The sequence below is a fragment of the Capricornis sumatraensis genome, chromosome 18, assembly GCF_032405125.1.
Source record: "Capricornis sumatraensis isolate serow.1 chromosome 18, serow.2, whole genome shotgun sequence".
Classification (NCBI taxonomy): Eukaryota; Metazoa; Chordata; class Mammalia; order Artiodactyla; family Bovidae; genus Capricornis; species Capricornis sumatraensis.
In genome coordinates this window covers 77,346,340-77,414,561 of record NC_091086.1, presented here as the reverse complement: position 1 = coordinate 77,414,561, position 68,222 = coordinate 77,346,340, and the positions used below count along the sequence as shown (strand labels likewise).

Sequence of the window (68,222 nt, the reverse complement as noted above, 5' to 3'; positions counted from 1 at the left end):
CAAGGCACCCAGCTCACACAACATCTTTGCACCATCCAGCCATCCATCCACTCACCAACCAGCTGTTTAGCTCACGATGGTCGAGGCAGGCCTTCCAGAGCCAGGCCTTCTGGGCTTCAGTCCCCAGTGGCCGCAGGCAGCAAGCGCCCAGCGTCCTCAGAATCCTGCAGTGGTTGTAAGAGTGAACGGCAACCCTTGTCATCGCTTCGAGGGTCCAGCACTGTGACTGTTGAGGTTGGCAGGAGCCTGGAACCCGGGAGAACAGCTGGGAGGGAGAGGGCTGGGCAGTGGGTCTGAAAGGCCACCTTGCAGGGGACAGGCTATTTTGGAGTCCTGCTGCTCTGAGGCCTGCTGGTCATCAGTTCGCCATGGTGTGTTTTTTGGTGACATTGGTAGATAAATGATGACATTTGAGAATATGGCTTTCAGTTCGGTTCAGTTCCGCAGTTGTGTCTGACTCTTTGCGATCCCATGGACTGCAGCACACCAGGCCTCCCTGTCCATCACGAACCCCCAGCTTGTTCAAACTCATGTCCATTGAGTTGGTGATGCCATCCAACCATCTCATTCTCTGTCCTCCCCTTCTCCTCCTGCCTTCAATCTTTCCCAGCATCAGGGACCTTTCCCATGAGTCAGTTCTTCGCATCAGATAGCCAAAGTATTGGAGCTTCAGCTTCATATCAGTCCTTCAAATGAGTATTCAGGACTGATTTCCTTTAGGATTGACTGGTTGGATCTTGCTGTCCAAGGGGCTCTCAAGAGTCTTATCCAGCACCACAGTTCAATAGCATCAGTTCTTCAGCACTCAGCTTTCTTTATGGTCCAGTTCTCACATCCATACATGACCACTGGAAAAACCATAGCTTTGACTAGATGGACCTTTGTTGCGAAAGTAATGTCTCGGAAAGTAATGTCTGCTTTTTAATATGCTGTCTAGGTTGGTCATAGATTTTCTTCCAAGGAACGTCTTTTAATTTCATGGCTGCAGTCACCATCTGCTGTGATTTTGGAGCCCAAGAAAATAAAGTCTGTCACTCTTTCCATTGTTTCCCCATCTATTTGCCATGAAGTGATGGGACCGGATGCCACAACCTTCATTTTCTGAATGTTGAGTTTTAACCAGCTTTTGCACTCTCCTCTTTCACTTTCATCAAGAGGCTCCTCAGTTCCTCTTCACTTTCTGCTATAAGGGTGGTGTCATCTGCATATCTGAGGTTATTGATATCTCCTAGCAATCCTAATTTCAGCTTGAGCTTCATCCAGCCTGGCATTTCACATGATGTACTCTGGATTTAGAAAAGGCAGAGGAACCAGAGATCAAATTGCCAACATCAACTGGATCATTGAAAATGCAAGAGAGTTCCAGACAAGCATCTACTTCTGCTTTGTTGACTTTGCCAAAGCCTTTAACTGTGTGGATCAAAACAAACTGTGGAAAGTTCTTAAAGAGATGGGAATACCAGACCACCTGACCTGCCTCCTGAGAAATCTGTATGCAGGTCAGGAAGCAACAGTTAGAACTGGACATGGAACAACAGACGGGTTCCAAATTGGGAAAGGAGTACGTCAAGGCTGTATATTATGACCCTGCTTATTTAATTTATATGCAGAGTGCATCATGTGAGATGCCAGGCTGGATGAAGCTCAAGCTGAAATTAGGATTGCTGGAAGAAATATCAATAACCTCAGATACGCAGATGACATCAGCCTTATAGCAGAAAGTGAAGAGGAGCTGAGGAGCCTCTGATGAAAGTGAAAGAGGAGAGTGAAAAAGCTGGTTAAAACTCTACATTCAGAAAATGAAGGTTGTGGCATCCGGTCCCATCATGTCATGGCAAATAGATGGGGAAACAATGGAAACAGTGACAGACTTTATTTTCTTGGGCTCCAAAATCATAGCAGATGGTGACTGCAGCCATGAAATTAAAAGGCACTTGCTCCTTCGAAGAAAATCTATGACCAACCTAGACAGCATATTAAAAAACAGAGACATTACTTTCTCAACAAAGGTCCATCTAGTCAAAGCTATGGTTTTCCCTGTAGTCATGTATGGAAGTGAGAGTTGGACCATAAAGAAAGCTGAGCGCCGAAGAAATGATGCTTTTGAACTGTGGTGTTGGAGAAGACTCTTGAGAGTCCCTTGGACTGCAAGGAGATCCAACCAGTCAATCCTAAAGGAAATCAGTCCTGAATATTCATTGGAAGGGCTGATGCTGAAGCTGAAACTCCAATACTTTGGCCACCTGATGCGAAGAACTGACTCACTGGAAAAGACCCTGATGCTGGGAAAGATTGAAGGCAGGAGGAGAAGGGGGCGACAGAGGATGAGACAGTTGGATGGCATCACCAATGCAACGAACAGGAGTTTGAGTAGGCTCCAGGAGCTGGTGATGGACAGGGAGGCCTGGTGTGCTGAAGTCCTTGGCATCTCAAAGAGTCAGACATGACTGAGTGACTGAACTGAACTGAATTCTGCATGTAAATTATATAAGGAGGGTGACAATATACAGCCTTGAATTACTCCTTTCCCAATTTGGAACCCATCTGTTATTCTGTGTCTGCTTCTAACTGTTGCTTCCTGACCCGCATACAGGTTCCTCAGGAGGCAGGTCAGGTGGTCTGGTATTCCCATCTCTTTAAGAACTTTCCACAGTTTGTGGTGATCCACACAGTCAAAGGCTGTGGCATAGTCAATAAAGCAGAAGTAGATGTTTTTCTGGAACTCTCTTGATTTTTCTATGATCTAATGGGTGTTGGTCATTTGATCTCTGGTTCCTCTGCCTTTTCTAAATCCAGCTTGAACATCTGGAAGTTCTCAGTTCACGTACTGTTGAAGCCTGGCTTGGAGAATTTTGAGCATTATTTTGCTAACATGTGAAATGAATGCAATTGTGCGGTAGTTTGAGCATTCTTTGGCATTGCCTTTCTTTGGGATTGGAATGAAAATTGACTTTTTCCAGTCCTGTGGCCACTGCTGAGTTTTCCATATTTGCTGGCATGTTGAGTAAAACACTTTAACAGCATCATCGTTTAGGACTTGAAATAGCTCAACTGGAATTCCATCACCTCCACTAGCTTTGTTAATAAAGATGCTTCCTAAGGCCCACTTGACTTCACATTCCAGGATGTCTGACTTTAGGTGAGTGATCACACCATCATGGTTATCTGGGTCATGAAGATAATTTTTGTATAGTTCTTCAGTGTATTCTTGCCATATTTTCTTAATATTTTCTGCTTCTATTAAGTCCACACCAATTCTGTCCTTTATTGTGCCCATTTTTGCATGAAATATTACCTTGCTATCTCTAATTTTCTTGAAGAGATCTCTAGTCTTTCCCATTCTATTGTTTTTCTCTATTTCTTTGCATTGATCACTGAGAAAGGCTTTCTTATCCCTCACTGGATTCCTTGGAACTCTGCATTCAGATGGGTATATCTCCTTTTCTGCTGTGCCTTTTGCCTCTCCTTTTCACAGCTATTTGTAAGGCCTCCCCAGACAGCCATTTTGCTTTTTTGCATTTCTTCTTCTTGGGGATGGTCTTGATCACTACTTCCTGTACAATGTCACGAACCTCCATCCATAGTTCTTCAGGCACTCTGTCTATCAGGTCTAATCCCTGGAATCTATTTGTGGCTTCCACTGTATAATTGTAAGGGATTTGATTTAGGTCATACCTGAATGGTCTAGCGGTTTTCCCTACTTTCCTCAATTTGAGTCTGAATTTGGCAATAAGGAGTTCATGATCTGAGCCACAATCAGCTCTCAGTCTTGTTTTTGCTGACTGTATAGGGCTTCCCCATCTTTGGCTGCAAAGAATGTAATCACTCTGATTTCAGTGTTGATCATCTGGTGATGTCCGTGTGTAGAGTCTTCTCTTGTGTTGTTGGAAGAGGGTGTTTGCTATGCCCAGTGCGTTCTCTTGGCAAAACGCTGCTAGCCTTTGCCCTGCTTCATTCCGCATTCCAAGGCCAAACTTGCCTGTTACTGCAGGTGTCTCTTGACTCCCACTTTAGGTGTGGCTTTAGGTTAGCTGACTTTTTAAACTTAAGAGAATTTGGTCACGCTTGGAACAGAAACAAGAACCAAAACTCTACTGTGTTCAAAAGAGGCGTCCCCGTCACGGTCCCACCCAGTCTTCATGCCTGTCACCTCGCGTCCATGTGGGGGCAGAGAGGTCTGTACCAGCCACCAGCCAGCTCTCGGGTGTCCCTGGCTGTCCCTGTGGACATGGCGAGCAGACAGCTCACACAGCGGTCACTGACCCGCAGGAGCTGAGGCCCGCCCTTCAACGTCAAGCAAGCAGCAGACGTCATAGCAGCCTCCGCCCGCCCTCGAGCTCCCCCCCGCAGGACCCCCAGCAGGACCCAGAGGGCAGGGGGCCCCAAGGCCCTCCCTGCTCTTCAGCTTCCCTGGGCCTTTCCCCGGGGACAGTGCTGCTGGGCAGAAGGTACAGACAGAGCTTCCTGGGTTTGATTACCCCGTGTGAGCCCAAGGTCCCCGTTGGCAGGGACATGTCAACCTGCACGAAGCCCACGATGGATTCCAGTGAGGGCCACCCGGGGGTGGCGGTGGGGACGTGCACCCTCCACGGTGGGCAGAGGAGGGGAGAGCACGCAGGTGAGAGTGGCTCAGGGGCCAGAGGAGGCTGATGGGGGCCAGAAGGGGGCGCCCCACGAGGTGGGTGAGGGCAGCGCCTGGCCCCCTGCGGTTGGTCCTGAGCTGGGGATCAGTGAAATCAGGGACGTAGGGCTTGTAGGGGTGAATGGCTTCCGGGGCGGCCGTCACAGGCCCGGGGCCGAGTTCTGCTTGCACGGCTGGTCTGGCCGCTGTCTGTCGCCATCGTCAGTCTCTCCCATATTAAAACACACGGCAACATCCACCCCGTTTCTCAGGGTGAAGGAAACATCCCCTCACACTGTGAGCCCCCACCGCTGCCGTTCACAGGGCACAGGTCCAGCTCCCCTCACCCCGGCCAGGGTCCCGCCTCTTCCTCTCGCTCACCTGCAGGTCCTAAAAGCAGGCCCGCTGGTCCCTTTCCGAGCACCTGCCCAGGCTTCGCTGGCCAGGACACGCAGCAGGACGGGCTTTGCCTGTTGGGAGGGGCGAGCGGTGGGAGGGGTGAGTAGAGGCGGGGTGAGGGGTGGGCGTGGTGAGGCGGTGGGCGGGGTGATCGGGGGTGGGGTGGGGGTGGGCAGTGGGGGGTGGGCAGTGGGCGGTGGGCAGGGTGAGCCGTGGGAGGGGTGAGGGGTGAGGCGGTGGGCGGTAGGAGGGGTGAGGGGTGAGGGGTGGGCGGGGTGAGGCTGTGGAAGGGCTGAGGGGTGAGGCGGTGGGAGGGTTTGTCCGTAGGCGGGGTTAGTGGGATTGGCGGAGATCCCCGAACCCCATCTAGGAGGCGGGGCCTCTAGAACCCCCAGCTTTCGCTGATGCAGCGCCCAGGTCCTCTGAAGCGCCCTTGGTTGCCAGGCCCTGATAGCTGACAATTTCCAGGCAGGTTCGAGCCCAGGCCAGAAATAGTGGAGGGGTCTGCATGGCAGGGACCCCCGATTTCCTGTCCCTAAATACTTTGGCCACCTCATGCGAAGAGCTGACTCATTGGAAAAGACCCTGATGCTGGGAGGGATTAGGGGCAGGAGGAGAAGGGGGCGACAGGGGATGAGATGGCTGGATGGCATCACTGACTCGATGGACGTGAGTCTGAGTGAACTCTGGGAGTTGGTGATGGACAGGGAGGCCTGGCGTGCTGTGATTCATGAGGTCGCAAAGAGTCGGACACGACTGAGCGACTGAATGAACTGAACTGAAGTGGAGGGCGCTGTGGGTGGGAAAGAGCCTGCAGGTAGGTGGGGGTGGTCTGGGCCTCGGAACAAGGAGCAGCCCGCAGAGCTGCCTGGAGGGACCCGTGTGCCACCCGTTCTGTGGAGGACACCGAATTCCAGCACAGCCGCACTGGCCTGAGGGCAGCTAGGGCAGATCAGGTCCCAAACCAGCCTCAAGGCCCTGCAGGAAGTTCAGTCGCTCAGTCGTGTCCGACTTTTTGCAACCCCGTGGACTGCAGCACATCAGGCCTCCCTGTCCATCACTAAGTTTGAGCTTACTCAAACTCAGGCCCATTGAGTCAGTGATGCCATCCAACCATCTCATCTTCTGTCGTCCCCTTCTCCTCCTGCCCTCAATCTTTCCCAGCATCAGGGTCTTTTCTAGTGAATAAGTTCTTCACATCAGGGGTCAAAGTATTGGAGCTTTAGCTTCAGCATCAGTCCTTCCAATGAATATTGGAATATTCAGGACTGATTTCCTTTAGGATGGACTGGTTGGATCTCCTTGCAGTCCAAGGGACTCTTAAGAGTCTTCTCCAACACCTCAGTTCAAAAGCATCAGTTCTTCAGTGCTCAGATTTCTTTATAGTCCAACTCTAACATCCATACATGACCGCAGGAAAAACCATAGCTTTGACTAGACTAGACAACACTACTTTGTTGGCAAAGTAATGTCTCTGCTTTCTAATGTGCTGTCTAGGTTAGTGATAGCTTTTCTTCCAAGGATCAAGTACCTTTTAACTTCATGGCTGCAGTCACCATCTGCAGTGATTTGGGAGCCCAAGAAAATAAATCCTGTCACTATTTCCATTGTTTCCCCATCTATTTGCCATGAAGTGAATTGCCAACATCTGCTGGGTCGTCAAAAAAGCAAGAGAGTTCCAGAAAAACATCTATTTCTGCTTTATTGACTATGCCAAAAACTTTGTGTGGATCATAGGAAACTGTGGAAAATTCTGAAAGAGATGGAAATACCAGACCACCTGACCTGCCTCTTGAGAAACCTATATGCAGGTCAGGAAGCAACAGTTAGAACTGGACATGGACCAACAGACTGATTCCAAATAGGAAAAGGAATATGTCAAGGCTGTATATTGTCACCCTGCTTATTTAACTTATATGCAGAGTACATCATGAGAAACGCTGGGCTGGAAGAAGCACAAGCTGGAATCAAGATTGCCGGGAGAAATATCAATAACCTCAGATATGCAGATGACACCACCCTTATGGCAGAAAGTGAAGAGGAACTCAAAAGCCTCTTGATGAAAGTGAAAGAGGAGAGTGAAAAAGTTGGCTTAAAGCTCAACATTCAGAAAATGAAGATCATGGCATCTGGTCCCATCACTTCATGGGAAATAGATGGGGAAACAGTGGAAACAGTGTCAGACTTTATTTTTTGGGCTCCAAAATCACTGCAGATGGTGACTGCAGCCATGAAATTAAAATACGCTTACTCCTTGGAAGAAAAGTTATGACCAACCTAGATAGTATATTCAAAAGCAGAGACATTACTTTGCCAACAAAGATCCATCTAGTCAAGGCTATGGTTTTTCCAGTGGTCATGTATGGATGTGAGAGTTGGACTGTGAAGAAAGCTGAGCACCAAAGAATTGATGCTTTTGAACTGTGGTGTTGGAGAAGACTCTTGCGAGTCCCTTGGACTGCAAGGAGATCCAACCAGTCCATCCTAAAGGAGATCAGTCCTGGGATTTCTTTGGAAGGAATGACGTGAAAGCTGAAACTCCAGCACTTTGGCCACCTCATGTGAAGAGCTGACTCATTGGAAAAGCCTCTGATGCTGGGAGGGATTGGGGGCAGGAGGAGAAGGGGATGACAGAGGATGAGATGGCTGGATGGCATCACGGACTCGATGGACGTGAGTCTGAGTGAACTCCGGGAGTTGGTGGACAGGGAGGCCTGGCGTGCTGCAATTCATGGGGTTGCAAAGAGTTGGACACGACTGAGCGACTGAACTGAACTGAACTGAACTGAACTGATGGGACTGGATGCCATGATCTTAGTGTTTTGAATGTTGAGTTTTAAGCCAGATTTTTCACTCTTCTCTTTCATAAAGAGGCTCCTCAGTTCCTCTTCGCTTTCTGCCACTTAAGGGTGGTGTCATCTGCATATCTGAGGTTATTGACATTTCTCCTTGCACTCTTGATTCCAGCTTGTGCTTCATCCAGCCCGACGTTTCGCATGACGTACTCTGCATATAAGTTAAATAATCAAGGTGACAACATACAGCCTTGTCGTACTCCTTTCCATATGTTGAAATAGTCTGTTGTTCCATGGAAGGTTCTAACTGCTGCTTCCTGACCTGCATACAGATTTCTCAGGAAGCAGGTCAGGTGGTCTGGTATTTCCATCTCTTTAAGAATTTTCCACAGTTTGTCATGATCCACATAGTCAAAGGCTTTAGTGTAGTCGCTTAAGCAGAAGTAGATGTTTTTCTGAAACTCTCTTGCTTTTTTTTTTTTCCAAGAATTCACGCTGTTGGGTAAGATGGTAAAGCATCCGCCTGCAATGCGGGAGACCTAGGTTCGATCCCTGGGTCGGGAAGGTCCACTTGAGAAAGAAATGCCAACCCATTCCAGTACTCTTGCCTGGAAAATTCCATGGATGGAGGAGCCTGGTAGGCTACGGTCCATGGGGTCGCAAAGAGTCAGACATGACTGAGCGACTTCACTTTCACTTTCTTGCTTTCTCTATGATCCAGTGGATGTTGGCAATTTGATCTCTGGTTCCTCTGCCTTTTCTAAGTCCAGGTTGAACATCTGGGAGTTATTGGTTCACAGTGTTGAAGCCTGAAAAGAAAGTGTTAGTTCAGTCATGTCCAACTCTTTGCGACCCCATGGACCGTAGCCAACCAGGGTCCTCTGTCCATGTGATTCTCCAGGCAAGGATACTGGAGTGGGTTGCCTTTTCCTTCTCCAGACAACCTTTCCAACTCAGGAATCGAAACTCCAGGTCTCCTGCAGTGCAGTTGAAACCTAGCTTGGAGAATTTTGAGCATTACTTTGCTAGCGTGTGAGATGAGTGCAATTGTGCGGTAGTTTGAGCATTCTTTGGCATTGCCTTTCTTTGGGATTGGAATGAAAACTGACCTTTTCCAGTCCTGTGGCCACTGCTGAGTTTTCCAAATTTGCTGGCATGTTGACTGCAGCACTTTCACAGCGTCGTCTTTCAGGATTTGAAGGAGCTCAGCTGGAATCCCATCACCTCCTTCAGGAAGAGCCACCACCAATGTGGCCTCAGCTGAACTGGGTTTTTGTTTGTTTTTAGCTCAGTTGTGAAAATCTGAAGTCAGGCTGTGGCTTCCAGGCTTGGGGACTCAGGGTCTGTCTGTGTGGGGAGCGTGCAGACCCGCCAGGGCCTGAGCCTCACCCTCGCTGCGTGAGCCAGTGACCTGGGTGGGTCTGAGCCCATATGGACGGCACCATCCTGCAGCCATTCCCGCCGCAGCTGCGGAGCACACCCCTCCTGACTCAGGCCCTTGGGGTGCCCCTCCTGCTCCCACCGACCCCTCTCAGGGCCCTCTGCCCTGACCCTTCCCTTTGCTGGGCAACCAACCACCCCTCCCCTGGAGCATGGAGCACCCCCAGTCTCTTTCCACCAGTGGCTCTGAGAGACAGAGAGACCGAGAGAGAGAGACGGGGCTGGGTGTCATTTCAGTGATTTTGGAATAAGAAGTAGTGCTACTTGCTAAAGAATGAACATGTTTTAAACTTTAGTGAGACTTTGGGGCTTATGTCCCAGCCTTTTCTCTTTTCCTGGAGGAGCGTCAGGAGAACCTGCGTGAAAGCCCCAGGCGGCCCGCGAGCGGGCAGCCGAGTGCCTCGCCCTCCACACGGGGCTTCTCTGCAGGGCCCTGAGCGCGGGTCACAGGGCCCCATGAAGCCGGGACGGGGATGGACCGGCGCGTGGGTAATGACCTTGCAGCAGCAGGGCTTCCAGCAGCTGATGTGCAGACCCCAGTCTCCAGGGAGTCCTGGGGGCCCCGCTGGCGTGCGTGTGCACTCGTGAGCCTGTGTCCCTCCGCCTGCGGGCGCCGCGTCTCTCTGAGCGCCCGCGCCCCCTGCTGGCCTGTCCAGACATTACCGTCAGCAACGTGTCCTCTGAGGGTGGTGACCTGCTTTGACCAGGACAGGCTTGTCTGGGAGTGACCCTCACCCGCCCCTACCCCGCCCCCAACCCTAACCTCCCCTGGCTCCCCGCTTCATGCCAGCGCCGCATACAGATTTGGAAGGCGGCCCCCGGGGGCCCACCCGGTGGAGAAGGTCATGGCCCAGTGAAGACGCAGGAGCCCGAATGGGCCGCGTCGGTCAGGGGTGCTGCCTGGAACGACTGGAACCCTGTCCCAGGGCGGCGGTGGGGCGATGTCCCTGGTGGCCCAGGGTTAAGATTCTGCGTTCCCAGGGCAGGGGACACAGCTTCGGTCCTCCGTCCAGGGACTAAGATCCCACGCTCCACACGGTGCGTCCATGAAGGGGGGCAGGGGTCTCGGCACCCGGCGGGCTGTGCGGAGAAGTGTGGCTTGTCTGCCTCGTCGATATCCACAGTGACCACATCTATAGGAATGTCACTCTGGAAGGAACTGGGCTGCCTTAGCGCCCAGACGGAGGGAGCCTCTGTCCAGCGCAGGAGGCCTGCAACCGTGCTCCTCTGAGCACTGCCCCCGCCTTTATGGGACCCCCTCCCCTCCAGCCGTTGACCCAAAGATGCCCCTAGCCTGGGCGGCCGGCTGAGGAGGGCCCAGTGACCCGACGGGAGGGGCAAAGCCCGTCCTCCCCACCCCTGCTGGGGGCCTCCACGTGCAGAGGGCCCGCCACCCTGGGTCTGCCCACGCAGACCACAACCACCTCCTTCCTGGTGCTGGGCTCCTCTGGGGCATGCCCCCAGCCCAGGCAGGCTCTTCTCTGCTGTGTCCTCCGCTCAGCTCCCCAGGGGCCCCGCTCTGTCCCCAAGCTCAGTGACCACCTCTCACTGGGGACACTGCCCGGCCCTGCTGTCTGGGAGTGCGGGTCCCTGGCCCCCAGGAAAATGTTCGGAAGAGGGAAATGCCCAGCCCCCACCCACCCCAATCCAGGGCACCCCCGCCTGCTCACCCCCGGGGCCTCTCTCCCCAGATTTAGCCACCCAAGCGGAGGCTTTCAGCAACACCACGCAGCACCCTCTGCCTGCCGTGGAGGTGCCCGCTCCTCCTGGGAGGAGGTCCAAAGTCCCGCCAGCAGGACCCGCCCCTCCTCCTCCCAGGCCTCAGCACGGTACGGGTTTAAGATTAGCAGCACCACCAGGGTCATGGCAGTAAAAGCTGGAGACGAAGAGCTGATCCCAGCAGGACGGGCCGCCTGACTCATGCCACAGGCAGCCTGCCAGGGCTCGCCCTGCCCTTCCTCTCTGCCTGCCTGCGTGCCCGTGTGCTCTTGCCCGCCCTGAGCTCAGCTGTGCAGGTCCTGACCTGGTGGGTGACTGGCCCTCAGTCCTGAGCGGTCACCCTGCACGGCTGGTGAAACCCTCCCGACTTCCCGGGGAAGCTCGGAGGCCCTCAGAGGACACCTGGGCCCCAGCGCACTCCTTGCTGTGGACGGAGTTGTGTCCCCAGATTCACACGCTGAGGCCTGACATCCTGTGGTCGCGTGTGGAGGTGGGGCTTCTGGGAGATAGTAAGGCTAAACGAGGTCAGGGGTGGAGAACCGATCCCACAGTGTCAGCATCCTTATAGGAGGAGGCCCCAGGGAGTCTGTCTCTCCCAGGGAGGACACACAAGACGGGGTGTCTGAGCCAGGAAAGGCCTCCCCAGGAGCCGGACTGGTCAGCACCTCAAGCTCGGATTTCCAGCCCCCAGCAAGCGTCTGCTGTTTCAGCCTCCAGGCTTCGGGTTTGCCACAGTGGCTGAGCAGGCCCAGCAGGCCCACCCCTGGCGGTCAGGAGCCGAGATCCACCAGTTGTCCAGTGGTTCCGAAGCCCCAGCAGCCAGAGAGGCCCGGGCAGCCCTTCAGCCCCACCGGCGCCCCTGCAGGAGGCTCCCTGCAGCTGCAGGGCTGGGCTCAGCCAGGAGCGGTGCAAAGCATGGACCCCACCACCCCCACCGTGGGCCCAGGAGACGGGCAGCCCCCAGGCCGGCGCTGACGGGCAGCACACCAGCCCCCAGATGGTGCCCCGGGCTGACAAGGGGCCTTCAGCCTGCAGGCCTGCTTTCTCTCAGGTCAGCCGTTTCTGGGGTCTGGACTCGTTCCAGGGAACCCATCCCTCACCCTTATCTGTGAAGTGAGTTTGGGGGTCAGAAACACCCCATGGAGAATCTTCTGAATAAACATTCAGGGGGATGGGGTGAGTGAGTGAGAAACCCTCTGGGTGGGGAAGGCGGGTGGATGCCCCAGCCAGCACCTGCCCAGCAAGGACATGTTTCCCCATGTCCCCGACTGCAGGGGGAACCCTGCTGGTTCCTGGGCCCTGAACAGTGCACCCAGCCCTGGCTGCAGCCAGCAGGGCCCCAGTGAGGGGCGGCCAAGCCTCCAGCCCACCGGGTCTCCTCTCTGCCTCCTCTGCCCTGAGCTCCCCAGGAAGGGTGGGGAAGAGGCGGTTCACCCACAGAGAGGGGTATGTCATCCACCTTCGCGAGGGGCTCCAGGTCCCTCTGGGGAGCATAAACAGGGCCAAACAGCCTCTGGCGCTCTGCGATCACACAGGTCCATCTGCAAAGCAGCACCCAGGCCACCTGGTCGCCAAGGCCCCGGTCACCTTCCCTCCAGGTTGACCATCACCCAAACAGGCAGTGGTCCCCAGGCACTGGTGTGGATGGGCCTCTAGCCACTACCCCTTTTTTATTTTTTTGGGCTCCAAAATCACTGCAGATGGTGACTGCAGCCATGAAATTAAAAGACGCTTGCTCCTTGGAAGAAAATCTATGACCCACCTAGACAGCAGATTAAAAAGCAGAGACCTTACTTTGCCAACAAAGGTCTGTCTAGTCAAGGCTATGGTTTTTCCAGTGGTCATGTACGGATGTGAGAGTTGGACTGTGAAGAAAGCTGAGCGCTGAAGAATTGATGCTTTTGAGCTGTGGTGTTGGAGAAGACTCTTGAGAGTCCCTTGGACTGCAAGGAGATCCAACCAGTCCATTCTGAAAATCAGTCCTGGGTGTTCACTGGAAGGACTGATGCTGAGGCTGAAACTCCAATACTTTGACCACCTGATGCGAAGAACTGACTCAATGGAAAAGACCCTGATGCTGGGAAAGACTGAAGGCAGGAGAAGGGGACAGAGGATGAGATGGTTGGATGGCATCACGGACTCAGTGGACATGGATCTGAGCAAGCTCCATGAGAGGGTGAACGACAGGGGAGCCTTGCGTGCTGCAGACCCGGGCGTTGCAAAGAGTCTGACAGGACTGAGCCACCGAACTGAGCGGATAGGCTGTGCTCGGATCACCTCGTGCCCTGATTGGCTGGCGAAGCTTTGCGCATCACCAACCTTCCGGCTGAACCTCATCTGGGGTCCCTGCGCTCGCAGTCAGCCGCTTTCGTCTTGTGGGGCCCGCTTCCTGCAGAAACACTTAGGAATGCAGGTCGGGCCTTCGCCCGTGTCTTCCTGGCCGCGGGGCCCACCCTCCTCCCAGAGGGTTTGTAGACGGAGGCGGCGCTGCCCTCGGCTCTGGGTCGTCGTCGTGGTTCGTGCCGGAAGCCCGGCTCTTGGGGAGCTCGTCCCCTGGGGCCTGTCAGGCCTGCTCGCCCCAGGCCCTTCCTCCTTCCTTATCCAGAGCGGCTGTGCTCGCCTCCCCGCCTCCGCTGGACGCGCAGGTCCGGCTGGGCCGCCCCAGCCCCGCCTCTCCAGACTCTCCCGCCTGGGCACTGGCCCCGGGGCCTGCGGCCGAGACCTGGCCCTGCCGGGTGTGCGACCTGGCCCTGAAGCCGCGGGACCCAGGGTTCCTTCGGGGCCCCAGGCAGCCTCACATCCCCGGGAGCCCCTAGGAATCCCCAGAGGCCACAGCCCACTGGCCGTCCTGCTTCCGCGCTGACCCCACCCGGAGTCTTTCCCCAGTGGCCGTCTGACGCGCGCCTTCCACGCTGCCCACAGCCTGCGGTGGTCTCTCCCTTCACGGCCAGGAGCTCAGGCAGAGGCCTCGGCAGGGGGGGCTGCCCCGCGAGGCTTTGCTGGGGGTCGCACCTGGGCTGGGTGGGGCTGGAAGGTCCAAGATCCCCCCGCCTGTCACCTTGGTGTCCCCCACCTGGCCACTTTCTCTCTCTGTGGGACCTCGTCTCTCTCCGTGGGACTCCGTCTCTCTCCGCGTGGCCCCTTTCTCCCTCCGCGTGGCCCCTTTCTCCCTCCGCGTGGCCCCTTTCTCCCTCCGCGTGGCCCCTTTCTCCCTCCGCGTGGCCCCTTTCTCCGCGTGGCCCCTTTTTCCGCGTGGCCCCTTTCTCTCTCTGCGTGGCCCCCTCTCCCTCCGCGTGGCCCCCTCTCCCTCCGCGTGGCCCCCTCTCCCTCCGCGTGAGCCCGTCTCTCTCCAGGCCTTGTCTTGCCTGAGCCGGGTTACCATATGGTTACCCGGATCCTCGCTGCTGAGCGGAGCAAGCTGCAGCCCAGTCTTGATCCGAGGGGAGACCACGGGCCTCAGCGCTTGGCGGGAGCCTGGGCTGAGTGCACCAGGATCGGAGGGGAGCAAACCCAGGACTCCCAACACCCGTGGCAACGACGTGAGTGTGTCCCTGCCGTTGCTGGAGTGTCACCAGTCAAATGTCCGGACCCGACACCACCGCGGAGCGTCTGCCTCTGGGTTCATCTCAGCGGTAAGTCCTCAGCCAGCAGGGGACGGGAACACAGAACCCTCTAGCCTTCCAGGCAGGACGGGCAGCTGGCAGAGGCTGGGAACCCATCTCAGGACACCTGGGCTGCGGGCTGGGCCCCGGTGTATCTGGAGATGCGGGAGGCCCCTCCTCCTGTGCCTGAGGCGTCCAGACCTGGGTGCTGCCTGGGCCAGTCACCCACTGCCCACGATGCTCTGTGAACACAGGTCCCAGCGTGAGGCCCAGGAGAGAAACTCTGGCCGCCCAGACACGGTACCCTCAGAGAGGCACAGTGGGGCCGCATCCCGGGTGTGGCATGACTCCCGGGGACCACAGGGCCTGGCCCCTCTCTCAGGCGCCCTCCCGCAGCGCAGGAGGGGCAGGGGCTGGGAGCAGGCTCGCCTCTCCCCGCCTGCAGGGGTCCTGGTGGAGGGTGCTCAGGGGAGTTTGGCGAGAGGAGCCCCCATGGCCCAGGCCCATCATCACTTTCCAGACTCCGCCCACCCACCCTGCATGACCGTCAGGGTCTCTGCCTCTCATGGGAACAGAGGCAGGTCCCCCATGGGCTGTGTGGAGCCCGGCACCCGCGCCCACAGCTTCCGTGAGGCATGGGGTCTGATCACCCATAACTGGCACTGCTGTCTCCTGTAGCTTCTTAATAGCTCATTCTCCATCTCCCAACACCTCCCGTTCTCCACTTCCCACAGTTCTCATAATACACAAAACTATGATACTTAGTATTTAGGAAAAATGTTATTTTTAAGAATGGCCGACTTCTCCCTGGATACCCTGAACCCAAAATCAGTCAGAGGCTGGGCCTGGGAGGATACTCAGCTGGGAAGTGACATCATTCGTGTTCATGGCCCTCTGCTCCCCACCCTTAAGCCGTGCCCCTCCTCCACCAGGCACGGGCAGCGGCCACCACTCCTCTGCTTCCTCCTGGTCCCTGGTTCCTTGCCTGTCCCCGCCTCCACCGCCCGCTGGGGCCTGGCAACCTGAGCCTCCCACCCCGAGCAGGGTGGGGAGCTGTGGGCCCAGCGGCAGCTGTGCAGTTCAGGCCTGCAGCCCACATCCCTGCATCCTCATCCTCTCCTCCATCTCCTCGTCCCTCCCTGCCTCCCTCCGTCCCTTCCTTCGTCTGTTCCACTCTTTGTCCAGCAGACACAGCCTCAGCTCCCACCGCACTGGACGTTGCGGGAGCTCTCGGCTCTGCAGAACTGAGGAGCAGCCCATCCACTCCAGCATCAGGACCACCATGGGGCAGAGAGCACGCTCACCTCCTTCACGGGAAACTCCCCTCCAAAGCCCAGGGGCCGAGTGCGGTCCAGGGCCGATGGGGAGCCAGCCCACCTGCCTGGCCTCTGAGCAGAGCAGTGACAGAGTCCTGGGAACAGAGGGACAGAAGAGGGGGAGCTGGGCACCTGTCCACAGAGGGAAGAGAGGCCGCAGCAGTGGAGGAGGGGATGGAGGTGGGCCTGTCTGTGCCCACAGCAGGGTCAGTGGTGGCAGAGGCGTTGGGACGCCCTCCACTGAACGGGAGGAGCCAGGGGAGAGGAGGGGGCCCTGGGCGGATTCCTCGACCTAATGTCCAAAAAAGGGACCCGCCCACCTGCAGCACCCGGGCCCTAGGTGAGTGTGCTGGCATCCAGGCAGCCGCCATGGGCACCTCTGGGAGGGAGATGCCCCTGGAGGGTGCAGAGGTGGGGGACCTGTGCCCCCTTCACTGCACTGGAGGCTGGGGGTGCCAGGCCCCCCTCCCCCACCGGGACAGCGTGGCCCCTGAAGATGGCCTGCTTCCCCTCCTGAGGGCAGGTGGTTGGGGGCAGGGTCTCCCTGAAGCCCCCTCCCCTCCCAGGAGGGGAGCCCAGGGCTCCCCACCCCCTCCCTCGGGTCACTGCTGGAACCCCCGGCACCCCTCCTCAGACACCCCCACCCTTCCCTCCTTGCCCGCACACCGAGGGCTGGAGGTGGGGGGACCGTCCCCGCAAGGGGGAGAGGCTTGTCTTTCAAAACTTCAGAGAGGAGTAGGAGGCGGTGCGGGGCTTAGGCAGGCCCCAGAATGGCGCCTCCTAGACCGTCATCCTGGACGGTCCCATCTGGCACCTTGGGGCCGGCAGAGGCCCTTCAGGCTGGGCACAGCAGGAGAGAGAGGGTGTGGGCCATGGTGACTAAGGGTCTGTGTTGGGGCCTCAACGTGGGCCAAGGTGATGCAGGGGGTGGGCCGTGGGGGCTGGCCCCAGGCAGAGCCCCAGGGCCTCGGGGGACAGAGCCTGCCGGGTCACAGAAGGGAAGGCGGGAGAGGGCGGGATGGGGGTTTGGGTTCTCTAATGAGCCTCAGACAGGCAGAGGGGGGGCTGGCTCCTGACCCCGGGGTGAGGAGGGGCCTTACCTGCTCGGGGGAACTGAGGACGTAGGGCAGGGGTTTTCCTCGGAGGCCGTCCCCTCCGAGCCCCGTGGACTTCAGGGCGGAGGGCCCACCTGCTCCCCAGCTACCTCTGACCCTGCCTTTCCCAAACCTCAGTCTGAGCAGCCCCTCCTCCTTCCTCCAACCTCTGACCTCCAACCTGTCCCCCATCTGAAGACCTTGGTCAGGCGCCCCACCCTCCTGGACACTTTGCCAGCCTCTCGTGGGTTCAGAGCTGACTCAGGCAAGGCCTGCCCCACGACCTTGCCCTGTGGATGCTGGCTGCCACCCAAGGCCACACCCTGGGCCTGGCCAGCCGACCCTGCAGCCCGGCGAGCACTGGGCAGGCCCCTCCCTCACAACCGGGGCCCTCCAGCCGCAGGGCCCCCCCAGCCTGGCCGAGTCCACCTCCACCCCGGCCTCACCCCAGCCCTCACTGGCCCTGCTGCTCCAGAGCTTCACCCCAGCAGCCCCTGCTCCGGGGCAGGGCTGTGTCCCGCGGATGCGCCCCTGACCTCAGGAGGGTCCCCAGAGCTTGGTCTCCTTCCCCTCGCCCACCTCAGGCTTTCGGTGGTGTCGCCGCAGCGGACGTCCAGCCCGGCCTCTGCTGACCACCCTGACGTCACCGCCTGACCTCCGGCCCAAGGCTCTGGGGGTGGAGCCTGGCTACCTGGGGGCGGAGCCTGGCTACCTGGGGGCGGAGCCTGGCTGCGTGTTCTGGGCAGCCGGAAGCTGATCACAGCGGTGCACCGTGTCCCTGCCCAGAGCCAACGTTCCTCTACAGGAGTTACTGCGGAATGTGCGAGAGTGAGCTACGAGAGAGGCCTTCTCAGGACGTCCTCCCCTGTCTTCCTCTCTTCACTCAGCTCTCTCTTACGGGCCACTTTGACCTCTAACCCTGGACATCCCTGGGATCTGCCCGTCCGCCCCGCCAGGAGCACCCAGACTGCCCCCAGGGGATTGGTGATGGGTCGCTTCCCCCACGCAGCTGGGGCTGGCACTCAGGGGCGGGTCCCTGCAGCCCTTTCTGCGTCGTTCCCAGGCCCCTCAGTGTGAGCGGCCAGCCCACCCGGGGTTGCTCCCCCGCCCTGCCCCACGCTGTCCCCTCACCCGCTGCAGCCACACTGTCTCGGCCCCGGGAGCGCTGAGGGGGCCCCCAGCCTGCCTGGCTTGGATGGCTCACCTCTGGGTGGTGAGCCGCCCCGCTGGCCTGACCCCCGCTCGCCTCTGCGGCCCAGCTCTGACCCCAACCCCCTTGGTCATCCTTGAACGTGGGGGCCCTGGGGGTCCTTGCCCAGCCCCTTTCCCCCACCTACAGCGACCTGTCCTGAACGGCGCCTGCAAGTAGGCGCTCCAGACAGGGCGCTGCAGAGCTGCTGTGCTGAAGGTGGTCAGCGGCCGCTCTGCGAGGCGTCCTAAGGCCGGAGCCCCACAAATGTGTCCCTTTGCTCAGCTGTGCCTTCCCTCACAGAGGCTGCAGGAACCCAGCGGAGTCCCCACCTGGGCAGCTGTTGGCTGGCCGCTCCAGCCCATGGTCCGCGCAGCTCACAGTGAGGACTGTTTCTGGCCCTGGGGCCCAGGGAACTGCACGTTCAGCAGATACGGTTCTCAGTGGTTGTTTGGGTGCACCTCGAATTTCATTCTCATGATACAAACGCTCCCTGCAAACTACACCCCCTTGCAAGCAACCGTGGTACACCTGAGGGGCAGCGGTGCCAGCTCCAACCCCCCCCCCCCCCACTGCCTGGCAAACGTCAACACTGTGCCTCGGGCCAGATGCTCCCCAAAGGGCAGTTCCTGCCTACGTGCAGCTGCCCAGGCCGCCAGCAGTGGGGGTCCGGCCCAGACGCCCTGGGCCTGGGCCCAGGCACAAAGTGCTGAGCTCAGCGGACCGCCCTCCATGGAAGACCCCACCCTCCCACCTGCTCTGTGTGGTCCGTGTCACCTAGGGTCTCCCCAATCGCCAAGTGAGGAGCCCTGCCCCTCCCCCACCCCAGGGGGACTCGGGGTCCCTGGGGAGGAGAGGGTGAGGAGGGCAGCCCCAGGGTCCCCTGAGTCCCTCCGTGGGGCTGAAGAAGGGCGTGGAGTCAAGGGGAGCTGGGATGCAGGACGGGCAGACCTGGGGGCAGGGCTGCAGTGCCCGAAGGCTCTGGGCTGGTCTGGGGCGAGCTGGGGGAGGGGCTGGAAAGGCCAGGTTTGGGGAGAAGGGACCCGGGCTGCAGGTGCCCTGTCCAAGGGCACACGGGGCCCCCCGAAGGGGTCACAGGTGGGAAGGCGGAGTTCCTGGGCTGCCCTACCCACCCAGGCCCCTGTCCACCCCGCCCCCGGGGTTTTCCCCAGGGACAGAGTCGAGGGTGGGGCGCAGGGCCTTTTGGAAAAGTACTGGCCTGGAGGCTGCTGAGAAGTCAGCTCCTCAGGTTAATGGTTAATCTGCAGCTGGAGCGTGACAACAACTTAACCCAAGCAGGGCAGCTACTGATAGTGGTCGTGGGGGCGGTGTTTGCGGGCCACGCTCAGCCCCTCCCCGGCTCATAAACTCATGCCTCGCTGGGGGAGGGCGCGGTGGCCAGGCTACCCCTCTGCTCCTGAAGCCCTAGGGTCAAGTGGATGGATGTGAGGCCCGTCCCCCCTGCGCCAATACACACTCTGCCAGGAGCCCCAGGACCCCTGTGCCCACCATCTGCGCTGTTTCTCTGGGCCGCAGATGAAGGCTGCGACCTCCTCACCCGCGGATGGGGCTGCCACTGACCCGCCCGACCCCCTGGCCAGACCCTTGGAGGCTCCTGCAGCCCAGCGCCTAGGAGAGGCTGGTGGAGTCCTTGTCCCCTGTGGAGGGACAGGCAGCTGGGGAGCCTGGAGGGACCCTGGGCAGCAGGGAGGAGGGACGCATTGGGTACAGCCGCCGGCAGAAAGCGGTTGCCTGCATCCAGGCTGGAAGGTGCACCACCGCACCATCACCAGCAGGAGGAGAAAAGAGCCTTTCCCGCCTGGCGACAGCTCAGCCAATGAGAAGCCAGCCAATGAGACGCCCCTCTCCCGCCTGGCAACACTTCAGCCAATGAGAAGCCCCAATCGGTTCAGTTCAGTCGCTCAGTCGTGTCCGACTCTTTGCGACCCCATGAATCGCAGCATGCCAGGCCTCCCTGTCCATCACCAACTCCCGGAGTTCACTCAGACTCACGTCCATCGAATCAGTGATGCCATCCAGCCATCTCATCCTCTGTCGTCCCCTTCTCCTCCTGCCCCCAATCCCTCCCAGCATCAGAGGCTTTTCCAATGAGTCAACTCTTCGCATGAGGTGGCCAAAGTACTGGAGCTTCAGCTTTAGCATCATTGCTTCCAAAGAAATCCCAGGGCTGATCTCCTTCACAATGGACTGGTTGGATCTCCTTACAGTCCAAGGGACCCTCAAGAGTCTTCTCCAACACCACAGTTCAAAAGCATCAATTCTTCGGTGCTCAGCTTTCTTCACAGTCCAACTCTCACATCCATATATGACCACTGGAAAAAACATAGCCTTGACTAGACGGACCTTAGTCGGCAAAGTAATGTCTCTGCTCTTGAATATACTATCTAGGTTGGTCATAACTTTTCTTCCAAGGAGTAAGCGTCTTTTAATTTCATGGCTGCAGTCACCATCTGCAGTGATTTTGGAGCCCCCCAAAAATAAAGTCTGACACTGTTTCCACTGTTTCCCCATCTATTTCCCATGAAGTGATGGGACCAGATGCCATGATCTTCGTTTTCTGAATGTTGAGCTTTAAGCCAACTTTTTCACTCTCCTCTTTCACTTTCATCAAGAGGCTTTTTAGCTCCTCTTCACTTTCTGCCATGAGGGTGGTGTCATTTGCATATCTGAGGTTATTGATATTTCTCCTGGCAATCTTGATTCCAGCTTGTGTTTCTTCCAGCCCAGCGTTTCTCATGATGTACTCTGCATAGAAGTTAAATAAGCAGGGTGACAATATACAGCCTTGACATAATCCTTTTCCTATTTGGAACCAGTTTGTTGTTCCATGTCCAGTTCTAACTGTTGCTTCCTGACCTGCATACAGATTTCTCAAGAGGCAGATCAGGTGGTCTTGTATTCCCATCTCTTGAAGAATTTTCCACAGTTGATTGTGATCCACACAGTCAAAGGCTTTGGCATAGTCAATAAAGCAGAAATAGATGTTTTCTGGAACTCTCTTGCTTTTTCCATGATCCAGTGGATGTTGGCAATCTGATCTCTGGTTCCTCTGCCTTTTCTAAAACCAGCTTGAACATCAGGGAGTTCACGGTTCAAGTATTGCTGAAGCCTGGCTTGGAGAATTTTGAGCATTACTTTACTAGCGTGTGAGATGAGTGCAATTGTGCGGTAGTTTGAGCATTCTTTGGCATTGCCTTTCTTTGGGGTTGGAGTGAAAACTGACCTTTTCCAGTCCTGTGGCCACTGCTGAGTTTTCCAAATTTGCTGGCATATTGAGTGCAGCACTTTCACAGCATCATCTTTCAGGATTTGAAATAGCTCAACTGGAATTCCATCACCTCCACTAGCTTTGTTTGTAGTGATGCTTTCTAAGGCCCACTTGACTTCACATTCCAGGATGTCTGGCTCTAGATGAGTGATCACACCATCGTGATTATCTGGGTCGTGAATATCTTTTTTGTACAGTTCTTCCATGTATTCTTGCCACCTCTTCTTAATATCTTCTGCTTCTGTTAGGTCCATACCATTTCTGTCCTTTATCAAGCCCATCTTTGCATGAAATGCTCCCTTGGTATCTCTAATGTTCTTGAAGAGACCTCTAGTCTTTTCCATTCTGTTGTTTTCCTCTATTTCTTTGCATTGATCGCTGAGGAAGGCTTTCTTATCTCTTCTTGCTATTCTTTGGAACTCTGCATTCAGATGCTTGTATCTTTCCTTTTCTCCTTTGCTTTTCACTTCTCTTCTTTTCACAGCTATTTGTAAGGCCTCCCCAGACAGCCATTTTGCTTTTTTGCATTTCTTTTCCACGGGGATGTCTTGATCCCTGACTCCTGTACAATGTCACGAACCTCAGTCCATAGTTCATCAGGCACTCTATCTATCAGATCTAGGACCTTAAATCTATTTCTCACTTCCACTGTATAATCATAAGGGATTTGATTTAGGTCATACCTGAATGGTCTAGTGGTTTTCCCTACTTTCTTCAATTTGAGTCTGAATTTGGTAATACGGAGTTCATGATCTGAGCCACAGTCAGCTCCTGGTCTTGTTTTTGTTGACTGTATAGAGCTTCTCCATCTTTGGCTGCAAAGAATATAATCAATCTGATTTCGGTGTTGACCATCTGGTGATGTCCATGTGTAGAGTCTTCTCTTGTGTTGTTGGAAGAGGGTGTTTGCTATGACCAGTGCGTTCTCTTGGCAAAACTCTATTAGCCTTTCCCCTGCTTCATTCCGCATTCCAAGGCCAAATTTGCCTGTTACTCCAGGTGTTTCTTGACTTCCTACGTTTGCATTCCAGTCCCCTATAATGAAAAGGACATTTTTGGGTGTTAGGTCTAAAAGGTTTTGTAGGTCTTCATAGAACCATTTAACTTCAGCTTCTTCAGTGTTACTGGTTGGGGCATAGACTTGGTTTACCGTGATACTGAATGGTTTGCCTTGGAGATGAACAGAGATCATTCTGTCATTTTTGAGATTGCATCCAAGTACTGCATTTCGGACTCTTTTGTTGACCACGATGGCTACTCCATTTCTTCTGAGGGATTCCTGCCTGCAGTAGTAGATATAATGGTCATCTGAGTTAAATTCACCCTTTCCAGTCCATTTTAGTTCGCTGATTCCTAGAATGTCCACGTTCCCTCTTGCCATCTCCTGTTTGACCACTTCCAATTTGCCTTGATTCATGGACCTGACATTCCAGGTTCCTATGCAGTATTGCTCTTTACAGCATCAGACCTTGCTTCTATCACCAGTCACATCCACAGCTGGGTATTGTTTTTGCTTTGGCTCCATCCCTTCCTTCTTTCTGGAGTTATTTCTCCACTGATCTCCAGTAGCATATTGGGCACCTACCGACCTGGGGAGTACATCTTTCAGTGTCCTATCTCTTTGCCTTTTCATACTGTTTATGGGGTTCTCAAGGCAAGGATACTGAAGTGGCTTGCCGTTCCCTTCTCCAGTGGACCACATTCTGTCAGGCCTCTCCACCATGACCCGCCCGTCTTGGGTGGCCCCACACAGCATGGCTTAGTTTCATTGAGTTAGACAGGGCTGTGCTCCTAGTGTGATTAGATTGACTAGTTTTCCGTGAGCATGGTTTCAGTGTGTCTGCCCTCCTGCAACATCTACCGTCTTACTTGGGTTTCTCTTAACTTGGGTGTGGGGTATCTCTTCACGGCTGCTCCAGCAACGCGCAGCTGCTCCTTACCTTGGATGAGAGGTATCTCCTCACCGCCGCCCCTCCCGACCTTGAACATGGAAGTGTTCCTCTAGACCCTCGGGCGCCCCTCAGCCACTGCTCCTTGGACATGGGGTCGCTCGTCCCGGCCGCCGCCCCTGGCCTCGGGCTGGGGTAGGCTGCTGCCCTTAACCTCGGACACGGGATAACTGGATGAGAAGTTGTGGGGATGAGAAGCCCCAGCCTCCTCCAATGGGCTACTTGTGTTAAAGCCCCGCCCACCTCCCCATCTCCCTATAAAAAGAAGGTCCTCTCCCTGGCTTCCCACTTGCCCCCAGCTCAGCAAGTTCACCTTGCTCTTGCAGCTGGAGTGGCAACCCTTTGCTGCCTTGAGTAAAAAATGACTATTTATTGTTTTAGTTTAGCATAATGAAAACCGTCCAATAGCAAAGAGACATGAAAAATGTTAATCAGCCAGGACTCAGACACACAAATGGACCCTGCGAGACACCAACTCCTGATTCAGCTGGCAAAGGTTAAAATGATGCCTAGCACCTCAAAGGCAAGGGAGACCCACACTGCTGTGCGGAGGTCTTTCCAGAAAGAAATTTTCATACCCTTCAAGCTGACAAGTCACTTCTAGAAAAATCTGTCCCAGGATTCCAAGATGGGGGGAGGTGGTCTTGAACAAAGATGCTTACTGCAGCGAGATTAACAATAGCTGAAAGCTGGAGCATCAGAGCTGCCCAACGGCAGAAAAATGTCTACTAAACCTTCTCATATGTCCGCACTCGGGGGCTTCTGGGCAGAGTGGGTTTGCAGTGTGGGATCCCAGTGTGCTAACTGAAAAATACAAAACGGTGATTACTGTATGTGTGCCGTGTGCCCAGTTGCTCAGTCAGGTCTGATTCTCTGCGACCCCACGGACTGTAGCCTGTCAAGCTCCTGTGTAAAGGGGGTTTCTCCAGGCAAGAATACTGGAGTGGGTTGCCATTTCCTCCTCCAGGGGATCTCCCCAACCCAGGCATTGAACCCAGGTCTCCCAGATTGTGGGCAGATTCTTTACTGTCTGAGCCTGATTATAATATACCTACTGTGTGTGTATACCCACACGTGTACACACATACACATCAGAAGAAAAGTGCTAAGTTAGCTTTGAAAACAGTCTATGATGGTGACGTCATGAATGCTTTTTACCCTGGTCTTGAAATTGTCCTGCATTTTCCAAATCACATTGCACGTTTCCGCTGCAATAATCACAAGCTATAAAAATATAAATGTGCGCGTATTACTATCGACCTGACAAGACTTCTTTAGAGCATTCGGCTAATGCCTCATCTGCTCTTTTCAACCACACAAAGCAGGTGGGAGGGCTCAGCGGGTGGGCCTGGCCCCGCCCACGACTGCTCCCCGCCGGGCTGCGAGGGCGGCTGTCACCAGGAGGAAGGGAGAGCCGCACTGCGTCCTCCCTGCTTATCTGGGGCTATTTCCTCAAAGACCCAGGCTGGTCACAATCAGTTCTCTAGATAAGCCAGCGGTAAACAAGCAGGCGCAGGCGGGAGTGGGGCTCCAGGGGACTCTGGCCTCTGGCCGGCGGGGCTGGGCCCGGGGTGCGCCTGCGAGTCCCGCGCCGCCGGGGAGCAGGGCGCGGGGCGGGGCCCTTCCGGCGGTTCAGGGGAGCGTGCCGGCTGTCACCAGTCACCAGGCACAGGACCGTTCTCTGTCCCTCCCTCTCCCGCGCTGACCTGGCTCCATCTTCCCGGAGAGGAGACTGAGGCAGAGCAAACACGGACACAGAGGGAGAGGGTCTCAGGTTGGGGCAGGGGGGCGGGCAGGGGGAGGCTGGCGCGAACCCAGGGAGCTCTGCTGGGGGCTCAAGGCTCCAGCCCGGGGCCGGGGTGAGGTGGGGGACGGCCTGGAGAAGCATCAGAGGTCCCTGGGCCCTGAGGCCGCGACTCAGTACCTCGGGCCCTGTGGCCAGCCGTTCCAGAGCACCGAGCATCGGGAGGCACAGGTGGCTGGCTGGAACACCAGCGGGCCGTGGGGCCCCACCCGCCTCCGGTCCTGGAGGCGGGCTCAGCCGGGGTAGCCGGGGGACAGGAGTGACCGGTGCTCTTTTTTGTCCTGGCCCTGCTGTCTGAGCCTAGGGCCACCATCCGCACCGGCCCAGGGAAGCGGCACCACTCGGCTCATTTTCTGAGGGTTTGAAGTCTGGAGCAACCTCTTAACAGGAGTCAGAGAAAAATATGAAGCTGGCTGCCAGCCCTACTGAGATAAAATCTGATAGAAAAAACAAAATTAATCAAGGATGGACTCCACTTATAAATGCTTCAATAAGCCATCTGGTCCGTTTCAACTATATTTTTAAAAAGTCAAAGGCAAAGATAAAGCCTTTGACTATGTGGATCACAACAAACTGTGGAAAATTCCTAAACAGATGGGAATACCAGACCACTGTATCTGTCTCCTGAGAAACCTGTATGCAGGACAAGAAGCAACAGTTAGAACCAGACATGGAACAGCTGGACTGGTTCAAAATTGGGAAAGGAGTACGTCAAGCTGTATATTGGCACCCTGCTTATTTAACTTATATGCAGAGTACATTATGCAAAATGCCAGGCTGGATGAAGCACAAGCTGGAATCAAGATTGCTGCAAGAAATACCAGCAACCTCAGATATGCGGATGATAGCACTCTAATGGAAGTGAAGAGGAACCACAGAGCTTACTGACGAAAGTGAAAGAGGGCAGTGGAGAAGCTGGCTTAAAACTCGACATTCAAGAAATGAAGAGCACGGCATCTGGTCCCATCATTTCATGGCAAATAGAAAGGGGACAAGTAGAAGCAGTAACAGATTTTATTTCTTGGCTCCAAAATCCCTGCAGATGGTGACTGCAGCCATGAAATTAAAAGACGCCTGCTCCTTGGAAGGAAAGCCATGGAAAACCTAGACGGTGTGTTAAGAAGCAGAGGCGTCGCTTTGCTGACAAAGGTCCGTCCAGTCAAAGCTGTGGTTTTTCTTGTGGTCATGTATGGATGTGAGAGCTGGACTGCAAAGAAAGCTGAGTGCTGAAGAATTGATGCTTTTGAACTGTGGTGTTGGAGAAGACTCTTGAGAGTCCCTTGGGCAGCAAGGAGATCAAACCAGTTAATCCTAAAGGAAATCAACCCTGAATATTCACTGGAAGGTCTGATGCTGAAGCTCCAATACTTGGGCCACCTGATGCAAACAGCTAACTCATTAGAAGAGACCCTGCTGCTGGGAAAGCTTGAAGGCAGGAGGAGAAGGGGACGACAGAGGAGAATTGTGTTGTTATGTGTGTTAGCAATATACAGTGAGAAGATAAACATTAAGAACAGTATTATTCATAAGAGAGTCCAAAAATGTCAAATGCAAGAAGAAATGTGACGGAAGACCTCCACGTCCTACACACACATGCACGCACACACGCGCACACACACGCACACATGCACACATGCACGCACGCGCACACATGCACACACGCGCACACACGCACATGCACATGCACACACGCGCACACACGCGCACGTGCACACACGCATGCACACGCACACATGCACACACATGCACGCACATGCACACATGCACACACATGCACACGCACACACGCATGCACACACACATGCGCACACACGCATGCACAGACACATGCACGCACACATGCACACACGCCCGCACGCGCACACACGCACACACGCACACACATGCACACAATAAAACGGGGTGGTCCAGTGGTTCGGAGTCTGCACTTTCACTGCTGAGGGTGCAGTTTAAGGCCGGGTAAGGGAACTAAAGACCCTGTAAGCCATGAGGTGTAGCTGAAAAATAAAAAAAAATTTAAAAAAAACTATGAAACATTATTGAGAGAAAACAGCCTACATAATGGAGAGATGTGCTGCATTCACGGTCTGAAAAACCCTGTATCGTTAAGAATGCACTTGAATCACAATTCCAGCAGCTTTTCTGTGGAGACTTACAAGCTTGCTCCACAACGTATGTGTCCTTAAAGAACACGGCCAGTAGGTATGAGACCTGTGACAATGCTTCAGAGATAAAGGCTGTGAGTCCTGGAGAAGACAGACACGAAGACTGAAGGAACAGAACGAAAGTGGAGAAAGAGACCGCAGGCGTGGACGCCTGTGGCAAAGCCGGCCCTGCAGGAGGCAGGAAAGGCAGGCACTCTGAGCTGGTGGCTCAGACGGTTAAGCTCTGCCTACGATGCGGGAGACCCAGGTTCGATCCCTGGGCCGGGAAGATCCCCTGGTGAAGGAAATGGCAATCCACTCCAGTACTCTTGCCTTGAAACTCTCATGGACAGAGGAGCTTGGTGCAGGCTACTGTCCATGGGGTCACAAAGAGTCGGGCATGACTGAGGGACTTCACTTTCTTTCTTTCCTTGAGCAACGGTGCCCAGCCACCCCCTCCCCCAGGAAGGACTCCTGGCCGATTGAAGTCTGCCTTAGGCAACACTTGACAACTCCGAGAGGGTTACTGACTTAACAACCTGAACGCTCCCGGACTAAACATGAGGATGTCTTCACGAACTTGAGGGGCAAAGGTCCTTTAAAGGCGGGCAGGTGGGGCAGCACGGTAGGCAGGGCTTTCATCCTCAGTGCCCCGAGTGCGAGGGAAGAGGCTCATGGAGTCCCGGGACCCAGAGAGCAGGGCCGCGTCCTGGAGGCAGAGGGGGGCCAGCACCCCGAATGGGGGTGGGCAGGTGGGGCAACACGGTAGACAGGGCTTCTCGTCCCCGGCGCCCTGAGTGTGAGGGAAGAAGCTCGGGGGGCCCCGGGACCCAGAGAGCAGGGCCGCGTCCTGGAGGGCAGAGGGGGGGCCAGCACCCTGGACGGGCTTCACGGGAGGACGGCGGTGTCACAGGTCAAAGCCAGCACGCGCTTTGGGCCAACAGGGCCCCCGTGGCCAAGGGCACAAAGGCCAGCGGTAGCTGTGTGTGCGGAGCATTCCCAGCTGGCTGGGAGGTTAGGGCTTGGTCCCCTTGAACGCAATCTGCCAGCATCTTCTGCGGCCGGGCCCCGTGGCGCCCGGGAGGTGCCGTCCAGCTGCGAGTACCTCCCCGAGGGCACCAGGAGGTGGGCAGGGGCTTCGGGGCTGTCCTGCAGTGGGAAGGTGGATGAGTGGACAGAACAGGCCCTTCCTGCTGGGAGACGGCTGGGCGATGGTGCGAAGGCCCAGGGGCATCGCTGAGCCTGGGAGCAGACAGACCCAGCTGTGCCGTCAGAGCAACAGGGGGACGGACACACAGACGGTGCTGGGGCGGGGCAGGGCCTCTGGGAGTGGGGTGCTCGCTCTCTTTTTGAATAATGTGTTTATTTATTACTGGCTGCTCTGGGTCCCCGAGGCCGGCCATGGGCCTCGCTCCGGCGCTGGTGTGTCCTCCTCGCGGGCGTCTCCTGCTGAGGAGCGCGGAGTCTAAGGGGCGGGGGCTCCGGTAGCTGTGGCTCCTGGCCCGGGGGTTGGGCCTGTTCATGGGCACACCTCAGCAGCAGCTACAAGAGGACAGGCTGCAGACGGCAGACGCGCCGTGTCGGGGGACGCTTCGGCAGCAGTGGGCACAGCAGACAGGGCACGTGGGACGCTCCCTATCAGAAGCAGTGTTTGAAAGGAAAATTTCACAAAGCACAAACAGTGAAATAAATCTAATTTTAAGCTTAAAAATGTTTAATTTAATGAAAGGAACACTCTCAAGACAGAATGTTAAGTGAAAATCATGCACGTTTCCACGTCACGGGTGAGTCTGTATCACTCACGCTCAGGAAACTGCAGAATAAGGAGAAGCTCCTGGCGTGAAGCCTCTGGCTTTCCTTATCGAACGCGTGTTTGTTTTGTGATAAAAATCGTTGGGGCAAACGTGAGTGAGGAGCCGAGGAGAGGTGAGTGGATACAGGCCGGAGGACGCAAGCCGGGAGCCGAAGGACCGAGCCCGGAGTCCTGACCCCGGGGCGCCGTCGGGGGCGTGGGCCGGGGCCGGCGCCTGCTTCGGGGTGGGCCGGCTCCGGGACAAGCAGGAGGCGCCTCGGCTGCAGGGGGGCGAGGTGAGCGGGCCCAGAGGCCCTCGGCCTTCGAGTCTCAGGAGCTGGTGGAGGCTCCAGTGCCTGGAGCGTGGGGCCCTGCACCCTGCCTTCTGCCAGCGGCTCTGACCCTGTCCCCATCTGCGCGTCTCTCTCCCTCTCTGCCTCTGGGTGTCTGTCTGTCTCTCCCTCCATCTCTGTCTCTGTCTCTCTCTGTCTCTCTCTCACTATCTCTCTCTCTGTTTCCCCCGCCGGCCCAGCCCTGCAGTCTGCGTCTGTCGCAGGAACCAGATGTCCCTGGGAGCGTATCTGGTCTCTTTCTTCAGGCCTCCACGCTCCTCAGACTCGCCTCCCCCATCCTGGGGGCAAAGGTCAGGGTCCTGACCCCCCTTCCCGTGACCCCCACCCGCCCTCCCTGGATGAGCTATTCCGGGAATGTCAGTGTGATCCATGAAGTGGCGTGGGGGTAGGCAGCAGGGCTGGCCCAGGGCTGGCTTTGATGGAGCCCCCGTGGGGCCTCCTCTTGTGGCCCCAGCTGGGAGGCTAGGTGGGGCCACCTTCCCACGACCCCCATGGCCACCCGAGAGGGTCACCCAGCTCTCTGGACGCGCAGATGGCCCCCGAGCCTCCCGGCCTGATCCAGTGTCCAGCTCAGGCTCCTAGTGAAGGGACAGAAGCCCCACCTCCTGGAGGATGGGGGACGGGAGATGTCAGGGCGATGGCTCTGAGCCCCCGGGGGGGACCCCACAGGGACGAGGGCCCCTCCTGGAGGACCCCCAGCTGAAGCCACGCTCCCTGAGGAGCGGCTCAGAGCCCAGAGGGGCCAGGCAGCGTCTGCCGTCTGACCGTCGGGGGCCTCTGCCCCGGAGCATCCGGTGTGCACGCCACGAGGGGAGGTGTGGTGGGCAGCCTCCGACGTCCTGCAGAGCCAGGCAGCGTCTTACTGTCGGGCGTCTCTGCCCCCCGAGGGCTTGGTGCGGGCAGGGAGCGGTGGGGGCAGGCTCAGCTGAGCCAATGGGTCCCGTTTGCACAGGGGCGGAGCTGACGGCCGCCCCGCCAGTGGAGGGTCCAGGCGCCTCTGCAGATAAGGCATTAACAGTCTGGCAGCCTCGCCCTTGGGATCTGCTGACGCTTCCTTTCAGCCCAGGTGCTGGGGTGAGGTGCCAAAGGTTTCCTATAAAGCCCCGGGGCTCTGGCCGGTGGCCACTCGCTGAGCTCGCGGACCCGCCCGGACCACCATGGTGAGGCTGGCGCTGCCCAACCCTGGCCTGGAGGCCCGGATCCCGTCGCTGGGCGAGCTGGAGCGCATCGAGCAGGAGGAGAGCAGCTCGCGGCCCAAGTGGGACAACAAGGCCCAGTACATGCTGACCTGCGTGGGCTTCTGTGTGGGCCTGGGCAACGTGTGGCGCTTCCCTTACCTGTGCCAGAGCCACGGCGGCGGTAGGCAGGCGGCGGGCGGCGGGCGGCGGGCGGGCAGGACGACCCCGCGGCCGCGGCCCCCCCGGGGATGGGGGCCCCGCCCAGAGCACGGGCCGGCAGGGACATCCTCTGTGGCCTCCTGGGCCCCGGTGCCTGGGCCCCGCGCGTCCCGGGTCTTGTGGGGTGGGATAGGCCAGGCCCTCCAGGACCCAGGAGCCCTGCCTTGACCCCGGACCTGCTCTGACCTGGGCAGGCTCTGGACCTGGGTCCCCATGGCCCCGTTCCCTCCACCTACCTTCCGGGTGTGTGGGGGCTGCAGGGACAGAGGTCACACCATGGCCCCCTATGGCCCCACGCCGGCCCAGGGAGCTGGACGCAGGGAGGAGGCCTGGGGATGCTCCTGGCTCTGGGGGCTCTTGACCCCTGCCTTGGGCAGCACAAGTCAGTTCTCAAATGGAGAAACTGCGGGCCCCCTGTGGCTCTGTGATGCGCGTGTCCTCCGGAGAAGCAGGTGGAAGGGGCTGTCCTGGGTACCACTGGTGGCCCCCCTGAATCGCCAAGGGCTCAGCCGCCTGGCAGGGAGGGTGTGTCATTGGAATCTCTGGGCCAGCTGGCGCTTCCTGGGCTGAGGCTGTCACCTCTGGGGCTGGGGCCCGCCGAGCCCAGGAGGTCGGGGCCCCAGCCTGAGTCACAGCCTGTGCCCAGGGGTCCCTCAGGGAGGCCGCTGGCCCTTCCTCGGCAACTTGCTGTCACAACTCCCCGGGGGCTGTCCTGGGGAAGGGCCCCTGCCTGGGGCACCAGGAGGAGGGCCTGGCTGCTCCGCTGCTCATGGGACTTGGCAGCCGCTCCGGGTTGACCCCGCTGGTGGGTGAAGGCCCATCGCTGGCCCCTGAGAAGAGGGGGCTTGACCCCAGAGCTGGGGAGGGACTCCCGGGGGGAACATGCTAGAAGCAGCTTAGGGGTCTTCCCAGGGTTGACCGGAGCAGACACCATGAGCTCAGACCCCCAGGAGGCCGGGTGCACCCTGACTGGGAGCCCGGGGGCAGCTGGGAGGACGCTGCGGGCTGGATACTGCCCCCAAACTTGGGGGAGGGGGACACCACAGCCCCGCCATGGGTCAGGACCCCGCCCCCTCACCCCCATCCCTCAGGAGGCCCGTCCACTGTCCTCTGGGCCACCCTGTGGGCTGGGAGCCCAGTGGCCCACCCTCCACGCCCAGGAGACCATCCCTGAGGCCAAGGCGGGGGTGGCTGCTGACTCGTCAGGGTGACACTCCCATTCCCGAAGCCCCAGCTGTGGAGCGGGGAGCAGCTGTGTGGCTTGAGGAACCCGCCTGCAAGGGTCCTAGGGGGCCTCCCACACCTGCCCATCCATTCTGATTTGGCAAACGCTTAGTTCGTCTCCAGTTATTTCCAGGAGTTTTGGGTAATTCAAAAAGTAAATGATCTTTTGCTTTATTTTTAACTTTATATTATGGGGGGAAAAAGTCTATACAGAAAAGGAGAGAGAGCCGCAGTGAAGACCCACAGTTTAGGCTTGACCGTCAGCGGCGTTTGTGGCGTTTGCTGTGAGTGTAGCTGTGAGCAGCTGTGTGCACGTTGCGTGACCCCGACTATGGGGTGGGAGCCCGGTGAGCAAGCGCTGTGCCCGCCGCCCGCCGCCCGCAGGCCGGCCGCCCTCCCGCGCTCCAATGGGATCTGCGCTCCCCAAGGGTCTGCACCGGGCAGGCGGCGGGGCCTGTGCGGCTGAAGGAGCGGGCCCCTAAAGGCAGGTTTGCTCCCGGAGGCGGAGGCGGACGTGGATGGGCCTGGGGGCGGGACAGAGGGTAGGTTTCAGCTCGCTTGGGTTTGAGGAGGGCCGGCTGCTGCCTCCCTGGGCTCAGGGAGGTGGGGCCCTCCCATGGCTCCCGCACCCGGCCCCCCACGGACCAGGGATGTCCTCCTCGTCCTCTGTGCCCCTCGCTGGGCCCCACTCCAGGCCTGCACGCGCCTTCCTTCCCGTGTCCCTGGGTGAGCGCCCCGTCGGGCCGTCGTGCTGGGTTCTGCACACTCGCTTGTGAGTCCAGTCAGCAGGCGGACATTGTGCACACTGCGGTCTGCCCTTCTGACCACAAGGCTGGGGTCTGCAGGCCAGCTGCTGGCTCAGCTCTCTGTCCCCTGAGCCCCACCCTGCCCTCCCGAGCGCCAGGAGGGGTGCCACCCGGGGGCGCCTCCACTCCCCGCCCGGCTCTGTCCTCCCCAGCATGGCGCCCCTCTGACCATCCAGCGAGCCTGCAGGTGCACACAGGCTGGGCGCCACCCTGGGGACCCCGCCGAGCAGGGCCCTCGGAAGCACAGGGCCCAGGGGTCGTGACTCTAGACGCTGGGCCAGGCTCGGGCCTCCTCTCCACCTCCATGCCCTCAGAGCAGCGCCACAGGCTCTGGAGTCCCCTGGTGAGGGGGAACCTGGTGCCTGTCACCTGGAGGCCGGCTGGGCCCCCAGAGACCTGCAAGGACCGGGCCCCAGCAGCCAGCAGGGAGAACCAGGGGAGGCAGGACCTGCCACGCGGCTTTGCCCCCTGCCCCCCAGGGCCGGCTCCACAGCCTAGCGGCCCTGATTCCTGACCAAGGGCAGTGGGGCGGGGGTGCCGGGGAGGCCACGGGCGAGGGCAGGCGGCAGCCTTCCCCTGCGCTTCGGGGAAGTGGAAGAGGGACCCGCGGCCCTCCAGAGTGTCTGGGGAAGCGGGCAGTGTCCCCGGGAGCCCGCCCATGGGAGCAAGGCCCCCTCGGCTCCTGTCCACTCTGGATGCCGCGGGGCAGGGGGAGGGGCGGCAGCAGCCTCCGTTTCCACTGGGCTTCCCTCCTGGAAGCGGCTGAGGGTCTGTGGCCACAAAAGCCGGGCGCTCCTGGGAGACCCCGGGGCAGAGAGGTGCCGCACCTGACCCTGTGCCCTGTGGGCTCGACCTGCGCCCGGGGGTTCTCGAGGCCCTCGCCCCGCTCCCCTCCTCCAGCTCGCTTCCTGAGTCCCTGGAACCCCTGCTCCCTGCGGGGCGTGCCCACCCTGCCTCCCCCGCGTCTCTCTGCACGTGCGTCCCTCCCCGGGGCTGGCGGCTCCCACTCTTGCCTCCCGGGACCTTTGGCGCCGCCGGGTGCTGGGCGCTCGTGTCTTTCCTGCTCCCTGAGACCTGCAGGCCGCCCTGCCCCTCCGCTTGACACCCCCATGCCCAGCCCCGAAGCAGAGGGGTCAGTCCACGGACAGAAGACCCAACCCACAAAGGGAGCCAAGAGGAGCGCAAGGGGCCTCCAGTCGCTGCTGCCAGGGCCGGGGGTGCCCGCCAGGCGGGCCCCACCACGTGGGGATGGAGGGCTCACTGGGCCCCGCCACCTCTGGGGGCTGCGGTGGGCGTGCCCTGGCCCCACCCTCCCCGCCTCTGTAGAAGCTGAGAGCCTCCGGTCCTGGAGGAGCTTGTGGGGGTGGCTGGGGGGGCTGGTGTAGGTGCCAGGACCACGGGGAGCAGGGGAGGCTTCCTGGAGGAGAGGCTGTCTGAGTGGGGTTTTCAAGGATGAATAGGAGTTTCCCAACGGTAGTGGAAGGGCAGGGAGTCCAGGGGTAAAAGTGGCATCATGAGAGGAAGGGATGGGATGGGGAGCTTGTTTTCTTCCTGGTGGTTTTGCCCCACAGGTTTTCAAATCCAGCTCCTGAGAACCTCAGAGAGGCAAGTGTCACTTCACCTTTACCTCCACAGACAGACGGACGGGCGCTGAGCCCGCAGCTGGCGGAGCCCCAGGCCCCAGGCTGCTGGCTCTCCTCTGTCGAGGGGTCCAGCCTGGGGGCGCCCCTTCCTGGTGCCTTTCCTTGCGTCCCAGCCCACACCCTTGCCCCCTGACCCTCGGCACACCACCCCCCGCTCCACACAGCACCAGCCGTGGAAGAAGCTTACGCCCGGAGCCCCAGGTCGGGGGGCCAGGCATGCGGCCAGTGGCCCTGCAGCTTCCTGGCATGGGGACCGAGGGTGGTCCACGAGTGGGAGAAAGTGCCGCTGGCCCTGGGGCCCGGGCCCTCAGCGGGAGGGCACCCGGGAGGCAGGTGGAGGAGGAGAGAGAGAAAAGGCCGAGGGATTAGCCCAGGAGGCAAGCGGGGAGCTGGGCGCAGAGGCTGGGAGCCCCCAACCACGTGCTCCAGGTCCCCTTCCACACACACACGCACACACACGCTCAGGCACAAGAGTACACATGGACACACTCAAACACACCTACACACACACTCACTCTTACATGTGCACATCCATGCACGCCATACATACACAAGGACACGCATGCATACTCGTACACACATGTCACAGTTACACCAAGTGTCTGGATACATGTGGAGGCACCCACGTGCTCACATACACACTCATTCACATACACATGGACACACACACGTGTGCGGATGGCACACGCACGTACACATCGAGGCACACACATGCACACACATGTATACACAGGGCCACGCCAGTGGGGGCCTCGAGCTCAGGTCTGACACCCACACTGCCCGGGAGGCCAGTGTGGGAAGGCTGCAGCCCCGCCGGCATCCGGGAGAGAAGCAGGCACAAGGGAAGGCGCCGAGCCGCTTGAGGGGCGCAGAGAACGTGTGTGTCGGGAGGCGGAGGTGGGGCGGGGAGGACGAGGGGAGGTGCGCAGAGGAGGGCAGGGAGACGGGGCTGCACGAACCGCGGTGAGGGGAGACCTCAGCCTGCGGCAGGCCACGCCAGACCCCAGGACAGAGCGGGAGACCTCACTCCTCGGCAGGCTGCGCCGGACCCCGGGACAGAGGGGGGACCTCAGACTGCGGCAGGCCACACGGGACCCCAGGACAGAGGGGGGACCTCAGCCTGCAGCAGGCCACACGGGACCCCAGGACAGAGGGGGGACCTCAGCCTGCGGCAGGCCACACGGGACCCCAGGACAGAGGGGGGATCTCAGCCTGCGGCACGCCACGCCAGACCCCAGGACAGAGCGGGAGACCTCACTCCTCGGCAGGCCATGCGGGACCCCGGGACAGAGGGGGGACCTCAGACTGCGGCAGGCCACACGGGACCCCAGGACAGAGGGGGGACCTCAGCCTGCAGCAGGCCACACGGGACCCCAGGACAGAGGGGGGATCTCAGCCTGCGGCAGGCCACGCCAGACCCCAGGACAGAGCGGGAGACCTCACTCCTCGGCAGGCCATGCGGGACCCCGGGACAGTGGGGGACCTCACTCCTCGGCAGGCCACATGGGACCCCAGGACAGAGGGGGGACCTCAGCCTGCGGCAGGCCACACGGGACCCCAGGACAGAGGGGGAGACCTCACTCCTCGGCAGGCCATGCGGGACCCCGGGACAGAGGGGGGACCTCAGCCTGCGGCAGGCCACGCCAGACCCCAGGACAGAGCGGGAGACCTCACTCCTCGGCAGGCTGCGCCGGACCCCGGGACAGAGGGGGGACCTCAGCCCACGGCAGGCCACGTGGGACTCCGGGACAGAGGGGGACCTCACTCCTCGGCAGGCCACACAGGACCCTGGGACAGAGGGGGGACCTCAGACTGTGGCAGGCCATGCAGGACCCCAGGACAGAGGGGTGACCTCAGCCTGCAGCAGGCCATGTGGGACCCTGGGATAGAGCAGGGGACCTCACTCCTCGGCAGGCTGCGTCAGACCCCGGGACAGATGGGGTGACCTTAGCCCGTGGCAGGCCACGTGGGACCCCGGGACAGAGGGGGGGACCCCAGCCTGCGGCAGGCCACGTGGGACCCCAGGACAGAGTGGGGACCTCACTCCTTGGCAGGCTGCGCCAGACCCTGGGACAGAGGGAGTGACCTTAGCCCATGGCAGGCCACATGGGACCCCGGGACAGAGGGGGGGACCCCAGCCTGCGGCAGGCCACGTGGGACCCCAGGACAGAGTGGGGACCTCACTCCTTGGCAGGCTGCGCCAGACCCCGGGACAGAGGGGGTGACCTTAGCCCATGGCAGGCCACATGGGACCCCAGAACAGAGAGGGGGACCTCAGGGTGGGTGTCCCAGGCCAGTGCTGGCGGTCCCGGTAACCAGGGAGCCCGACCACGAGGCCCTCTCAGACTGGACCTGAATCCACTCTTAAGCCCTGAAGCAAGTGTTTCCAATCCTTTTCGGGCAGTTTCAGCTCCCGAGCTGCCTGCAGACTAGAGCTGGCGACCTTTGGTAACGGCGGCAGCACTGCACCCGGCTCGCACCGGGCCAGGCCGGGTGCACTGGACAGGCTGCCTTCCCCGTGGTTCCCCCAGAGCCCGGGTCAGGGGGAGGCGCCCGGGCGGCTGGTAAAACCACGGGCCGGGGCGGAGGATGGAGCAGCAGGAGGGGGCTCACCCCTTCAGGGGTCTGGGATGGTGGGCCCACGTGCACCATGAAGGCAGGTGTTCATGGGGCCCCTGCTCGGGGCCGGGCCAGGCCCTGGGACCCATCAGCGAGGGCAGACACAGACCCCAGGTCCAGCTGCTCCCTGGCCCAGAGCAGGGTCCCCAGGGCTCAGATGCAGACCCCTTTCTGCACGGGGTCTGGGCCGGCTTCTGAGCTCCTGGCCTTTACCCCTTCCTCACCTTCGAGTGAGGATGCCAGGGCCCACACCCCCACGGGGCTCATCACCCGGCGCGTGCCCCTCCCTGGCCTCCTCCCACACACAGACGCCATCCTAGCGCTCCAGGGACTGGGGGGCAGGCAGCGTCCTGTGGGGACCGCGGAGGAGCCGGCCACCTCGAGGAGAAGGCGCAAGGCCCCCCCCAAACGACTCGATGACCGTGAAGGGCGTGGTCAAGGGCGGCGTCCTTAGTCACGTGACCGCCCTGACCACGCCCCCACGCGCCCGCAGGAGCATTTATGATTCCGTTCCTCATCCTGCTGGTCCTGGAGGGGATCCCGCTGCTGTACCTGGAGTTCGCTATCGGGCAGCGGCTGCGCAAGGGCAGCGTGGGCGTCTGGAGCGCCATCCACCCGGCCCTCAAGGGCTTAGGTGCGTCCGTGCCCAGGCTCAGCCTGGGGTCCGGGCTGGCAGCACACGCTGCCCCCTCTTCCCTTCACCTTTCAGGGAGGACACGGCCTCGGGCTCCACAGCTCCCACCCTGAGGCTGTTGCCACCCCTTCCGCAGACTCTCTTGGGCGGGGGGGGGGGGGGGGGGGTGTGGGCTGGAGAGGCTGTCCTGGGTCCCCGGGGAACACAGGGCCCAGCAGGGCAGATACAGGGGGAGAGCAGAGCCCCCCACTTCCTGCCCAGAGCAGGGACTAGGAGGGCGCCTTCCTGAGGTTCGGGACTCTTGTTCACTCACACTCAGTGGGCCAGGAGGGCCCCCCAGAGATTGCCTTCACTCCAGCACTGACCCTTCATTCCACAGTGACCCCCTTCCAGCGACCAGCACCCCCATCCCAGCAGTGATCCCCTACCCCAGCAATGACTGCACAGCCTAGCTGTTATCCCCACCCTGGCACCCTCATACTCCAGCAAAGCCCCCATCCCAGCCAAGATGCCCTACCCAGCAGTGACCCCCCTCCCGCAGTGACCCCCATCCTAGAAGTGACCTCTGCCTCTAGCAGTGACCCACACTCCAGCATTGCCCTCACCCTAGCAGTGAACCCCACTTCAGCAGTGACCCCCACCCCAGCAGTGACCCCCACCCCAGCAGTGACCCCCCACCTCAACGGTGACCCCCCATCCTAGAAGTGACCCCCCGCCTCAACAGTGACCCACACTCCAGCATTGCCCTCACCCCAGCAGTGACCCCCGCCCCAGCAGTGACCCCCGCCACAGCAGTGACCCCCACCCCAGCAGTGACCCCCCGCCTCAACGGTGACCCCCCATCCTAGAAGTGACCCCCCGCCTCAACAGTGACCCACACTCCAGCATTGCCCTCACCCTAGCAGTGAACCCCACTTCAGCAGTGACCCCCATCCCAGCAGTGACCCCCACCCCAGCAGTGACCCCCGCCCCTGCACTGGCGTCCTCTCTCCCCCCAGGCATCGCGTCCATGTTCGTGTCCTTCATGGTGGGCCTCTACTACAACACCATCATCGCCTGGGTCATGTGGTACTTCTTCAACTCCTTCCAGGAACCCCTGCCTTGGAGCCAGTGCCCACTCAATGCCAACCAGACAGGTGAGCCCTCGGCGGGCTGGTGGGGGCGGAGCTGGCCCGTGAGCAGCAACCCCTGAATCTCTAACATCCACGTGGTTGTCACCCAAGTTTAGCAAAAACGCGATCCCTAGAAAGGGGCATGGCCTCCCTGCTGCACCCAGGGCCCTGCAGGGGGTGTGGGCAGGGTGGGGTGGGAGGGTCTGCCAGGATTAGACCGCTCCCACCTTGGCAGGGTCTCACTGGGGTCCCTGAGCCCAGGGGGGCAACCAGGGCCCTGGGATGCTAGGCTGAACAGAGCCCCCCAGTGTGGGCTCTGGCGTGAGACCCCCCCCAAAGACTGGTGACCTCCTGAATGACTGAGCGCCATCACCAGGGCACTGACTCCCAGCTAAGCCCTGGGTCTGTGCCTGCCTGGGTAGTGAGAGCCCGGTGCACACGCTCCCTGTGTGCACGAGTGTGTGCACGGGTCTGCACGTGAATGTACGTGCAAGTCTGTTTGGTGTGTGCATGCTTATGTGTGTCTGCAAGCATGTTCATGTGCACACACGTTCACGGAAGTGTGCATGTGTGTGCACATGTACAAGTGTGTTGTGCATGCTGTAGGGTGTGTCTCTGTGGGTATGCACACACGTGTATGTGGTGCGTGCTGTCTGCTGAGTGTGGGTGTGCACACATGTGTAAGTACATTGTGATGCTGTCTGCTGCATGTGTCCTTGTGGGTGTGCACACACGTGTGCACGTGTGCAGTGCGTCCTGGCATCTGTCAGCGTCCTGGGCCCACGCTCTCCGTGGCCCTCACTGGTGTGGTGCTGTGCCAGGTTACGTGGAGGAGTGTGCCCGCAGCTCCTCCGTGGACTACTTCTGGTACCGCGAGACCCTCAACATCTCCACCTCCATCGATGACTCGGGCTCCGTGCAGTGGTGGATCCTGCTGGCCCTGACGTGTGCCTGGAGCGTGCTCTACGTCTGCACCATCCGGGGCATCGAGACCACCGGGAAGGTGCGGGGCTGTGGGCGCTGCAGGGGACCGGGGGGCCCTTTAGCAGCTCTGAGGGTCCGGCCCTGCCCGCCACCTGTCTGGGCAGCGCCCCAGACTCAGTGCTGGACCAGACAGTCCCAAACACACGCTTCAGAAGCCGCAGGCGGGAGCGACTGTGGCGCCCGTCTGGGTGGCGGGAGCTGAACGGTGACCGTGGTCACGAGAGGACACGGAGACCAGAGGGGGAGGTGGGGCCCAGGGTGTGGGAGGAGGGGGCGTGGTCCCGGGCTCAGCCCTCCTCCTCGCGGTGGGCCCCCAGCCCACAGCTGCCGCCTCCCCCAGGCCGTGTACATCACGTCCACGCTGCCCTACGTCGTCCTGACCATCTTTCTCATCCGGGGCCTGACGCTGAAGGGAGCCACCAGCGGCATCGTCTTCCTCTTCACGCCCAACGTGAGTCTAGGCTGCCTGCCCGCCCCTGGGCTCCGCGACCCTGCTGGTCCCTGGACACCGGCTGGGCCTGTGAGGGCAGTGCGAGCCAGCCCGTGTGTGGCTCAGGGCAGAGGGCCTTAGGGTCATTTTCCCTCCGGCCTCTGCTAGGTGGCCTCAGCTGCCCCTGGCCTCCCGGCTCCTGTCCCCCCCTTGGCCGCCCTGCCTGGGCCCCCCCACCCCGTGGTGCGCGGCTGAGGGCCTCTGTCTGTGCAGGTCGCGGAGCTGGCCAAGCCGGCCGCCTGGCTGGACGCAGGGGCCCAGGTGTTCTACTCCTTCTCCCTGGCCTTCGGGGGCCTCATCTCCTTCTCCAGCTACAACCCTGTCCAGTGAGTGCGCCGGGCGCGGGCCCCGGGGGCGGGGGCTGCTCCTCCAGGCGCCGGGCGCGCGGAGCCTTGGTCTCCCCGTCGGACCAGCTGCGTGTCCGTCTCTCTCCTGAGGCCGGCTTGTCCTTGGCCTGCGTGTCTGTCTCTCTCCCGTGGCCGGGGCGTCCTTGGCCTTCCTGTCCGTCTCTCTCCCAAGGCCGGGGTGTCCTTGGCCTGCGTGTCCGTCTCTCTCCCGAGGCCGGGACGTCCTTGGCCTTCGTGTCCGTCTCTCTCCTGAGGCTGGCTTGTCCTTGGCCTGCGTGTCCATCTCTCTCCGTGGCCGGGGCGTCCTTGGCCTGCGTGTCCTTCTCTCTCCCGAGGCCAGCTTGTCCTTGGCCTGCGTGTCCGTCTCTCTCCTGAGGCTGGCTTGTCCTTGGCCTGCGTGTCCGTCTCTCTCCTGAGGCCGGGGCGTCCTTGGCCTGCGTGTCCGTCTCTCTCCCGCGGCCGGGGCGTCCTTGGCCTGCGTGTCCGTCTCTCTCCCGGGGCCAGCTTGTCCTTGGCCTGCGTGTCCGTCTCTCTCCGTGGCCGGGGCGTCCTTGGCCTGCGTGCCCGTCTCTCTCCCGGGGCCAGCGTGTCCTTGGCCTGCAGACGGGCCTCGCTGGCCTGTGCCGGCTCTCTGGCTGCTGAGACGTCTGTGCTCCAGCTCTGTGAGCACCTGTCTGTGCCCCCGCGCGTGTGCCCTGAGGCGGGGGGGCCTTGGGCCTCGTGGCGGCTGCAGGTCTAACCGTCTGAGGAGCCGCTTCCCCGCTGCAGCCCCTGTAGGGTGTGTGGGAGTGCTGGGTCCTCCCCGCCCTCGCCCAGGCCTGTCACTCTCAGACTTGGGTTCCGGCCACAGGGGAGGGTGTGGCAGCTCACTGAGCTTCGTGTTTGTTTTTTAGCAGCATTTTTTTTTTTTGGCCTGCCCTGGGTCTTCCTTGCTTTGCGTCGGCTTTCTCCAGTTAGAGCCTTTTGGCTGAGATCGCAGACGGTAAAGCGTCTGTCTACGATGTGGGAGACTCGGGTTCAATCCCTGGGTTGGGAAGATTCCTTGGAGAAGGAAATGGCAATCCACTCCAGGACTATTGCCTGGAAAATCCCACAGACAGAGGAGCCTGGTAGGCTACAGGCCACGGGGTCGCAAAGAGCCGGACACGACTGAGCGACTTCACGCTCATGTTCTCCAGCTGCAGCGAACGGTGTCTTCTCTTGTGGCCCACAGGCTTGGTTGCTCTGCAGCCCGCAGGATCTTCCCAGACCAGGGATCGAACCTGTGTCCCCCGCGCTGGCCCTCACTGGGGTCTGATTTGCGTTTCCCGGGGAGTTCTTGACAGAGGCGCCTGGAGGGCGGGTGGGAGGTCAGGGGTCATGCAACGAGCTGAGGGAGGCTTTAGGTGTCGAGGTGGAGATGGGGTGTCCTCAGCCATGAAGGCCTGGGGTGGGTTGGGGGCCAGCATTTGTGGGGGCGGGGGGGGGTAAGGAAAGGGAGGGAGGCGTCCAGGCCTGGGGTGGGGGCACCCGGCCCAGGCCACCTCTTCGTGGCCTCTGTGGCTGGTGGTTGGAAAGTCCAGGCCATCCTGCGCGAGTAGGGCTGATGAGCCACCTCCTGAGCCCAGAGCAGACGCTGGCCGGGCGGGGACCTGAACACCAGGGTCTTCAGCCCCAGCTCCAGGGTCCCCAGGGCATGGGGGCACCGAGGGGCCTGCAGGCTGCAGCGGGCGTGGGGGCCGTCACCTGGTGCTCGGCGAGCCCTCCCCCCTCCCTGCCCAGCAGTGGCTTTTCCTGTCTGGCTGGCACAAGACGCAGCTCTGACCTCCTTTGCCAACATGGGCTGGCCGTGTGGACACCGCACCCCCTGGGCTGTGCTCATCGACACCGCTTCCATCCACAGCAACAACTGCGAGATGGACTCGGTCATCGTGTCTGTGATTAATGGCTTCACGTCTGTGTACGCGGCCACCGTGGTCTACTCCATCATCGGCTTCCGGGCCACCGAACGCTACGACGACTGCTTCAGCGCGTGAGTGGCCCGCGGGCGCCCCGGCAGCCGCAGCGGCCTCGTCCCCGCCTCCGCCTCCGAGGAGCCCCCCCGGACGGGTGTCAGCCTCGCTCTTTTTCCAGGAACATCCTGACGCTTATCAACGGGTTCGACCTGCCCGAAGGCGACGTGACGCAGGAGAACTTCGCTGAGATGCAGCAGCGCTGCAACGCCTCCGACCCCGCGGCCTACGCCGAGCTCAGGTTCCAGGCCTGCGACATGGACACCTTCCTCTCGCAGGTAGGGCCAGGGCAGCGGGCACCTCAGGCGGACACCGAGCCTCCCCTGGGAGTCCAGCTAGGCCACACGGCTGCCCACCCTGGCTATCCTGCCCTGCACTGCGCTAGGGCCCCAGCATCTCCTGGGCCGTGGGCCCCGCATGTGAGGCCATGAGGCGCCTTCTGTGGGCCTGACCTCTCCCGTGGCCTCACATCAAACACACAGAAACACCCCATGGTCTGTTTTTACCGTAATTTCTCCTACACAAAGGTCAGAGTTATCGTCACTGTCCTTCTGAAGTCACTGGTGGCCATCAGGCTCCCGGGAGTCCCTCCCTGACACACACCAGCTCGAGTGCCAGCCCCCAGGCCGAGCGACATCTGCCGTGATTGCTCGTGGGCCGCATCTACTGATCTTAGCTTTGCAACTCTCTCATTGGGAGCCACACACCATTTCGGGGGCGTGTTGAGCATTTTTGAGGGCCTGGCACTGCTTCTCCAGGGACAGCACATCCTTCCAGGAGTGGCGGCAGCAGAGGGTCCTCCCACTCGGCTCTCCCTGGGGAATGTCGCAGGGACCACACGTCTCAATCCCCCTTCCTTTTAAAAAGCGACGTCTCAAGGTGCCAGCTCTCGCCTGGAAGCTCAGTTTGTGGGGGGTTAGTCGGTTTATGCCTCCTGCACCCCTGTAGTCTTCCGTCAGCCGGGAACGCCCGCCCCCAGCCCTGGGCAGTGCTGACGGGCCTCTGCTCTCCCACGGGTACAAGGGTGTCAGGCCTCCCGGGCTGCTCCTCGGTGATGTCGGCCCCACAGCGCTGCGACGACCCCCTGCAACCTCCCCATGGCCCTCGGAGTCCTTGTGTCCCAGGAATGCGTGCAGATGCCGTCACGGGGCCATGGGCCCTGCGGGATCCCGCCGGATCCACTGGCTCCTCATTCAGCCCCTCCGAGCTCAGGGCACTCTGCGGAGGTTCAACCCCCGGGAACCCTGAGCCTCGAGAAAGGGGCCCAGTGCCCAAGGCCTCACTCACCTGCATGGGCCACTCCATGCAGAGTGCCGTCCTTACGCACCCACAAGCACGTTCATGGCGCTGCCTGCCCCGCGGGCCGCTCTGAGCACCGGTGGGCGCACATCCAGGGGTCTGTTTCAGGGTCTCGCTCGGGCCCGCTGAAGTCAGTTTGTGTGATGGCCTCGGCTGTGGGCGGGGTGGGGGCATCCACCGGCAGCCGGGTGGGGGTCCACGCCCTTCCGCCCAGTGTTTCTGTCTGGGCGGCACGGGGCCCCGACCACCGCTGGACAGTGTGGTCAACTTCGCAGCGATGTAACCAGTGCAGCCTTTTAAATACACCTGGAGCCAAACGCCAAGAGCTGCGGTCCCGCCACAGAATGGCCCGCGTCAGCCACGACTGCGTGGGTGCCGGCCGGGCGGGTGCAGAGCCGTCCAGGGTCAGGGCCAGACCGGCCCGTGGGCACCTCGGGCGGCTCTGGCTGACGCGCCTGCCGCCCTGCAGGGCGTGGAGGGCACCGGGCTGGCCTTCATCGTCTTCACCGAGGCCATCACCAAGATGCCGGTGGCGCCCCTCTGGTCCATCCTCTTCTTCATCATGCTCTTCTGCCTGGGCCTGTCGTCCATGTTCGGCAACATGGAGGGTGTGGTCGTGCCCCTGCAGGACCTCAACGTCATCCCCAAGAAGTGGCCCAAGGAGCTGCTGACAGGTGGGCGGGGCCTGTGGGCCTGTGGGCGGGGTCTGCGGGTGGTGTGGGCGGGGCCCGTGAGGCCGTGGGCGGGGCCGTGGCGCAGCGGCCAGACGGAGGCTGCGGCCGGCGTGGGGCCGACGCCCGTGACGGCACCCCGCCCTCTGCTGCCGCAGGCCTCATCTGCTTGGGGACGTACCTCATCGCCTTCATTTTCACACTGAACTCCGGCCAGTACTGGCTGTCTCTCCTGGACAGCTACGCGGGCTCCATCCCCCTGCTCGTCATCGCCTTCTTCGAGATGTTCTCCGTGGTCTATGTGTACGGCGCGGACAGGTAGGGGCTGGGGGCGGGAAGCCCCATGGTAGGGGGTGCGCAGGGCCGCGCAGGTGTCTCTTCTGTCCGGCGTGGGGTGGGGGTGGCCTGAGCCTGGAGGGCAACGGAGCGGCCGTGGAGCTCGCAGGGGGGTGCAGGCCCCGCCCTCTGCAGCGCCCAGATGCCCCCAGGCCTCGGGAAGGGCGCTGGCGGCGGCAGCAGGGGGCAGCCGCCTCAGGGCGAGTGGCAGGAGCAGGGCGGTGCACAGGCGTTTGCTGTGGGTGGATGGGGCTTCCCCAGGAGCCTGCCTGGAGGAGGGGGGGAGCTGGTGTCCTGCAGTGCCGGGCCCGCCCCCAGGGGTCTGAGCAGGGCTCCTCTGCCAGACAGAGGCTCAGGCAAAGACAGGCAGACAAGTGTGGCAGGGTCAGCCGTCCCTTGGCCAGTCATCCAGGGCATCACAGATTGGCACAGTGTTCTTAATAGGAGCTGGACTCACCACCGCTCCATAAACGATCGGTGAAATCAATTAAGATCAAATGCGGAAGCCCATACAGGGGGCCCTGTTAAGACCCCAGCGCTGCACCGCCAGGAGTGCCGGGGCGCTGCCCTGCCGAGGAGACTGAGGCAGGGAGCCGGACAGCCCCCCTCCTCGGTCCCCAGCAGCTCTGATCTGCCCTGCACATCAGTGTCAGCCTGGGGCCGAGGAGGACACGGCCTCTGACGAGAGTCCACACGTCTAGCCTGGCGGTAGCCCCGCGGGATGGCGGGGCTTCCCGGAGAAGGCGTGTCTGCCAAGGAGGACGTGAGAGGTCAGAGTGCAGCATCGCAGGGGAGAGTCCGTCTCCCCAGGAGCGGAGACGCTGCCGCCCTCTGCCTTCCGGGGACTAACGGCCCCTCGGCCTCTGATTCCAGGTTCAACAGGGACATCGAGTTCATGATCGGCCACAAGCCCAACATCTTCTGGCAGGTCACGTGGCGAGTGGTGAGCCCCCTGCTGATGCTTGCCATCTTCCTGTTCTTCTTCGTGATCGAGGTCAGGGAGGAGCTGACGTACAACGTCTGGGACCCAGCCTACGTGAGTCCTGGGCCTCCAGGGTGGGAGGGTGGGGGCAGGCTCCCCCTCCCTCAGAGGCAGGGGCGAATCACGAGGGGCGGGCACGCTGCCCCGAGTGAGACCACGGCTGCCTGGTTTGCTCACCCGAGGCCACTCTCTCTCCAGGAGGAATTTCCCAAATCCAAGGAAATCAAGTACCCAGGCTGGGTGTACGCCGTGGTGGTCCTTGTTGCTGGGGTCCCCTGCCTGGTCATCCCCGGCTTCGCCATCTACAAGCTCATCAGGAGCCACCTCCAGAGGCCAGGGGACCAGCGGGCACTCGTCGGCTCGCCGTCCTCGGCCTCAGTGAACGGTGGCCTGTGGTCCTAGGCAGCCCAGCCGGCGGGGGTGGGGGGGGGGTGGTGTCCGAGGAGGAAGTAGGCTGCATGGGTGTGCACGTGTGTGTTACATGAGGGTGCATGTGTGGGAGTGTGTACACGTGGGGGGGTGTCTGTTGCTCATGTGAGTGTGCCCGTGTGCATATGTGTGCACCGTGCATGTGCAAGTGTGAGAGTGTATCTACCGTGTGTGGGCATGTCCCTGCATGTGTGTGTGCGTGTGTGTGTACATACATGTGCAAGTGGGTGTGTGTAAGCATGTGTGCATAACAAGGGACATCCTCCTGGTGTGGTTACACACCTGTGTGTGCACATGGGTGTGTGTGTGCATGTAAGCATGTGTGGGCAGGTATATACATGAGCCAGCATGTGAGTATATTTGCACATGTGTGTTCCAGCGTGCATGCATCTATGTATTGTGCGTGTGTGCTCATGCTTATGTGTGTGTGCACAGCAGTGTGTGCACACGTGTGTGCATGCATGCCTGTGGCTTTGCTTGCACACACACTTGTTGCCTTGCAGCACACATGACTGCCAGTAGGGCCTGGGGAGCTGATGGGTGGTCCACCTCCACCCCACTCCCAGAGAGTCAGCCGCCACGGGGGTGGGGCCTGCTGCGCACGTCCCACTCATCTCGGCCCCTGGGACCCAGTCTTGGCGCCTCTGCGCTTTCCTCTCGAGGTCCCCTCCGACCTTGGGATTCTTGCGGTGAGGTCGGGGCTTTCACCCCGTGACCAGGAGCAGCCTTCTCAGGCCCGTCCAGAAGAGGCCAGTGAGCTTGACAGAACTTGGCCAGCCCGTCGGGGCCCCACCGGTCCGACAGAGTCTTGGCCACACCCGGGTGTCGTGAAGGCTGATCTGCTTAATCCCTGCATCTGGCTGCCAGCAATAGGTGAGCAGTTAAACAAAACTCAGCTTGGGTGACTTAAGGCAGACGCCCCCTCACACTTGAGAGGACATTAACTGCATGAATATTTAGCCAGATGTTGAAAAGACGGGTTGTAGGATAACTCAGCCTTGGCCACCGAGGTGGAGGACTGCTTGTGCGTCCTGAGCGACGTCAGGGACCGTGAGGGCAGGGGGACTGTCCAGCTGCTGCTGCTCAGTGAAGCCGGTGTCAGCGCCTCCCTCCCACGGGGACAGGATGCCACATCCAACCTTATCTGAAGTCACGTGAACTTGGGTGTTTGTTTCCAAGAACCAGTCACCTCCACTTTCCACGCAAGAATCTGCAAGTTTATGTTAAACTGGACTTTCCGAGGATTCTCCAGGCAGGACCAGAGAGCCGAGTGGTGGGTGGGGGAGTCCAGGCCAGCATCCTGGGATCCACCTTCTGTACTCCCAGAGCTATCTGACCCTGTTGGGAAAACTGCTGAGGACCCCTTGGATACAGCCCATCCCACCCCCGCCCCGGGGTACACGGAGGGGAGACACTCCCAGACGTGACCTGGGTGGGGCTGGGCCGTCCTTGTTTCTTGGTGAGGGGTTCTTTCACAGACTTGATGTTTTGCAGATTGTTAGAAATTTGGGTTTTGTGGGTGTCGTGTGTACCTGTCTGAATAAATCACTGTCTTTCATAATCTTGGCCTAAGTGTTGTCTAAATGAGAGACAGACGAGCCCCAGCCTCGAGGGGCCGGTGCAGGACTGCAGGTCTGCTGTGTCCGTGGAGGACCCCCGCCCCCCCACCATTGCCCCAGGCTCCCGGCGAAGTGCCCTCACATGGGGGCTGCTGGTGAGGCCCCTGGGCAGGGGCACAGGAACAGGAAGAGGCTGGGCCTCACCACCTGTCTTCCCTCTCCCACGCCTTTCCATCTGAGTCGCCCTTCCTCAGTGGGACCATGCAGCCCGGCTGAGAGAGGAGTGTCCGAGGAAAGTCAGATTACGGATAAGGGGCCCGGTCCTGTCCTGGTGGAGGCATCTGCTGGGCGGTGGGGGAAAGGGTCCAGGGAGCCCCCAGGGGGAGGTCTCAGCTGAACCCACCATGTTGGCTCGTCACCGCTCCAGCCCCCAGACAGGAGGGGACCCGAGCTGAGGGAAGGGCTCACACACCCCCCAAGCCTGGCCATGCCCCTCCCCATGCCTGGTGTCGCTCCACCCTGCCACCCTCCCAGGGAACCCCTTGGGGACGCAGGTCGCCATCCCACCACAGCGCACAGTGGGCTCACATTGGCAAGGATTCCTGGGCTAGGGGCTGGCGAATGCCAGGAGAGGGGTGGTCTTCTGGAACTCATCTGCACATCCTCCGCAGAGGATCACCCGGAGCCAGCTGGAAGGGAGCACCGGGAGCTAGATGGAAGGGGAGCACTCAGAGCCAGACGGAAGGGGAGCACTCAGAGCCAGATGGAAGGGGAGCACCGGGAGCCAGACGGAAGGGGAGCACCAGGAGCTAAATGGAAGGGGAGCACTCAGAGCCAGACAAAAGTGGAGCACCGAGAGCCAGCTGGAAGGGGAGCACCGGGAGCCAGATGGAAGGGGAGCACCGGGAGCCAGATGGAAGGGAGCACTGGGAGCCAGACAGAAGGGGAGCACTCAGAGCCAGATGGAAGGGGAGCACCAGGAGCCAGATGGAAGGGGAGTGCTCAGAGCTAGACGGAAGGGGAGCACTCAGAGCCAGACGGAAGGGGAGCACTCAGAGCCAGATGGAAGGGGAGCACTGAGAGACAGCTGGAAGGGAGCACCAGGAGCTAGATGGAAGGGGAGCACTCAGAGCCAGACGGAAGGGGAGCACCGGGAGCCAGACGGAAGGGAGCACTGGGAGCCAGACGGAAGGGGAGCACTCAGAGCCAGATGGAAGGGGAGCACCAGGAGCCAGATGGAAGGGGAGTGCTCAGAGCTAGACGGAAGGGGAGCACTCAGAGCCAGACGGAAGGGGAGCACTCAGAGCCAGACGGAAGGGGAGCACTGAGAGCCAGACGGAAGGGGAGCACTCGGAGCCAGATGGAAGGGGAGCACTGGGAGCCAGACGGAAGGGGAGCACTCAGAGCCAGATGGAAGGGGAGCACCAGGAGCCAGATGGAAGGGGAGTGCTCAGAGCTAGACGGAAGGGGAGCACTCAGAGCCAGACGGAAGGGGAGCACCGGGAGCCAGACGGAAGGGGAGTGCTCAGAGCTAGACGGAAGGGGAGCACTCAGAGCCAGATGGAAGGTGAGTGCCAGGAGCCAGCTGGAAGGGAGCACCAGGAACTAGATGGAAGGGGAGCACCGGGAGCCAGACAGAAGGGGAGTACTCAGAGCCAGCTGGAAGGGGAGCATCAGGAGTCAGATGGAAGGGGAGCACGGAGCCAGACAGAAGGGGAGAACCGGGAGCCAGCTGGAAGGGGAACACTGGGAGCCAGATGGAAAGGTCACATTCAGACCACCTGAGAGGTCTGGATGTCTTTGGGAAATAACTGGCTTAGAAGTAGACACGGCAGCTGTCCTGGCCCCACCCTGGCATTCACCCACGTCCACGCAGAACCCCGCTGCAGACGTTCACTGCAGCTCCTCCTCACGGCCATCCTGGTCAGCACGTGGTGGACACAGCGCCCCACGGGCCATATAACTGCCTGCCAGACGGGTCTCCAGAGACCAAGGCCCGTAGCCCAGCTCACACTGTTTACACAAGGTCCCTCTACGGGGAAGGAGAGCAGAAGCAGGCCGTCAGGGGTGCGGCCACATGAGGGACGGGGCCCCTTCGGGGATGGCCATGTCCACTGCGTCAGCCGCGATGCTGGTAGGTAACTGCAGGGTGCCAAGTGGGGCCCCGTGGGCATTCGGAACTGCTCCTCACAGCCACACGTGCGCCAGCAGTTATTCCGGAAAGTTTATTAAAAGTGAACAAGGTCTATGGAACAGGTAAATGGGCCGCAGCCTTGAAACCCCTGAGGTTCTCGCGTCGGAGGTGGTGGCCACAGACGTCGGCCAGGGGCGGGCGGGGGAGGGTCCAGGGTCGGGAGGGGCACGCGGTTGGAGGGGGCTGTTACCGATTAACCAGCTCCACTGGTTTCCTTTAAATCACAAGAAAGCACACTCACAGGGCAGAAGGCTGGCGACTTCCTGCTGCGGCGGAGGCTCCGGGCCGTGGCAGGCATGGCGGGCACCCCGGGGCCCAACCCCCCTGCGGATGGCGGCGGGGAGGCACGGCCAGCGTGGGACAGCAAACTCCAGTACCTGCTGAGCTGCGTGGGCTTTGCTGTGGGCCTGGGCAACCTCTGGCGGTTCCCATACCTGTGCCAGACGTATGGCGGAGGTGAGCCTGCTGGGTGTGCCCCCGCCGCGGCCTCCGGGGTGTGGGAGCTCCCACCCCCAGTGATCTGTCCCCCAATGCCCAGCCGGTGACAGCGCAGCAGGCCGTCCGCCCAGGCTCCGCCGGGGTCAGAGCTCCGGGCCCCCCTCGCCTGCACTGTGTCCTCACTGACCAGACCTCAGAGGGCAGCCAAGGGGCCGCAGCCACACGGGGAGCTGAGATGGGCACCCAGGCTCCTACACGGAGCCGCTGCGCAGGGCGCCTCGCTCAATGGCCTGCGGCTGTTGGTGTCACGCCTGGTGTTGGGGACAAGAGGCACAGACCGGGTGGACGGCTGCCCTCGGGGGACAGGCGCGGGACGTGGCTCGCTGTGTCCCCAGGCTCAGGGCGGGGGGCTTCCCGGATAGGGTCACCCTATTGTGGTGTCTGACCTGAGGCTTCCCCGAGGCCTGCGCTTCCCAGCGCCCGCAGAGCTCCTGGCCGAGGCAGGCGCTGGCCGAGTGTCCCCTGTGGGGCAGCGGCTCTGGCCTCCCTCCTCAGAGACGGGGAGGCCAAGGTGGTGAGAACTCAGCCCATCTTCCGGTCAGGGGGTTGGGGGGGTCCTTCCTGTTCAAGGGCAGAGGCTGCCTTTTCTCCACCCAAAAATGAGGGGGCAGGGGGTCAACACAGAAGGCGGAGTCCACATAAGCACTGCCCACCAAGCCTCCTGGTCATCCAGACACGGCGTCTTTGAGGTCTCTTTTTCCTGACGATAAGATCTGGGGCATGTGGGAAAACCTGAACATGCAGACAAATGGCCGGACACTCACTCCTCTGTAACAGCTGCCCTGGCGCCAGAGCCTCCGTGGGTCTGGGGCGGGGGGCGGCCGCTCCTCCGTGAGCGCGGCGTGGAAAGCATGGCGCTCCCCGGAGCACTGGCACACACCTGAAGCAGGGCGCCCAGAGCCCTCAGTGCCTGTTGTGCCAGCCAGGGCCTCGGCGCCCCTCCACGCACGGGGCTCTGCCACCTGCGAGCCCGGCACTGCCCACAGCCTGACCCGCTGCCCAGAGCGGCCGGAGCGGGGCCCAGGGCCCCTCCCCGTGGACACCGCCTCCGCCTCCATCCAGACAGCGAGGCTGCGGGCGCCACCCGCCGTGCCCGGGGCTCTGAGACACGCCTGTAGGGGCCAGGAGCCAGCTTTCCCGGGCTGGAAGCTCTCGACCAAATGCCACGAAACAAGCTTCTCACGCGGCGAGAGGCCCTTCTCCGTCTGCTCTGACCACCTCTGGAGACCCTGAGACACGCAGGCGGAGGTGACACGCAGACAGGGCATCGCCTGGTTCGCACTCGTCAGGACTGCGCCTCCACGTCGTGGAGGGAGGCAGCGTCATTGCAGAGCTGAGCAGACGTGGACGCCGGGCCGTCTGGGGCATCACGTACACTCCACTCCGCAACGAGCAGAGGCGGCGGAAGCACAGTGCCCGGTGCTGACCCGGCTGCTGAGCGCAGGGCTCCCACCCAGGCTGTGGCCGGGGGTCCCCCAGGGAGCTGCAGAGGCGCCGGTTCCCGCGCTGCCCTGGAGGTCTGTGGGCTCCGGTTTAGTGTGGAGCCCCGGGTCCAGCAGAGCGAGCCTCTCGGCTCTTCCTTTAAGCTCCGCTGCCGCCTTCCCGCACGGACTGCAGCCGCGGCGCGCCGGCCAGGGGTCGGGCCGGGGGTCCAGTGGGGTGTCAGGCCTGGCCCCTGCGGGCTCCACGGGCTTGGGAAGCAGGTCCCTCCCTACCCCGTGTGCCCCTCTCCCTCCATCCTCCTGCGGCTCTTTCCTCAAGATCACAGCCCACCAGCCCTTGCCGCTGTTCTGACCAGAGGCATCTTTTCTTACTGGGCCATTCGGTGCTGCCACGCCCAGCACCCCCCAGGCTCTGCCCAGACCCGCCCACAGGGGGCGGTACACAGCGGCTGGCCATCCGATGACTGTGTGCTCCTTGTCACCGGCTCCGCTGTGGCCTTCCGCTCTCAGGGCTGGAGCACCGAACGTGCGAGGGTTTCCCCACACTGACCGGGGCTCTGGTTCTCAGTGGACGCCGACTGGGTGCCCCAGAACCTAACCCCACCCTGCCTGCACAGGCTAAGGGCGGCCCCACAGGACGCCCCCCCACCTCAGGTGCCAATCTGGAGTAGCAGGTCCCCAGGGCACCGCGGCTTCTTCCGATTCTTTACCAATTCAAGGGGTCCCACAAGCCCTCTTAAGACTCAGCGACTTGCTGGAACGGCTCGGGAAAACACTCAGGTCTACAGGTTCACCATGAAGGGTGCGACCCAGGAATGCCGTCCGGGGGCAGCGCAGAGGCGGGGCCCCCCAGCAGGGCCCCTCCTGTGCCTCCGCCAGGCAGGCACCCTTGACGGGACCCTGGGCTGCTGGCTGGTGACTCTCGGTCTGGGAGTCCCAGGCGTGGGGTCACCCTGCCCCTCCAGCTCCCAACCTGCAGGGCCAACTGGCTGAGGTTGCAGGACGTCAAGCTGTGCCCCTTGCCCGGCCCCCCGACACGCCGAGGGAGCTCGGAGGCCGAGCCAGGACAGGACCAGACACACTCCTCTCAGTTCAGCGCGTCGTCTCGGATCCGGGCAACAGCTCTCCTCCTGCTTGCAGTCCAGCAGAAACAAGCCTGCCCCGTGCCACCCCCACCGGCTCCTCCTGGAGTTAGCATGAGGGCGCGAGTGCCCCCCCAGACGCAGAGCCCCTGAGCCCGGCCCCCAGCACCCCAGCCGAGCCTGTGATCCGGGCCCCTGTCCCCACGGGGGTCGTGTTGGGGCTGAAATGAGCCTGGCGCACAGGCTGGATGCTGCTCAGCACCGGGTCACAGAAGTGTCTCCTGTCCTTCTCTCCCCAGAGCTGGGAGACTCAGCCACAGGCCAGGCCCCCTGTCCCTCCCCTCCCTGCCCGTCCCCCCTCCCCAGACCTCCCCTGGAGCCAGACCCTCTCACGCTGCCTTCAGCCGGCCCCTAAGGCCTCCACCTGGACCCCGTCCAGCTGGGGCCTCCCCCTCAGACCGGGTAGGGACGGGGGAAGGGGGCCAAGGGTCAGTCAGCCTGGAGGGCTCACCCTTACCAGATGCTGGCTCAAACATGTGGGGCTCGGGCCCTGGGCGTGCGGCTGTTCCAGGCCTGCCTTCACCATGCCGAAAGGTGTGTGTCCTGGGGCCCGGGCGTGCCTCAGGAGGGCGCCTCCATCCTCGACCTGGACCCCGGGTCCCTGGTGACTTCTGGCCACAGCCCCTGCTGCAAGCCCTGCCCGCAGGGGCCCTCCCGCCCCTGGGAGGCCGTCCTGGGGCCTCTGGGGCCTCCACCTGGAGCTTGACTCTCTAACGCACTCTGCCATCTTGCTGCTACACGGGAGATACTGAGATGCGCCGTCTGCCCACATGCTGGCCCCGGGGTCCCGTCAGGCCCACGTGGCCCAAGAGCTCTGTGGCCACTGGCTCCCCCAGGGCTGTGACCCTGTGTCCACACTTCGGACAGTGGTAGAAAAAGCCATCACGAGGCTGTGCTGGTGAAGAGCGCGGGGCCTTGGTTCCTGGGAGTGGCTCTTGGAAGCTGAACCCAAGCTCCCCGTGGATGGTGGGGAGAGCTGTGCCCACAGCAGCCCGTGCTGCTGGGCGGGGCCTGATGGTCTGTGCTGCTCCCCGGCGTCCCCTGGGCCCGTGCGGGCAGCAGCTGCGGGCAGCCAGGCAGCGCTGAAGCAGCCACATGCGCCGGCCCAGGGCAGGCGGGTTTCCAGGGTCTGGACAGAGGATGCGCGGCCGAGACCCCCACGGCACACACAGGGCCGATTCCGCCTCTGGGCACCCAGTCTCCCTCCCAACACTGTGGGAGCGTCCTGCGGGGACCTGTGTCTCCCCAGCAGGCCTGCGGGCTCAGGGACGCCCGGCCCCCCGCCACCTGCCGGGACCCGCGCCATCCATGTGGTGCAGAAGGGAGCCGCTGTGTCTCTCTGCCTGCCCTTGGGTTCTTGCCGAGAGGCAGCTCTGTCCGAGGGGCCCGGCACCCAGGCCCATCCTGCTGTGAGCATCCTAGCATCTGAGCAGGGGTGAAGGGTCGGGAGGAGCTTCCGGCCCTAACCCAGGGCGCAGCTTGGGGGACCTCCGGTGACCACCTCCTGCAAGGCCTTACTGTGAGCAGACCAGCTCCCCGTCCCAGGAGCCTGGGAACCAGGGGTGTCAGGGCCCCAGTGAGAAAGCACCTCAGCCCATGTGTCAGTGGGAACCCCACGCAGCCCCGGAGGGTGGGGGACACACAGCCCCAGAGGGTGGGGGACCACGGCTTTAGCAAGCACATCCCCGACGCCAGGGCCGTCTCCCTTGGCGGCCACGAGCGCTTCTCCTCATCCCCGCCAGCGCCCTGTGTCACCTTTGCCAAGGCTGGGCCGGGCAGAGGGCAGGGCCCACTGACAGCCGCGTCTCTGCAGGTGCCTTCCTCATCCCCTACATCGTTGCCCTGGCCTGCGAGGGCATCCCGCTGTTCCACATTGAGCTCGCCATCGGCCAGCGCCTGCGCAGGGGCAGCGTCGGGGTGTGGACAGCCATCTCACCCTACCTGGGTGGTGTGGGTATGTGCCCCCCGTGCTCCCCGCCTGCGGCTGCTCTGTGGGCTGGGGGCAGGGCTGTGTCTACGCGTGCGACGCGTGTTTGCTGGGTGTTCGCTTGTCACGCCAGTGCACGCCCGGCGGTTCGGAACGGAAGGTGCAGGGGTCCCAGGCACGCAGGTCCCCAAGGCAGGAATCAAGTGTGACGGCGGAGCCAGGGGTCCGCCCCAGAGCAGCAGCTTGCTGGCCCATGGTGCCCAGTCTGTGCACGCGGGGCCCTGAGCGCACGCGACCTGGGACCTCGTGGCACCTGGGGAGACTGGGCAGAGGGCAGCCCTGGTTCCCTGAGAGCCCGTGAGGTGGGCTCTGCCGCAGACGGCCCCAGTGTTGCTGGCAGGCCTGTGGCCCGCCTGGTGGCTTCGGGCTGCCCGAAGGCCCACCTACAAGCGGACCGAGGCTGGCAGACCGGCCGCTGAGGCCCAGCCAGGAGGGTGCCGGAGCGGGCGGGCAGCAGGGGCCTCAGCCTGATGCGGGGAGCAGAGACACGGGCCGGGCGCGAGGGGGTCCATCGGGCTGCCCAGGGAGGCGCTGACCGTGCCCGGTGCCCACAGGGCTGGGCTGCTTCACCGTGTCCTTCCTGGTCAGCCTGTACTACAACACGGTCCTGACCTGGGTGCTCTGGTACCTCCTCAACTCCTTCCAGCACCCGCTGCCTTGGAGCGCCTGCCCGCTCGACCTCAACCGCACAGGTACTGCTGTCGGGAGAGACGCCCAGTGTAGCCGGCTCCCCGGAGCTGGGTCCTGCTACCCCGTGCTTGCCCATCTGCTGTGGACCCTGGGGCCCCCTCACCAAGTGGCACCCAGGCCCTTGCAGCTGCTCACACACCTGGTGATGAAAAGCGCGCGGGCCGGGCTGCTCACCCCCCTGAAGTAGGTCTTCAGGGGGACCCCTCTCCAGCCCAGGGTGCACGCCCTCTGCAGGGGCCTCAGGCGTGGGGAGTGCTCACCGTTTCCACGTGTGCTCGTGACCCCGGGTGGGCCTCTGTCCCCGAGGGCGCCCTGTGCCAGCTCGTGCTAGGCACCTGCCAGACAGGCTGGGCAGCTGCAGAGGCCCCCGGCAGCCAGCCCCCCGGGCCCACTCCCAGGGTGGCGGGGTCCTGCCAGGTCCCTGTGGCCCGTGGCCCACCTGTGCGGGCCCTGCTGGGTCCAGGCCTCGTGCAGGAGTGCCGGGACAGCAGCCCCGTGAGCTACTTCTGGTACCGGCGGACCCTGAACGTCTCGGCCGACATCAGCGACAGCGGCCCGGTCCAGTGGCGGCTGCTGCTCTGCCTGGCGGTCTCCTGGGCCGTCGTGTACCTGTGCGTCATCAGGGGCATCGAGACCACCGGGAAGGTGAGCCTGCGGCAGCCCTGCCCCAGAACCCCCGGCCCCCGAGGGCCCCTCCTCACTTCCAACTCCTCGGCCTCTGGGGCTCAGGGGTTCCGTCCGTGTCCCTGGAGAGCTGGGCTCCTCTCACCGTGAGGTGAACCTCCTCGGCTCGGGGACAGTCTGCTCTGAAATCCTCTCTGATGTTAGAACAGCCATTTCAGCTTCTTTGACTAAATTAACTTTTTTCCCAGCTCTTTTTCTTTCTGTCTGTTTGGGTCTTAGTGTTTAAAGTGTGATTCTGGTGGACAGCACGCAGCTGGGCCTTGCTTTTCACCCAGTGTGACGGTCCCTGTCTTTCTCCTTTGGGGTGGTTGGAGCATTGACACTGACCGTGCTGGCGACAGGGCTGGGTGCGGCCCGTCACCCTGCATTCATTTTCTGCTCGTCCCCTCTGCTCTTTGTTCCCGCTCCACTCTCTCTCTGAGCTGTTCTGGATGCCGCTCGACGTCCTTTGCTCGGTGGCTGTAACTCGGTGGTTGGATTTGGGGCTGCAGCCCATGCTGTCTCCCAGCAACGCTGCGCCAGGCCACAGCGGAATCCCTCGGCATCGCCCTTCTCCCCTCAGTGACCACGCTGTCATCGTACCTTTTACTACAGTGTCATAAACAGCAAGTGCAGCCTCAGCACTTTTTTTTTCTTGGCCACACCACTCAGCCTGTGGGATCTTAGGTCCCCGATCAGGGACTGAACCCAGGCCCTGGCACTGAGCGAGGTGAATCTCAGCCTAGGGAACGCCCGCATTCTCAGCAGTTTTGTTTTAAACCCTGCATTATCTTTTAAAGAGACTGAGGCAATGAGAAAAAGTACTGAGAGTCACCTCGTTTCCACACAGAAAGGACCAGGGGGGCCTGAGTCTGTGCCTCCCAAGTTCGCCTTTCAAACTGCACCCAGCTCCAGCTTCCCACCCCTCTTCCTCCCAGGCTTGGATAAGTCCGGTACTTTTTACGTTTGGCGTGATTTCAACAACTGTGACTATACGCCGTGCGTTCCTGTGGGGCCTCCCGACGGTGGCTGTGGAGGTCTGCAGGTCTGAGTGTGTGTGAGCTCCTGCACTTTATTTTGGTTAACGTGTGAGGGTGATAATCACTCTCAGGCAAGGGGCTCCAAGCTCGAGGGGACTGGAATTTCAGACCCAACCAACCAGCCAGAAACCCAAATAGTCCTGCACGAACGTCCCTGAAGATGCCCCGGGTGGCCCCACCGTGCCTGCTTTGGGGTCCGGGGCTCAGGAGGGAAGGGGCCCCATTTGCCGATTGAATGTTTGGCAGACGCCATGTGTGCAGACCCTTCCCCAGCCCTGAAAGAACTGGGGACTGGTCCTGCTGGGGGAGAACGTGTGGGCAGGTGTGCGCCCCATGGACCCCATGCAGAGGCCCTCTGGGGCCTCAGGGTAGAAGGAGGAGGGGCCTGCGGACCAGAGAGAGGCCACTGCCCACCGCGGCAGAACCCACGTGTGAGCCTCAGGGCAGCCCAACCCCCAAGCGTGACTGGGGCCTGCAGCCCGCCGTCTCCAGTCAGACCCCACGACCCCGCAGTGGCCGGAGGCCGCTGCCGTGCCCCGCTGACTCGAGTGGGTGCAGAGGAGGCTAACGACCGGCCTTTTTCAGGCGGCTTATTTCACGGCCCTGTTCCCTTATCTGGTCCTCACGGTCTTCCTGGTCAGAGGGCTCACGCTGCCCGGAGCGATGCAAGGGCTGACCTACCTGTTCACCCCTGACGTAAGTGGGCCCCACACCCGAGCTCCCGCACAGGCCCAGGCTCAGGAAACACAAGCTGGGGCCCCCTCAGCCACGGGAGCAGAGAGACGGCCACAGGGCGGGGCGGCCCGGCATCTCAGGGGTCAGGTTCGGAGGGTGGGGAGCAGAGAAGAATGAGGCCTGGGATGTGGGGGCGTGTGAAATGGGGGTGCGGGGGAGAGGCCTGCTGGGGACCTTGGTGTCCCCCGCAGGGTCCCAGACCCCACATCTCTGAGGGGCTTGTCCAGGAACACGAGCCCGCCAGGAGAGGACCACGGGGCCATTCCACAGCCTCTGCAGCGCCAGGGGCTGCACAGCTCAGCCCCCGTCTCCCAGGCCAGGCCCCCTGGTGGGTGCGTGGTGGGGTCTGTGGGTCCCCAGCGGGAACACCAGGCCTGTGTGCAGGGGGCCCCGCCCGGCCAAGAGTCCGCAAAGCCCCCAGCCTGCAGGGAGCTGAACACCCCTCGGATCTGACTCCCAGCCCTGAGAGGGCCGTCCTCCTGTGGATGGGCCCAGGGGGCATTCCGCGTCAAAAGCGGGGAGCCCAGACTGGCCGTGTCAGTGCGCACGCTCCTCATGCGTGGTCCCAAGCTGTCTCGGAGCCTGGGTGGGCACACGGCTCGTGGGAGCGTCCCGGGGACGCTGGGCACGGTCTGGACCAGGAGGCACCGGGCTGGGGGGCCTGTCTGTGGACCACGGGTCCCCGTCCCCCTCCAGCTGCGGGTCCTGCAGAACCCCCGGGTGTGGCTGGACGCGGCCACCCAGATATTCTTCTCGCTGTCCCTGGCCTTCGGAGGACACATTGCTTTCGCCAGCTACAACCCGCCCAGGTAGGCTGGGGCTGCGGCCAGGGGCCGCGCTGTTGAGGGCACGCCAAGCAGCTTGCTGTGACATCCTTCCTGGAACGCGGGGTCAACCGGTGCGAGCCTCTGATAAGCACAAGCTCTCGGGGTTCCAGCAATCACTGAGTCACCCCGAGGGCTGGGAGGCTGCAGCACTCTGAAGCAGCTTGCAGCAAGTTCCAGAGCAGCTGCCGGAAGGGAACTGGGGTCATCAGGGCCAGAACAAGGCCATAACCGGGGGCTGCCCGTGTGACTCACGTGGCCGTAAAAGCAGAAATGCAGCCCGTGTCAGCCTCCCAGGCACCGAGAACAGACGCCCGGGCGCCCGCTGCCCCACGCCGCCCAAGCGCGACCGCGGGTCATAAACGCACGGCATGAGTGATGATGTGCTGACAGCAGCTGCCGCGCGGGTCCGCGGGGGCCCGTGGGCGCGCGGGGGGCGGGGGCAGCGGGCGCGCAGGTCCGCGGGGGCCCGTGGGTGCGCGTGTCCGTGGGGGCAGCGGGCGCGCAGGTCCGTGGGGGCAGCCCCCACACGGGTCCACGGGGGCAGCGGGCACGCGGGGGGCGGGGGCAGCAGGCGCGAGGGTCCGTGGGGGCAGCGGGCGCAGCGGGCGCGGAGGTCCGTGGGGGCAGCGGGCGCGCGGGTCCGCGGGGACAGCGGGCGCGCAGGGGGCGGGGGCAGCGGGCGCGCGGGGGGCGGGGACAGTGGGCGCGCAGGTCCGTGGGGGCAGCCCCCGCACGGGTCCATGGGGGCAGCGGGCACGCGGGGGGCGGGGGCGCGTGGGCGCGCGGGGGGCGGGGGCAGCGGACGCGCGGGTCCGTGGGGCAGCGGGGCGCGCGGGCCCGTGGGGGCAGCGGGCGCGCGGGTCCGTGGGGACAGCGGGCGCGCGGGTCCGTGGGGGCCCGTGGGCGCGCGGGGGGCGGGGGCAGTGGGAGCGCGGGGGACGGGGGCAGCGGGCGCGCGGGTCCGTGGGGGCAGCAGGCGCGCGGGTCCGTGGGGGCAGCGGGAGCGCGGGGGGCGGGGGCAGCAGGCGCGCGGGTCCGTGGGGGCAGCGGGCACGCGGGTCCGCGGGGACAGTGGGCACGCAGGGGGCGGGGGCAGCAGGCGCGCGGGTCCGTGGGGGCAGCGGGAGCGTGGGTCCGTGGGGCAGCGGGTGCGCGGGTCCCTGGGGCAGCGGGCGTGCGGGTCCGTGGGGGCACGTGGGTGCGCGGGGGGCGGGGGCCTGCTGAGCTTCCGCCTCCGCTCTTGCACGGCAGTCTCATCTGGAGACCAGGCACCCACACCCAGGGCCCCCAGCTCACTCCCGCCCGAGGCCACAGAGGAGAGGGGCCCTGAGGGTTGGCGCCAGCAGCAGCCTTGAGCTGGGGTCCCGGGCGGGGGTTGTGGGGAGGGATCTGAGAGGCGCCAGACCCGGGAGGGGCGCCCTGCCCCAGGCCTCCCCGGGGCCCTAAGGCCACGTGCGACTGTCCAGGAACAACTGCAGGCGGGACGCGGTGAGCATCGCGCTGGTGAACAGCATGACGTCCCTCTACGCGTCCATCGCCGTCTTTTCTGTCTTGGGGTTTAAGGCAGCCAGTGACCACGGGCAGTGCCTGGACCGGTGAGCAGGGGCCCTCCGGCGCTGAGGCGTGGGGAGGGGGGCGGTCCGCCTGGAACTGCGGCGGGACCAGAGCTGGAGGTTGGGTCTTGGCCGGGAAGACAGGTTCTGATGAGGGAGTTATGGACAGGGTGGGCCCCCGTCTGACAGCCGGTATCCTGACGGGAGGGGGGGCACACGCAGAAACGGAGGAGGCAGCCGCAAGCGCAGGCACAGCCGGGGCCCTTCCCCTGGGCCGCGGGGGACCCCAGCCCTGCCCACGCCTCGTCCTGGACTCACTGCTCCAGGGCTAGGAGGTGACACGTCCTGCAGCTTCCAGTCGCCCAGGCCGCGGTCATTTCTCACCACAGTCCAGGAGCCGGCCCAGTGAGGACGGCCCCACGGGGGAAGTCACTGAGTGGGACGGATGGCCCGGTGGCCTCCCGACGCAGGTTCCCGCGTGGGACCCACCAGAGGGGCACAAGCCCGCCCTCCGCCTGCTGCTGGAGGTCCAGGGCAGCTCGTGGACGACGGCCTCGTCGGCAGTGTCGGCGAGGCACAGGGGGGTGCCTGCCATGACCCCGCCGGCCACACGGGTGAGGAAGGGCAGCCGCCCACACCCCAGGCACAGCAGAGCACGTGCGTGGCTGGGGCACCCCCAGAGGCCGCAGTGGCCGCACCCGGGGAGCAGCGTACCCCCAAGGGACAACTCTTCCCGCCGCTCCCCCCAGACACCCAGGGAACAAAACCGCAGAGCGGCCACCACGGGGCTCCCCCACGGCCGCACCTCGGGCGGCGTCACCGCCTTCTCGCTGTGCCGGGGTCACTAGACAGCGCCGACACAGCAAAATCACAGACGGAATGCACACACTCAAGAAAGCCACGGCCCTAGCCAGCCTCTGGGCTCGTCCATGGCCCTGGGGGCAGAGCGCCCCGGGCCTGGCAGGAACAGGCTCGTCGGCCACCCCAGACACCTTTGCAAAAGGCTTTGGGACTCTGCGGGGTGAGGAGACAAGCACGTTCTAGCAAACAGAATCGGCCAACACAGACGCCCCCACGGCATCTGAGCCGTGAGCCCTGAGACGGACGTGGAGGTGTGAGGAGCTTGAGACCACCCCTGCTGGGGAGATCGGAGCCCACAGGCCAGGGGGCAGGAGGATGCATGGCCTGTTTGTACCCTGGGCCTAGGGGCCAGACAGCCTGTGTCCCCCACGTGTGCACGAGACCCCAGGCGCCCCCCAGAGCCCGCCCCTCCGGGGCCGCTCACCCAGCCTCCCCGCCCCTGCAGAAACATCCTCCACCTGATCAACGCCTTCGACCTGCCCGAGCAGAGCGTGTCCAGGGACACCTACACTGCGGCCCTGGCGCATCTGAACGCCTCACAGCCGGCACGGGTGGCCGGGCTCCCCCTGGAGGCCTGCCGCCTGGAGGACTTCCTGGACAAGGTACGCAGGGGCCACGGCGGGGCTGCAGGTGGCTGGGGGTCGGGGTGAGCCCTGGGGCCTAAACGCAGCACCTCTGACAGGCTCTGCTCTGCAGGCGGGGTCCGGGCAGGGAGAGCGGGCCTTGGCGCTGCCCAGAGCCCAGGGAGAGGGGCGGGAGCACAGCCCTGGAGCCAGGCCAAGGCCGGCCGACGTGGGCCGGGGACAGCGGCTGGAGGCGGGCAGGCCCCTGTGGGCAGCTGTTGAATGGGCTCCTGAGCCCCAGGCCCAGGGCCACGCATCCCCCACCGAGGGTGATTTGTATGTGGTGACACGGCCCAAACAGGGCAGGGTCACCTCTGCCTGACCCAGGAGGGCGCCCTGGCCTTCCAGCAGGGAGCATGAGGGCAGGTGTGCGTCCTGGCATGGCCCCTGCTGGCATGCGTGTGTCCCAGTGGGGGGGGCATGCTGGTGCACACGTGTCCTGGCTGGGCTGGGGTGCTGGCACACGTGTGTCCCGGGGGGCATGCTGGCCCCCCCCTTGTCCCGGGGGGCGTGCTGGCCCACGAGTGTGTCCCGGGGGGAATGTGCTGGCCCGTGAGTGTGTCCCGGGGGGAATGTGCTGGCCCGTGAGTGTGTCCCGGGGGCGTGCTGGCACACACGTGTCCTGGGGTCATGCTGGCACATGCGTGTGTCCCGGGGGGGGCGTGCTGGCACACACGTGTGTCCCGGGGGGATGTGCTGGCCCGTGTGTCCCGGGGGCGTGCTGGCACATGCGTGTGTCCCAGGGGCATGCTGGCCCACGCGTGTGTCCCGGGGGCGTGCTGGCACACGCGTGTGTCCCGGGGGGGTGCTGGCACACGCGTGTGTCCCGGGGGCGTGCTGGCACACGCGTGTGTCCCGGGGGCGTGCTGGCACACGCGTGTGTCCCGGGGGCATGCTGGCCCACGCGTGTGTCCCGGGGGCGTGCTGGCACACGCGTGTGTCCCGGGGGGAATGTGCTGGCCCGTGAGTGTGTCCCGGGGGGAATGTGCTGGCCCGTGAGTGTGTCCCGGGGGCATGCTGGCACACGCATGTGTCCTGGGGTCATGCTGGCACATGCGTGTGTCCCGGGGGGGGCGTGCTGGCACACACGTGTGTCCCGGGGGCGTGCTGGCACACACGTGTGTCCCAGGGGGATGTGCTGGCCCGTGTGTCCCGGGGGCGTGCTGGCACACGCGTGTGTCCCAGGGGCATGCTGGCCCACGCGTGTGTCCCGGGGGTGTGCTGACACACGTGTGTGTCCCAGGGGCATGCTGGCCCACGCGTGTGTCCCGGGGGCGTGCTGGCACACGCGTGTGTCCCGGGGGTGTGCTGACACACGCGTGTGTCCCGGGGGCGTGCTGGCCCACGCGTGTGTCCCGGGGGCGTGCTGGCACACGCGTGTGTCCCGGGGGGGTGCTGGCACACGCGTGTGTCCCGGGGGCGTGCTGGCCCACGTGCGCTGTGTTGCAGAGTGCCTCGGGCACGGGCCTGGCCTTCATTGTCTTCACGGAGGCTGTGCTCCACATGCCCGGCGCGCCGGTCTGGGCCGTGCTCTTCTTTGCGATGCTCTTCAGCCTGGGCTTGTCGTCCATGTTCGGAAACATGGAAAGCATCATCACGCCGCTCCTGGACCTGGGAGTCATGCCCAGGAGGGTCCCCAAGGAGGTGCTGACAGGTGAGTGCCCAGCCAGGCCTCCTTGCTGGACGTCAGATGAGCATCCCCCATGGGGACTCGAGGGCTGGTCCCCGCAGCTCGGGCTGCCTCCCTGAGCGCCAGGGAGCACGGGCGGGCTCTGTGTGCCGCACGGCCCCCGAGGGTGTCCTCCAGGCCGGGGTGCCGGGCACACGGGGGGGCTCCGGGGACGCCTGACGGGCCGTGCCCAGGCCTGGCCTGTCTGCTGTGCTTCCTCACGGCCACCTGCCTCACGCTGCGGTCGGGGACCTACTGGCTGGAGATCTTCGAGCAGTGCGCCGCGGCCCTGAACCTGATCCTCCTGGCGTTCTGCGAGGTGATCGGGGTCGTTTACGTTTACGGGATGAAGCGGTGAGTCGGCCGCCCGGCCCGCGCGTTTGTTCCCAGCATCCCCTGGTCCCTGCGTGGGCCTCAGGCAGTGGTGGGCGACACGGGCCGTCTGAGGTCCCCCCAGCGAGCCTGTCCACAGGCACAGCCTGGCACCACCACCCAGCTGTGTGGAGGCCAGTGACTAAACGGTGGTCTCCAGCCTCCTGCGGGAGCTCCTGGCGTCCAAGCACAGGAGGACCCCAGGGCAGGAGGGCCTGCCCAAAGCACCACGAGCCAGCCTCCCCTGGTGGCCTCCGAGGAGGCCCAGCAGCGCTCCACCACCGGCACCCAGCCCAGGCCCGAGGCACAGCCACACCCACACCTCACTCACACCTGCCACCCTGCCAGATGGGGACCCTAGAGGTTGTGACCCCGACCTTTGTTCTAAGAGCTCCTGGGAGGCAGAGGGACAGAGGGCTTGTCCCCAGGGACACGCCCACAGATGCAGCAGTGGTGTGGGGGACAATGCACCCCTGGGCTCGGGGCCACGCAGTCTCAGAAGGGGACCCTCAGGCGGCCTGCAGAGGGGAGCTGGGGGGGTGGGGACAGTGCACCCCTGGGCCCGGGGCGGGGTCCGGAGCGGCTGCAACCCCCTCCCGTGTGGGTGGTGGCCGCTGCACACCCTGGGCCTCTCTTCCTGCCCTGGGACCCCGGTCAGGTGTCACGGCCCCCCCACAGCTGGTGGGGGCTTCTCTGCGCTCACAGAGCCGGAGCCCCCCGACCGGGGCCAGACCCACAGGTCCTGCTGCTCCCTGGGCTGGGCTCAGTGACCACTTGGGCCTTTCCCATCCATTGACCTGGGGGCGGGGCGAGTCCCCACCAGAACCCAGACGGCCACCTCGTCCACGGGCCACTTGGGAAGACAGGGGACGGAGGTCAGAGTGGAGGTGGGGACAGTCCCTCGGGCCACATCCTGGTGGACAAAGGCTGCCAGCCGAGTGGACGGGGCCTGAGCCCGAGCCCAGGCTCTGCGGCAGGTTCTGCGACGACGTAGCCTGGATGACCGGGAGGCGGCCCGGCGTCTACTGGCGAGCAACCTGGAAGGTCGTGAGCCCCCTGCTGCTGCTGGCCATCTTCGCGGCCTACATTGCCCTCCTAGCTAGCTCGCCGCCACACTACAAGGCCTGGAACCCCAGATACGTAAGTCCTTTGGGTCGGGGGATGACCCTGGAACCCAAGACCCAGCCTGACCCACCCCCGGTGCCCACCAGGGACATCTGTGCCCCGGGGCCCACGTGGGCTGCTTTTTCCCTGAGACCCCAAGTCCCTGGCCCTTGATGTCCCCTGGGGCATCAGTGCTGACTCCGGCAGCCCCAGTGACCTTGGGGCTGACCTTGGGCGAGGGTCTCACTCAGCAGAGGGAGGGCAGGTGCAGGTTCCACACTCTGGTGACCCCGCGGGCCCCTGCAGCCTCTCCCCCGGGGATGGGGCTTCAGGCCACACGCTCCACGTGCCATGGGGCCAGCTCTGCAGACGCCCAGCCAGTCTCAGACGGGACCTGCCACCGAGCCAGCCAGAGTGCAGGGTGTGGCCTGGATTCTTGGCCCCAGGCTGCGCGCTGAGCCCGTGAGCTCCCCCAGCCTGCCGTCCATCTGCAAGCTCAGAGCCGCCCTTTCTCCGGGGTGTGGACGCAGCCGGTTCTAAAATCTCCCCAGAAAGCAGCTGCCCTACACGGCCAGGCAGGCCTAGGAGGAATGGTGCCATCTCCTGGGGGCTCCCGCCCTGTTAGTCACCTCGGGCCCGGGATCGGGTGGGTGGTGCTCCCCTCACAGAGGGAGCACGGAGCCTGACTGGGCCCAGTGGTCAGCCCCAGGACCGTGCGGCCCTTCAGGTGGCCCAGGCTGGCTCTCTCCAGGACGCAGCACCCCAGGTCCCTGGCCTGCCTCTCGGAGCCTAACCCCACGGGTGGCTTGCCCGGCCGAGTCCCCGAAACGTCAGCTGCCCAGGTGCCCACTGTCAGGGAGCGGCCCTGGCCACGTCCCTTTCCCTCCACCCACCCTGGGGGCCCTGACAGAGGAGGAAATGGGCTGAGCCGCCCCCCACGCTCATGGCCCCTGGGGCCGAGGGCCAGCCTCCTCCACGCAGGGAGCGCACGTGGGGCGACCTGCCTGCGTCCCGGGTGCCCCCCTCAGGCCCAGTGTCCTGCAGGAGCGGTTCCCCTCGCGGCAGGAGAAGCCCTACCCGGGCTGGGTGCTGGCCGCCTGTGCGCTCCTGTCCTTCCTGCCCACCCTGTGGGTCCCGGTGGTGGCGCTGGGCCAGCTGCTTGCCCGGTGCAGAGAGAAGACACGGGACCCGCCGCAGGACTGACGCCCAAAGCTGCGGGGTGGCAGGGCCTGCTGAACACGGGGCCAGGGTGGCGGGGAGGCCTGCCTGTGCCACAGCCGGGGCGGCGCCAATACACGCACACTCAGCCCCGAGGGTCCGTGGTTGTTGTTCCCGACGCTGTCGTGCCCTCCGGACCCGCTCACAGCGCCGCCCAGTTCCCACGTCAGTCCACGCTCCTCTCCAAACGGGCCAAGTCCACTGTCCGCCTCCTGGGCCCTGTGGCCGGCGGTTCTGCATGGGGCCCTCGGGGAGGCTGTGCCCTGAGTCCACGGGCAAAACACTGGTGGCAGGGGGAAGGGCGTCTGGGAAGGCCCACCCACACCCCACACCGGATGGACAGCGTGAGGCAGGGCCATCTGCAAGGAAGGCCGCAGGGCTGGGATGGAGGCCCGGCCCCACAGAAGCACCTCTCTCTACCTGAGTCCTGGTCCCAGGGAGGGTCTATCCTGGGTGTGCGTGATGGGGACCTCGGGGCACCTGGTGCACAGAGAATCATCCTGGAAGTACGGGCTGCTCCCCGCTCCCCGAAGGCCAGGGAGCTGGGGCACCGAGATGCTAGCTGCGAGGCTGGCTCCTCGCAGGCTTAGCTCAGACGCACTGCCCTTTACTCTTTCGAGACTTTCAAGTCGAGGGAAGGGAAGGCCGATCGTCACGCAGGTCTCCATTCTCTGCAGGGGAGGAAGGCCAGCCTCCTTCCCGAGTGTGGGTCCCTCCCTGCACCAAGCTCCCGTCCCAGCAGCCTCAGACAAGACCTGCACTTTCCGGGCCCGCTCGCCTCCTCCCACCCCCGTGCTCTGGCCCTCCTCCACCAGCCGGGGACAGTCCAGAGGGGCCCTGGACACACAGGTGGGCTTCGGGAGACCCTGCCTGTCCTCTGCATCGTGCTGGGCGCCCGGCCCTCTGCGCCCAGCCCCAGGCAGGCAAGTGCTGTCCGTGGTGCTGAACCAGGCCCTCCGACATGGCCCCGTGGGAGGCCAGCACGGCGCTGGGGCCCTCGGACCCCAGGAAACAGGGCCGGTCACTGCCGCCTGCCTAAGAGTAGTGGGTATTAAAGCCGGGTCAGTGCAAGTTTGCTCTGGAGTGAGCCCTAAGCCGCATGGGGTGGGCGGGGCCTGCACTTCACCCCCGTGGAAGCACCAACACGGCGTCTGCCTCAGCCCCCTCCTCTGCGTGCGGGGACCCCGGGCTCACACTAGCCCGCCCGGGAGGCGGGTCCAGATCACGTCCCACCGCCAGGCCAGCTGATGATCGCTAACCACTGCGATGTGCCTCCACCATGTCCAGGACGGGCTCTCGGGCTCTGGGGTTCACCGGGTCCCTGTGCATGTTTGGGGGTCACCACCTTGCCTCCCACCAGCATTCAGAGGGCTCTGAGCTGAGGCTTCTGGGAAGCCCCCTGCCCCACACTAACCTTCACAAGTGAGCATGCCAGGGCCAGGCACCAGCACGCGGCAGGGTTATGGCGGTGAGTGGGGGCAGGCATGTGGGGCCGGGGGCCCCGGGTGGGGCCTGTCCCCTGCTCTCTCTCCTGCCCCCTCCTCACTCGCTTCTCACCGTGACTCCCGGCGGCAC

At 62.4% G+C, this 68,222-nt stretch overlaps 2 protein-coding genes across 2 annotated transcripts; both read left to right on the top strand.

Annotated features, from left to right (window-relative positions):
- Positions 1-30,663: 30,663 nt before the first annotated feature.
- Positions 30,664-46,443, top strand: SLC6A19 (solute carrier family 6 member 19). The gene is made up of 12 exons (XM_068990606.1): positions 30,664-30,865; positions 37,689-37,829; positions 38,828-38,965; positions 39,763-39,944; positions 40,266-40,376; positions 40,629-40,741; positions 42,645-42,773; positions 42,875-43,031; positions 44,522-44,726; positions 44,882-45,041; positions 45,933-46,095; positions 46,240-46,443. The coding sequence occupies exons 1-12, from the start codon at positions 30,664-30,666 to the stop codon at positions 46,441-46,443; spliced, it is 1,905 nt and encodes a 634-aa protein (XP_068846707.1).
- Positions 46,444-50,519: 4,076 nt separating this feature from the next.
- SLC6A18 (solute carrier family 6 member 18) lies at positions 50,520-66,632 on the top strand. Its single transcript, XM_068990535.1, has 12 exons — positions 50,520-50,679; positions 55,119-55,259; positions 55,847-55,984; positions 56,446-56,627; positions 58,271-58,381; positions 59,117-59,229; positions 60,714-60,842; positions 62,107-62,263; positions 63,734-63,938; positions 64,148-64,307; positions 65,303-65,465; positions 66,474-66,632. Exons 1-12 carry the CDS (start codon positions 50,520-50,522, stop codon positions 66,630-66,632), a joined length of 1,818 nt encoding a protein of 605 aa, XP_068846636.1.
- Positions 66,633-68,222: the final 1,590 nt, after the last annotated feature.

What these genes read in the sequence shown, in the direction of transcription:
- SLC6A18 (XM_068990535.1), top strand. Translation starts at nt 50,520, where the DNA reads ATGGCGGGCACCCCGGGGCCCAACCCCCCTGCGGATGGCGGCGGGGAG. An exon ending in GCATCGAGACCACCGGGAAG is followed by an intron (nt 56,628 to 58,270) that starts GTGAGCCTGCGG and finishes GGCCTTTTTCAG; the next exon opens with GCGGCTTATTTCACGGCCCT. An exon ending in CCCCAAGGAGGTGCTGACAG is followed by an intron (nt 63,939 to 64,147) that starts GTGAGTGCCCAG and finishes GGCCGTGCCCAG; the next exon opens with GCCTGGCCTGTCTGCTGTGC.
- SLC6A19 (XM_068990606.1), top strand. Translation starts at nt 30,664, where the DNA reads ATGGTGAGGCTGGCGCTGCCCAACCCTGGCCTGGAGGCCCGGATCCCG. An exon ending in GCCCAAGGAGCTGCTGACAG is followed by an intron (nt 44,727 to 44,881) that starts GTGGGCGGGGCC and finishes CTGCTGCCGCAG; the next exon opens with GCCTCATCTGCTTGGGGACG. An exon ending in TATGTGTACGGCGCGGACAG is followed by an intron (nt 45,042 to 45,932) that starts GTAGGGGCTGGG and finishes CTCTGATTCCAG; the next exon opens with GTTCAACAGGGACATCGAGT.